Consider the following 71738-nt stretch of genomic DNA (forward strand, 5'->3'; position numbering starts at 1 on the left):
AGTCCCTCAAGTCACATATCTTACCTGTGTCATAAGACAACGCCTTACCCCAGCCATTCATGGATTTGGAAGAAGGCTTGCACCACCTTCTTCGGATGGTATACAAGGCATTTAAAAACTCAGCCCGTACATCAGCTGCATCTATAGTGGTCCAGAGGATAGCCTGGCTGCGGGCCAGTGCCATACATGAGAACTTTCACTAACAGTTGCCAGATCTGCCATGTAAGGGAGACAATTTGTTCCAGGACAAATTTTAGGAAACAATTTCTTAGCTTAAAGAACAGAATGTGGCAGTCTTGTCTCTGGCTTCCCTGGAAGAACAGTCAGCAACCAAGAAGTATTACGTGGGTTACAAGAAGCCCTATTACCAAAGGCGCTCCTTCAGACCATACACAACCTACAGGCCACTGGTGTATCAACCACCCAGACAGCAGCTACAACAAACGCAGTCCAGGGGTAGACCCAGTTATGCAACCCAGTGCACCAACTCGTTCTAACTACGGATGTGTCAACAAAAGGATGGGGGGACTCATTTGCAGCACATAAAGACTCAAGGTATATGGACACCATCATAGAGAGCCCAACAAATAAATCTCCTACAGTTGAGAGCAATAAAAAATACCCTCCACACATTCCACGACTAGCTTCAGGGAAAGAATGTGATTGTACACACAGACAACCAAGTGGCCCTGTTCTACATAAACAAAGGAGGATCAGGTTCCTGGCTCCTCTGCAGGGAAGCAATTAAAATCCTGGAATGGGCAGAGGCACGCTCCATATCGTTACAACACCTGGGAGATAAGTTGCCTGTAAATACCAAAGCAGACAGACTCAGCAGAATCTTCCATCCTCAAGAGTGGGCTCTCAATCAGGATAAAGCGGGTGATCTTTTTGTGAAATTGGGCCTCCTATGCATGGACCTCTTCGCAACAATACACAACAGGAAAGTTCAGACATTTTGCTCAGTCTATCCAAGCCGGGAATGATTCACCCAAGATGTGTTCCTCAATCCTTGGACGGGAGAACTCTTCTACACTTATTCCCTAATACCATTAATATCCCGGACAATCCAGAAATGCATTGCAGATCTCATCCTCATCGCTCCGGCCTGGCCAAGACAACCTTTGTACGCCTATCTAGTTCGACTATCCATCAATCCTCCTAGCTCGTTAGGAAACTGCAGATTTTCTAACTCATGAAGGAGGCACCCTGTTGCATCCCATGCATTCCTCCCTTCAGCTCACAGCATGGAGATTGAAAGAGTATTAGACCACATCCATCCAGGGCATCTTTATGTCGGCTAGAAATGTTTTTCCTTGTGGAAGCCAGCAATGCAAGTAGCAGCATTACATGACCTGATGTGATGAGAAGAACATAGACCCATTTTCCTGCTCATCGGAAATATTGTTGGAGTACTTACATACACTCTACCAAGCAGGATCGTCAACATCATCCCTCGGGGTTCACGTGAGCAGTACAGTGGCGTATCACCTCTCATTCAATGGTCTTTCCATTTCAAACTATCCTCTAGTCTAGTATCACATTTCATGAAGGGGATCTTGAAATTGAGACTACCCGTGGCAAAACCTCCAATGCCTTGGGACATAAATCTAGTATTGGATCAGCTCATGCTCCCACCCTTTCACCCCATGGACAGTAACCATATGACATATTCGACTTGGAAAGTAGCATTTCTAGTCGCAGTAACTTCAGTAAGACAGGTCAGTAAGCTGCAGGCCTTGATTTAGTACCCTCTATTCTTAACAATTTCGCAATGATAGTTACTTTGAGAATGCATCCGTCCTTCTTACCAAAGGTAATCTCTGCTTTACATCTGAATCAAACCACCACATTACCCACCTTTTTTCCAAGACCATATAAAAATGAGAGGGAATGACTCCTTCACACTTTGGACTGTAAGAGGGCTTTGGTGAAGAATGCATGCAGTGAACAGAACTTCTCAACTTTGTGTCTTTGAATCCTATTGTGCCAGGCCGACCGGTAGCAAAGAGGACTTTGTCAAATGCACTGGATATCCCAGTGCATTTAGTTTTGTTACTTGAAATGCTCAGCAGAGCTGTTGAATCCAGTCAAGGTGCCTAAGTGAGAGCTGTAGCAGCTTCAATTGCACATCATCCTGAAGAGTGCCATTGCTGGACATTTGTAAAGCAGCTATGTGGTCGTCTCAACATACTTTCATGGCACACTACTATCTTGACCAGCAAGTGGGTTCAGCAGTATTGCAGTATTTGACAGGACATAGAGGTTGTCTACCTATATTGTAGGTTGAGCACACAATAAACATTCCTGTTGCATCTGTCAGGGTCATTTGGTTTTGCCCCTTATGCCTCACCTTTTTCTCGGCTCCTCCCGCTTACCTTGGGAAGATGGCTACCGCTGCATCTGCAAGCTGCCCTCTCCTGCATCCCCGGAATAGCTATGTGTTGCCTCCCGCCATGTTCCTCCCAAGGGCCTACTAGGGTGCGCCCGCGCTACCCACCTCTTTATTCCAGCTATGGCGTGAACCTCGGGGGCGTCCCCCTCAAATGACGTCATGCCATCCAGGTCTAGCCTGTATTTGTTTGCTAGCTCATTGAGTTAGCAAGGATTGGATTCGTCCGGTCTAAGCTACTCTGCCGCTGGAAGCTCTCTCTGCCCTTCGGGGTAATCTTTAACCTGGGTACCGGCTCCTCAGGAGCCCTCTGCTTTATTTCAGGTGCCTTACTGGGATCAGGTACTTGCTCCATGAGGGCCTGCTCTCCCTGCCTCGGTGCCTGTACCATCTACTTTTGACTGGTGGAATCGCCAACCTACAGCTACCATCTAGTGAGTAATCTAACTGTCTCTCATCTACAGCATAGCCTTGCTGGGACACCTACACCAGAATCCCCCTATACCAACATGGTGAGATGGGTTCCCTCTGCGGAGGGTCCCGAGACTATCTCTGGATCACCTCACTATTGCCACCACTGGTAGTACATATCAAGCTGTATAATAAAAGATCTAATTCTGTGTTTGTGCATCCTGAGTCTAGCCCAGTACTGTGGCTCCCTGTGGGCATGGTCATCTGCCACATTACCCAAGAATCCATCCAAACACCGATAAACCATAACAGTTCCACCCCCTCCATGGTTGCATACATCAGTCTGCATGGCACAACCCTAAGCTGGGGACTCCAAGACAGCATGGTTAATTCAGCCTGCTTATTGACGGAGGAAAAAGCAAGCATAAATGTTTTTTTCCGTAGATGGCAGGATGAATTAGCCATGCTAACCAGCCCACCTCACCTTCGCTGCAGTAAATAAGCTGTCTTAGTCTGAGGAAGAGCAGTGATGGTGCAGGAAGAGCCACGTAGGCACACAGTCAAAACTGTATTCTTAGAGAGAAGTAGAAGACTTCTGGGATGTCCTCCGTTCGGCCAGGGCCGAACAGAGGACATCCCAGACAGCAGGGCTAATTCAGCCTGCTATCTACGAAAAACACCATTTATGGCAAGCAAACTTGCATCTCCTTTCAGCATTCGCTCCCTTTCTCTTCCCACAAATTATTCTAGCCTGCCTGGAGCTTTGGGTGGCTCCCTCCTCTCCGCTGCTGGCAGCTGAATCCAAAGTCATGAGGGCACACTGAGCTGCTGGGCCTGGGACTATGTACACTCCAGTCCTTCCCCTCCAAACAGGATACCAGAGAAGAGCCCTCCACTCCAGACAGTAGGTGCTGCTGGGGGGGGGGGGGTGGAGTTGGACCGAATGGGAGGGGCTGAAGCAGGGAGCTGACTGGCTCTTCTATGCTATCGCTGTTGGCTCCAACTTCATCCCCTCCTTGTAGACAGGGGGGGGGGGTGGAGAAGCAGCAGGGAGTAATAGAGCAGGGATAAGCAGAGAAAATCTGATTGCTTCCCCAGCCCCTCCCATCTGTCCCTCTAGCACCCAGGAGGGGGAGATGAGACTGGAGGGGAATGGCTCTTCTCTGCTCTGTTCTATTGTGGTGTTTCCTGCTCCTGTCCTTCTCCTCTGTCCTGCTGCTCACTTGTCATGTGACCAGGAAGGCAAGAGCCATGGGTTGGTATCACCCCTGTACTTAAGGATTTCAATGGGAAAAATGCTTAGTAACTACTAGGGCCCTTAGCATTGTAAGCTCTCGGAGGCAGGGAGTTAACGACAGTACCTGGTTCTAACTTGTTTTGAGCTTGGACTTGGAAAGGTGAGTTATTAAAATTAAATCCAAGTCTTCCATGCATCTGTTTTTGACATTGAGCTTTCAACTTTTTCCCCAGTTTCTCTCTTCTCTTATCTACTCACAGAGGGATGTCGCCTCCCCTCCCAGTTTTCAAATACATTTTTTTTATCTCTCACTACCTAACAACTTTTCATCTCCCACTGGGCCCATTCCCCTCAGTCTTACTGTTTCTCCAGCCTTTTCTTCCTCCTCTTTTACTTCCCAGTCCTCATTTCTGCTTTCTGTCCCCCCCCCCCCCATCTCCTCTGTCCCATACCTTCCACCCCAGCCCCTCCCTTCACTAAAACACCCCCTCTACCTTCCTCTGCCTCTCATCTCACCAGCCCCAGCTCCTTTTGTCACTCATTCCCTCTCTGGCCTCAAGCCCTTGCTTCTGTCTCTTAATCCTTTCCCCTCCTCCCCAGATCCCTCACTTTCACTCTTTCCCACCTCCGCAGTTTCACATCATCCTTCATGCTGTTCCTCCTTTCTGTGCCCTGTCTCATAGCCCCAGCTCCTCTAACACTTTCACATACATTGCCTACCTAATCACTTACTACTCCTGTACCCTAATCTGGGACTTCTCACTCTCTCTGTTCCCATTCTTCTATCCAATCAGAGTTCTCCCCCTCCCCCATTATCAACATCAGTGCATCAGCCTCATCTTCTTGCCCTCATGCCAATTTAATACCTCTCCCCCTGCAGTCCCTCTTAAAGCTTGCCCCTCTCCACATGACAATTAGACATCGGCCAGAGGAAAAGGAGGAGGGGGGGAGTCCCTTGAGACATTTCTCTTCCTTGCAACTAGAAATTATGGCCATGGGGCAGGCCTCCATCTTTCCAAGCTAGCTGGTGGAAACAGGGCCCGATGCACCATTTCCAGCCTGGGCCTGTGGGGGTAGTTATCTTAGTGGCAGCAAAGGACGTGCTGCCTGATTACTGGGGGCTTGGGGAGCTAGGGGAAGACGGCATAACTACACCATTTTGTGTATGGGCTGGCAGTGCCAGTATTTGCAGTGTATTTATTTATTTGGTTTTATATACTGATATTTGATTTGACATATCACATCGGTTTACAGAGAACTAAATGGTGCTGGAAACTTCAATGTTTCTTTTTGTTTTTTTACAGGTAAACAAGTGTGCATAAACATAAGCATAGAATATAGAATAAAGTAAGGCAAGCTGAAAAGTTAACAGGCAATGGCAAGGTGTAAGCAGGAACTAAACCGGGATTAATAAGGAATAGGGTCAACTGTCATAAGTATAATAGAGGATTTGATGGGGTGTAATCGTAGAATTTCTATGGGAAAACAAAATGATCTTTCTCTCAGTGCCTGGGATTGAAGGTCGGTGTTGGATGGAGTCATGTTATTGCTCAAAGGCTTTGTGAAAGAGACAGGTTTTAAGGTTTTTCTTGAAAGTTTGGGGGAGATCACGTGATACATTAACAGGAGAGGATGTGATCTCCTGTCGCTGAGCCTAAGCCCTCGCTATCTCACCCCATCCAGCTGCCTGTGCCTTTTTTTTTTATTTTTTTTTGCTGAGCAGAACACTAAAGACTCTGTCCTCACCTTGCTGGAATTTGGGTTCCCGATGGCGGCCAGGGCAGGAAAAAAGGAACGGGAGCGGGAAAAGGCCAGACTGCCCGAGTCGCTGCCGGAAGAGGCCGTGGGCATGGCAGAAGCAGGCGCCGTACTGCAGGGCTCCACAAGCGAATTGACCGCGGCGGTCCTCACCACGATCACCCCGGAGCTCCAGAAAATCTCAGCCCAATTGCAGGAGATTAATTCGGGCCTGGCAACATTTGAGTGCAGATTTTCAGAGCTCAAGACGCGAGTCTCGGATAACCAAGATGGTCTCCATGCGGCCCGGGCAGACATCATGGAACTTATTTATTTATTTATTTATTTAGTATACCGACATTCGATCGAGATATCACATCGGTTTCCAGGTAACAGGTTGAATAGGGCGGGGTCTGCCCTATTTTACATTTAACAAGATAACAATTAATTAAACTATTGAAATAAAAAACATTGTAACATATGAATACATAGGGGAGTGAGTATAAATTTGTAGCATATATCCTATATACAATATATACAGTATGACTAGGTTACGATTAGGTCTGGTGTCAGAGGCTATGGAGTGAGAGGGAGGGAGGGAATGGGGGGGTAGGGGTGGGTTGGGGAGGTGAAGGGGGGTGGGGTGGAGGGGTATTGGGGGGGGAAAGGGGGAGTGGTTGTGAGGGGGGGTGTTATGCGTTAGTGCATGTAAGGAGTCAAGTGGGAAGATTTTCAAGAACATGCATTTGAGAAGGTTGGGAATCCGGGGGGAATGCTTTCAAGAACAGCCATGTTTTGAGCTGTTTTTTAAAGACTTGTGGTGAGGGTTCGTTTCTGAGATGTGTGGGGAGGGAGTTCCATAGGGTAGGGCCAGCTATTGTAAAGGCTCGTTTGCGTGTTGCATTGAAGTGAGCATTTTTGAGATTTGGGATGGAGAGGAGACCTGTGTTGGAGGATCTGAGGGTTCTTTGTGTGGTGTATGGTTGAATAGTGTTGTTTAGCCAGACCATTTTGTTGTTGTTTATTTTTTTGTGTATAAGGGTGAGGGTTTTATACTGGATTCTTTGTGTGATGGGCAGCCAGTGGAGGTCTTTGAGAGTCGGTGTGATGTGGAGGATATTCTGTGGTTAGTGATAATTCTGGCGGCGGCGTTTTGTAGGACTTGGAGGGGTTTGATGTGGATTTCTGGTAGTCCAAGGAGGAGGGAGTTGCAGTAGTCGAGTTTTGAGAAAATAATTGATTGAAGTACTGTTCGGAAGTCGTGCGGTTGGAGGAGGGGTTTGAGTTTTTTAAGTGTTTGAAGCTTGAAAAATCCATCTTTGATTGTATTGGAGATGTGTCGTTTAAAGTTGAGTTGGCTGTCGATTGTTACTCCAAGGTTTTTTGTGGATGGTGTGAGTGGGGTTCTTGAAAAGTTTGGCATCCCAGGGTTGTTTGAGCTCCCTGGATTGTTTGAGGGGGTGCTCTCGAGAGGAGAAGAGGGACGGTCGTCATGGATGTGAATGATTTCTGTTTTGGCTTGGTTGAGGCAGAGTGATAGTTGGGATAGCAGTTGTGATAGTTTTGAACTGAATTTGTTCCATCTTTCCATGGACTTGGTTATGGGGAGTAGAATTTGTATGTCGTCTGCATAGACAAAGTATGTGCGGTTGGCATCTGAGAGGTATTTGCATAGTGGGAGGAGGTAGATGTTGAAGAGGGTTGAGGATAGTGAGGAGCCTTGAGGGATGCCATGGGTGAGGGGTACTTGTGAGGATTCAGATGAGTTTGTCTTGACAATGAAGGATCTGTTAGTGAGGTAGGATTTGAACCAATTGAGTGTAGTGTCTTAAAGCAGCGTTGGAAAAACAAGCGCTCAAGATCGACGACCTGGAAAATCGCTCGCAGAGATCAAACTTGAGGTTAGTGGGGCTTCCGGAAAGCAGAACACAATCTTCCTGCGTTCTCGAGGAGTGGCTCCCCACGGCGCTAAATCTCATAGATTTAAAAGGCCCATTTATCGTGGAGAGAGCCCATCGTTTGGCCCCAAAGCGCGCTGATACTGAAAACCTCGTGTAGTGATAATCCAACTTATGCACTATGCTCACAAAGCCATGGTCATGTGTGCCCTCAGACAGGGGGCCAAGCTGAAATATGAAAATCATTCGGTGTTAGTTTTTCAGGATTTTTCGGCAGTGGTGTCTACGCAGCGGCGTGCTCTGCCGCCATACTGTTCTCAGCTGTACAAGAGGGGCATTCGGGCAGTCCTTGTATACCTGGCAAAAATGAGGGTCCAGACCGAAGCCAGAGTCCGCTGGTTCACGGAAGCAGCGGCCATTCAACAATTCTTTGCAACACTCCCTGCCAAGGGGCTCGCCGATCCTTGACCAGTGTCGGTTGGAATTTACAGAAGTGTCTAACATCACGGTCCGCTCCCGTGAGGGATGGCCTTGGCCTAAGTAATCCTCAATGATGCACTGGGTTAAGTATGGCCAGTTTTTTTCTCAGTTCGGATGGTTATTTAGCTGGGAGATACTCCGTGACTGGATTCCTCTCTCATCATTTTCTGCAGGGCCAGTTTGGATTTGATGTTTGGGATTTTTCTTTTTTGGGTATACTGTGACATGAATGGTAAACCTGTTAGCACTGAGACTTCTCATTAATGAAATATTTTTTGATGCCTCTGCTCTCCCTGTGCGTAAGTCCTGTTTCCAGACTTGCAGAGCACATCCTCACAGTGAAACACTGGGTGGGGAGGGGGGAGAGATCCACATGCTCTACTTCTGCTATTCTAGACTGGCTTACTCAGGCAAAATATTGTAGTGGACCGGAGGAGGGGGCTCAGCTGGGAGGCCCACTCCTCGACAAAGAATTCTTCAACAGTGTTTGTCAGGTACCGTTAGACAGTGACCATGAGTAGTTGCAACACTAACATTTTCTCATGGAATGTGGGTGGCATCAATTCCCCTATTAAAAGATCTAAGATCTTGCAGGCTCTTGGTAGGAAGTCAGCGGATATTGCATTCTTACAGGACTCATTTGACTGACATTGAACATGGCGAACTGAGCCAGAGATGGGTGGGTTCTGTACATTTTTCTTCAGAGTAGTAGATCGGCAGGGGTAGCCATACTGATTAGACTGTCCTTTCCCCATCAAATTTTGAAAGAAATTAAAGACCCGAAAGGTAGATTTTTAATCCTGGAGACTGAATTTAATCATGCACCTCTAGTGCAATGTTTATGCCCTGAATATATATCAACCTTCATTTTTTCAAGAGTTATATGTCTTACTTCTTCCTTATATAGATAATATGCTAGTAGTGGGGGGAGGGGGGGGGTGATTTTAATGCCGTTAAAGACCCAGCATGGGATCGATCCTCTTCAGCCAAAGCACAGAGGGTGCCAAGTAAGGGGATTCCTTTCTTAGAGAAAACGTTGCATTTAGTTGATGTTTGGCGTACGTTATACCCTCTCGAGAAGGACTTTACTCATATATCTAGGGCACACACGACGCACACCAGGTTAGATTACTTCTTACTGAGCTCTAACAGTTTCTTCAGAATAGCTGACGCAGGGATTGGAGATATTGTGATTTTTGATCACGCTCCAATTAAGTTAGAACTAACCAATCCCCTGTTGAAAGAGGCTGAATTTCAATGGAAATACCCATATTACCTAGCTGATGATGTCATGTTTCAGAATTATCTGAGGGATAAGTGAGTGGAATTTGAGGCCTTGAATGCCCAGCATAAGGATGATCCCATTCTATTTTGGAATACAGCCAAGGTGGTGCTCAGAGGGGATATTATCTCCTTTGTGGCATACCGAAAGAAATCCGTAGATAAGAAGTTACTTACCCTGAGTGCTCAACTTCAGAGAGTCAAACAAGATTTAATACAATGTCACTCTACCATTCATCGGGAAAAGTTTTTGTCCCTGCAAACTGCCATTCATTAATAATCCAACACACCAAGAAGAGTCTTCTTTACTATCAACATACATTATTTCAATTCGGACAGAAGTCCGGTAAATTGATGGCCACTTTAAATCGGCAAGAGGATCTCGTTACATTCATGCCATTAAGACACCTCAGAACCACAAAGTCACAGATACGGAGGATATTAAGAGAGCCTTTCATACTTATTATTCTAATCTCTATCAAACCAAGGGCTGGGATGCAGATAAAAGGGAAGCCTTGGGGGACATGATCCAACTTCCCTCATTGACATTGGAATTTAGTTGTTATTTAAACGAACCCATAGCTGAGGAAGATGGAACGGGTCATACATAATATGCGCAAATTGAAGGCACCTGGCCCAGATGGCTACAGTGCTGAATTCTTTAAATGCCTTGTGGGCCCAGTAACTAAACTGCTTCCTAAGGTTTACAACTTGTTAATTAGCCGGGGTGTATTTCCTGAGGGAGAATCAGGCTTATGTGACGATTCTCCATAAACCCGGAAAGGATCCCTTACTATCAGCATCGATCCGTCCTATCTCGTTATTAAATGTGAACCATAAAATCTTGGCCAAAGTTCTGGCAGATTGATTAGGGAATGTTTTGCCTTCCCTGATTAAACCTGGGCAGGTGGATTTTATTAAACAGCGCCATGCCTTGAGGAACATCCGCCAAGTGGCAATCGCAATGGCCCTTTGTAACAGAATAGAAGACCCTTATTTAGTGGTTAGCCTAGATGCCGAGAAGGCTTTTGATAGGGTGGAGTTAGGATATATGTTTCACTTGTTGAAATTAATGGGATTTGGGGATCCATTTTATCAAGCCATATAACTTTTATATAGTAACCCGGATGCTCGAATTCGGGTTAACGGGGGGCTTACTGATTCCTTCTTGGTTGGACGGGGAACTAGGCAAGGGTGCCCGTTATCGCTGCTTCTCTTTCTTCTGACTTTAGAACCACTCTTCCAAGCCACACCGGCTATAAGGGGAATCCAATTTCAACAGGGAGAGCATAAAGAAATGTTTAAGTATGCGGCCTTTGCAGATGATGCCTTGTTATTTCTTACAGTCCCGCACAGATCGTTACCTGCACTCCTTGCTCTTTTTCAACTATAGGAAGCGTTTTCTGGTATGCGAATTAATGGGGATAAATCTGAAGCATTGGCCTTCCCGGCGACCCTTCGGGAGCGCTGGGGGGAGCCTTTTCCCCTGAAGTGGGCTCCAGACTCCATTAGATATCTGGGGATTAATTTGGCCACTAATTTAAGTGGCATATACAAGCTTAATTTTCATCCGTTATTACAGGCCACTTCGGATAAATTACGAACATGGCGAGATCTGCCTTTATCTGTCGGAGAGAGGGTTAACTTGTTTAAAATGGTGCTCTTGCCGAAATGGCTTTATGTGTTCCAGAATTTTCCTTTATTGTTAAAGCCCTGTGATATCTCATGGTTACATCACTTGATACGCAAATTCATCTGAAAAGATAAAGCCAAAATACCATTGAAATGATTGCAACTTCCCCGGTTCAAGGGCGGTATGGGGATACCAGACCTCAACCGTTATGGTATGGCAGCTAACCTTCGCTTGATGAGGGGCTGGCTTCTGGGGCAGTCTCCCTATGTTAATATACTGGCAGAGAATACTTTGATATCTACGTTAGCCCTGGATTATGTTCTTATGAGCCCGATGGCGGGAATCCCTTCAACCCTAGCCCAACACCCGCTCATACTACGTCAGGAAAACGTGAGTTTATTTCATGAAACTTTTGGGGATTCCTAGAGAATGCCTCTATCTCTCATCTATTCTGGGGAACCCGGATTTTTCCCCACGCTCCACATCTGCATGCTTTAGGACCTATTGGGACAAAGGAATTGTATATTTGGACCATATCCTAGACAATGCTGGTTTCGTCTAACTTTTGAATATATGCAGGAGCTGTATGGGTTGTCAACAACTCGTATATTTGGATTTATGCAAATACGTCATTATGTGCTGTCTCGGCCCCCCCCCCCCCCCCCCCTCAGCATCTGGCAGCGTTCAAAGCTTTAGATGAGTTTTTGCAATTCGACCATTCGAAAAGTCCTACTCTCTCGGTCTATCACCGGTGGCTAGCGCGAACTTCTCCCCTGGACACTTATAAGGTGTCAGTGGAGCGATGGAACCGGGATTGGGTTTTTTTGATGACCACCTCTGTTTTTTTGGTCCAGTATAAGGAGTGTGCTTCCTATTATCGGGAATATGTACTTTAGAGAAATGCAGTTAAAATTCTTGCGCAGGGCTTATGTCTTCCCTCAAATTGCATTTTATGCTGGATTAGCCACGAATGATAAATGTTTGCGCTGCCGGATGTCAGTGGGAAATATGTCTCGTGTATTTTGTGCTTGCTCATCTATTCTGCTCTTCTGGTGCCTATATTATTAATTATCTGGGGAAATTGGTTGGAGTCTGCCTTCTAGTGTCCCCTTATCTGTGGTTATTTCACTGTGTTACCTGATTTCTGGTGAAGGAAGCGGGCTTGTGAAATCTTCTAAAAAAAAAAAGGCTGGACTGGTGGGCAGAAAGGTTATTCTTATTCAATGGCGGGAAGCGGAGAGGCCCCCGTTTTGGGTTTGGTGAAATCACTTCCATCGACTGATGCAAATGGAATACTTGTCCTCCCGCAACTCACCTAAGCATCGACGCTCCTTTCTACAGACCTGGGAACCTTATCTATAGTCACTGCCCCATAGAAGCCTGATACTTAGTCCTTATTCATTATCAGTACTGGGGCTTACTGCTGGTTTATTAGCTAATGCCAGTTTGTAGGATAAACATGTTCTTGTTAAACAGGTTGTGCAGCTCAAGCTTTCTGGCTCCCTGTCAGGAATAAGGCGGTCTGATCAACCCCTACATGCCAAGGACAGGATGAGTCTGAGTGGGCAGTAGCAACTGTTGACACATAACATGGGGGGCATAGTGATCAATCATTTCTCTCTCGCACGCACACTTGTTTACAGCACGGTATAAAAGAGCTGGACTTTCCAGTGTCCGGCGGGAGTAGGAGATATTGCCTCTATAGACGTATAGAGCGCTGGACACTGAAAACCCCCTTCTCGCCTTTGCTGACCTGACGACTCCTCGATACAAGGCTGATGACACGAAGGGTGCTGGATGGCATATGCAATCATGTGGTATGTAAATAACTTTCTGTAAATAACATCTATTACCATGATGTCACATTAATAAATGATGTCATAGATATTGTGTCAGAATACCTTACTCTCTCATTCCCAACACAGTTGATGGAGGATGGATATGGACTACTAGAGCTTGGATCTCATGGGGGAGGGGGGATGGGATGGATCTTCGAGGGGAGGGAAGAGGTAGGGGGGAAGGGGGAGATGAAATATTGCTTTGTAAATCACCTGGGCAAGTCTCAAGATCCTGCAGTGCTAAGACACACAGCACCTAGGATACTACTCTCTAAGTATGATTGATTATGGGTATACCTCTGAAAATGGTTGCAGGGGGAAGAGGGAGGGGGTGATTCATGTATTGGGGAAACAAAGTGATCACACATGTTGGCATATGGCTTGAGATGACACCTTTGCCGCAGTTTGATGGTTCTTTATCGTTGCTCGTTATGTCTGTATGTTCTCACCATGTATCACTTAATAAAAAACATTTGAACAAAAAAAATAAAATAAAAATTAAGCATCGGCTGTTAAACCCGCTGCCAGCTACCGCTTCTGTCAATAAGGAGGTGCTAGGGATGCGCTAATGTCCCTAGCGCTTGCTTATTACCGCAGGCCCTCATTTAAATACAGAAACACGCACCCAGGAGAGTGGCCTGGGCGCGCGTCGAGAGAGCGGGCGCTTGCCTCGGAGCACTGGCTCTCCCTCGAATTTTACTGAATCAGCTCGATAGATAGTAATGCTCACAGCTCTAAAAATGCCATCCACTGCAATATAAACAGGCTTAACGGGTGGGGTAATAGGTTTAGCACTTCTGTTCAGACTCAAGAGGCAGCGCAGCAGCAGAGTTCTGCTCCAGCCCCTCCCCTCCAGGCAACCTACAGGCAAGAAGAAAGGAGGGGTTGAGTATAGCAGACAAAGCAAAGAACTGCCACTCTACCCCCTAATCCGGCTTTGTCTTGTGCTGTAGGAAGGCAGAGAGGGCGTGTGTGATCCAGAAGTAATACCAATCAAGTCTTCAACCATGGCCTTGATGATTAGGCTACTGCTCCCAAGTTTCAAACTTGTGTTAATCCAACACTGTTTTCGTGTCTGTGCTCAAGCCTTAATTTCAGGCACAGTAACCCAGAATAGGTGTTCTGCCACTTCCCCCAGGAACTGATGGAGTGGAGCAGAGCTGGCAGTGAAAATCAGGGATGGTTCCCTTGCAGAAATGGAGTGTGAAGACTGTGTGTGCACATCTGTGTGTGTTGGGGGAGAGAGAAGGCTCACACCCAGCCCTGGCCCTTGCCTGTGCTGCAGTTCCACCTTTTTTTTTAAGCCCTGAATATAAAACATACAAATATTTTTCAAAAGTGATAACTGCAGGCTCCCCCCCCCAAAAAAAAATGTCTTGGGCGACTAGAAACCAAAAAGAGGGTAAACTTAGGAGGTTTAAACATGACTTATGGCCACTGTGCTTAGTAGTGGCTGTGTCTTAGGCTGATTTCGGGTGCTGAATCAAAGCGAAGTTTTGACGAAAAGTTCCCAGTTCTGCACATCTGGAACGCAACAAATCTTCAGTCATCCAGCCTGCTGTCTACACCCCTTAATTTTGCAGCCCAAGGCGCAGGCCTGCTCATGGGCACTCCGGCTGACCTGACTTGCTGGCTACAGAGAAAAGGAGTCCGAACTTCCCTCGTCGATGCTGCCTCTCCCCACCCGCTCCTCCCAGACGTTTTAATTTGCCCTCTTTCTTTCTAAGGGCGGGGAAAGAAGCTGCAGTGCCCCGCCCCTTGGGCACTCATTGGCCACAATCCTCCCGGGGGCGGGAGAAGGGCTCCCAGCCCTATTCGAGAAAGCCTTTTCTGCGTCTACACAAACAGGCGTTGGTGTAATAAAAGGGCGGGTAAAGCAGGAAGCGCCGCCCCCAGCCTGGGAGGGGTACGTGGCGAGAGTTATATTAACCCTGTAAGGGAGCTCACATGTCAGCTCTGCAGTGTTGGGAGTACGGTGCCGTCATGGCTGCCAAGAGTCTACGAGAAGGTAGGGGGTAGGCACCCGCCGGCGTGCGAGGTCTGGCGTATTGTTTCCAAGTAGCTCTCTTCAGGAGAGTGGCTTTCTTATATTTGGTAGCTGCCCCCTGTGCAAAGTAAATGCCCTTACCTGTGGTTTAGGTACAAATTAAGGAACTTTTTTTTTCCTACACAAAAAAAAAAAAATAAACTCCCCGTGGCTTTGTTTTCGTTAACATCCTCTAGTTTTTGGTAAAATTTTAAGGATCTAGGAAAAGGCCAATACAGCGAAGTTTATCGCTTATAAGTGTTAAAGGTAATATTGATGTAACAAATTTCTAGTGTAAGTAGCTTGTCTAATCTGAAATAGAAACGTAGAAAAATTGAAGAGTAACTTCGTGTAAGCATAGCGTTGTCTATGAATTCTGTTGCCATTGATTACAAAATAAAAATAGATTGGCTATTTTTTTTATAGCGCCCGCTGGCTACTGTCCACAACTCTAACACATGAAGTGTATGTACTATGTGTATCTATGCCCGCTGCTTGCACGGTGTGGTTTCTCCGGGTGACTGTCCTAGTTTTTCTTCTGGTAAGGCGCCTGATGGTCTCGAGAGAGAGGAAGGAGCCCGCTGAACACGCTTCGAAACTTCTTGAAATCGCGCTGCGTTCCTCTGTATGCCCTTGAGGACTTTTAGGTCGGCTTTTGAGGGGGAGGGGTATGTGGGTGGGTATATGATTAAGAGATTGTCACTGAATAGAACTAAAAAACGCCTTAAAGTGCTCGTTGTGCAAGAATTAAGTTAAGGAAACAAGTCCTTTGTGTTCTTATGGACCTCTCTCAAATCTACATCTTCCAGAAGTCTGGGGAGCGCTCAAATCAGTTTAAAGTCCTTATTCTGAACACTGTGAGGTTTAGGAGGTGACTCTAAGAGGTTAGAATTGGTGCCATTTAGGGAGGTGAATAAGGACTTAATCTAAGTGGTAGCAGCTGAATATCTTGCCGCCTTCAGTGGCTGTCACCTGGATGAGTACCTGCTCAATAGCTCTAAACAGCTGGCAAAGACTTATCCGGCTAGCTGGAGACTTATTTGGGGAACCGCAGCAGTATAACTATACTACTGAATATCCCTTGTAATTAGCCACACAAGTCTTACCTGGCTAACTTTCTTAAATGTTTCTTTGAATATCTGTTCCTAAGAGTTAGGTATTCAAACACAAATCTTCAAGTGAATTAGCTGGATAAGACTTGAGCTAGCTCACACGGGATATTGAGTAGTATGACTACACTGAATATCCCTTAGTAAGTCACTGCTATTGAGCAGGTAGAATGTATTTTAGACTTATTTGGTTAACTTAACCAGATATTGGTAGCTAGCTAACTCCTCCCCAAAATACTCATTACCTGCCCAACCACTTATCTGGCAAAGTGGCAGCTGCTAAACATGGCCAGATACTCTGCTGCTACCCCTTAGCAGGTTAAGTCCTCAATTATCCAGCTAAGTGATACTGAATATTAACCTCCATGCTCAGATGGTAAGGGTGATGGGTCACCTGCTACTTTGCTTTCCTGGCATCCAGTTAAGGTCATTAAGTGGCACATCATGATGTGCTGCACGAATGTCGGTAAATAAGTTAATAAATAAATAAATAAATCTTTATCTTAAAATACTATGGAAATTCCTGAAGGAAAAGTCCATAAGTAACCAGGGAGGCTTGGGAAAAGCCACTGTTTAACCCTGGGAGGGAGCTACAAGAAACATATCAACTGTTGGGGATCTGCTGGGTACTTGTGACCTGGACTGGCCACTGCTGGAGCCAGCATGCTGGGCTCCATGGATCTTGGTCTGGCCCAGCAGAGCAAACCTCAAGAGTGCTGTCTGCTTTAAACTGCTTGAGAGCTGCTGCTATTTGAATAGCTCCTGCAGAGTTGCATTTAAATGTGTAACTTTGGGGAATTATGCAAGCTGTATATTGGCATAGTCAAAGTACACTTTAAGGTAGGTGTTTGAGGTCCTGGGGGCTTTGGTACCATTTTTAAAGCATAAGACACCTAAGATAAATATTTGTAGATTTGGAAACACCAGCCTTGTTCAGGATTGCTTTGTATGACGTGTTCCCCAGTTGTATAGAAGCTTTGTTGTCTGATAGCCCTCTTAGTGTTCATGTGGTCCCTCTGACAAGGGCTTTTCCCCCTCTCTGTGTGTGAGAGAGAGGGGGAAGTCATAACCCACAGTCTGGACTGATCCTGGTAAGTACAGGGAATGGTCTGATTTAAAGCCTCAGATTATCAAATAACTCCCATTTATTGACTTACAAATGGAACTTGTACAGTATATGGCTCTCATGGCCCTAGTGTTGAAATCTGTCCTGGGTTGCCCTGGCAGAATAATCCAGTTCTCTTTCCTACTAAACAGTAACACTTCCATAGTACTACATGACATGCACAGCACTGTACAGACAGTCCCTGCTCAGAGCTTACATCTAATAAACACAGAGAAGACTTTTGTATTTCATAAAGCAAGGCAATGGTTAAAGCGTTAAGACTAAGACAATTGGGCACAAGATTTAAAACGTTTTAAAAAGGTGGCTCACTAGATGAGATTTGATTGTGACACCAGTTCAGGGAGACTATGCCAAGCACATGGTATTGGGACTTGGCAGTAGAGGTGGTGAGGTGCTGCAAAGTGGAAGGCATTTGTAGGTGAGAGGAGCTCGAACTGCCTGGGAGCAAATAGGGAGCCAATTCGGTGACTTCAGAAGGGTTATGTGAGCATAGTGACAGGGGCGAAAGATGAGCTGTGCAGCTGAATTTAGGACAGATTGTAGTCTCAAAGCTTAAATTTCCTAGCAAAGGTAGGACCACAAGACCCTAGGTGCAAGGGGGAAAAATCAGACCTGGAGCAGGTGACATCTATAGGAAGTAATACCTGAGGCCAGACTTGGCAGCCTCATTCTAGATTTGTGTGGGGGAAATCCGTAAGTCAATAAATGGGAGTTATTTGATGGTCTGATTTAAAGCCTCAGATCATTGTCTTCTCCCCAGGTAGCACACCCTGATAACGCAAAATCCTTGCTAGCTAAAAGTGGAAAACACAAGTGTTGCCACAGTGAACAGACTTATGTAGCTTAAGGTGGAGTGTGGCATCTTTGGCTAATGCAACACAGCTCCCTGTTTTCTCTTTAGCAACAAGTACTCTTATTGCAAGCCCAGCATGCTGCAGAGGTTTTTTTTGCAACTTTTAGCTAAGCTACTGTATCTTTCGCACCTTAAGATGCACCTAGGATTTGGAGGAGTAAAATTAAGAAAAAAAAGTTCTGTCCCCATGATGGGCTCTGTACTGAGCTCTCCCCTGGTGGCCGTCAGTGGGATATCTTTCTGGTTTGCTTTTTTTATAGTAAGGCAGAGAACACTCACACTCACTGGTGTTCTGTCCCTTACATGCATAGGCTCTTTCACACTCACTGGCTCTCCCTCACATATGCACATACTCAGACTCTCTCACCAGTTATTTTAAACTTTCATGACTGCTCCAAAGTTCAATAATAGTCGGGGCGCTATTACATTGATTAGGAAAGCAATTGCTCCTAATATTTCAACAGGTAGCCACTTAGAATTACTGCCTGTGCTGATTATCTGCTGGTCTGTCATGTGTCCTCCATCCCAGGCAGTATACCACCCCCATGACCCTCCAATACATCCAAACCACAAGGAGTGAAGTTCTTACATTGGACTGCAAGTGAGGTCCTCGGGCAGAGCCCGAGCTCCCCGCCGGTTCTGGGGTGCATCTCGCTGCAAGATCGGCGTGGCGCAGGTCAGTCCATCACCTGTTTGAACCTGGTGGGCTACGGAGGCCCCTCCAGTTCAAACAGCTCCCTGCTGTTCCCGGGGTGCATCCCACTGCAAAGGCCGGCGTGCTGCGGGTCAAATGCCAGCCCTCTGAATTGGAGGGGCCTCCGTAGCCCACGCAGTTCAAGCCGCTGATGTCTGACCTGCACTGCACCGACCCTTGCAGCAAGATGCACCCTGGGAACAGCAGACGGGCAGGGAGCTCAAGTTCTGCCAGCGGAATACGACACACCTGTGCCACCGTGGGGGGGGGGGGGTGCATCTTATGGAGCAAAAAATACAGTATGTTCACTTATTTTTACATGACATGCAGAGTACAGACCTAAGATGCTCATTGCTTTCCTCCTTCTCAGGAAGTGCTGCTCCAGGCCCAGTTCCTGAAGGATTGATTCGTATCTACAGTATGAGATTCTGCCCCTATGCACAGAGATCACGCCTTGTCTTGGCGGCCAAAGGCATTCAGTAAGTGAAATTTAAAAGCCGTTCAGCAATATTGCAAGTCCTCCTGAATGGTAACACTGAAGCTTTGTGTATCCTGGTGTCTAGCTTACAGAAGGTTTCTATTGTACCTGGGCAATGGGAGACCTGTGGGACTTGAGCACAGTTTCAGAACTAACACTTTGCATGAGCTTTTGCAAGATGTTAGTTCCCCCGTTCCATCCAGCCTGGTGGAGATATCATGGGTAGGGTTTTGATATGACTTGAACAGTGAAATGTGAGAATCACTCTTTGCAAATGAGAGCCCGTTCGAGGGATGACCTCACCTCTAGCCTTATTTAAGGCTAAGTTTTGTTCTAACGTGGTGAATGCCTCACTCTGGGACCAAAAGGATATTGGAACTCTGCTTTGTGGCTTGGTGCATGTCGTCTTTCCTCCCTTTTTTTTTTTTTTTTCAATCTAGTTTCATAAAAAGATGGTTTTTGGGTTTTTTGTTCCCTGCTTTGGGTGTCCTGAAAATAGCATACAAGTCTAAACTTTTAAGCCAGGTCTTCTGTTTTTGCTTTTCAGGCATGAAACAATAAATGTCAATCTGATCAACAAACCAGGATGGTTCCTGGAGAAAGCTCCACTTGGGTTAGTCCCAGTGCTGGAAACAGAAAAGGGTCAGGTGATCTATGAGTCACTAATCACATGCGACTATCTGGATGAGAGCTACCCTGGGAAGAAGCTGACCCCGGAAGACCCCTATGAGAAAGCCAAGCAGAAGATGCTCTTGGAGCACTTTTCCAAGGTACCTGTTCCCAAACCAGTCTCTGCTTTAGATTCTCTTATCTTAAATGCCCAAAAAACCCACAGACTGGCAAGAGCATCCCATTGGAATCTTTTGGAAGTCACACTAGTGTGCTAGCAATGTGAATAATTGCATAGCTGGTGGCATTTTAGTGTTTTTGCATTATGTTGTAGGGGCTGATATAAACGTACTTTACTTCGGTGTTCTCAAGTTACTTTACTTTGCAGGCATAATGAATATAGAAAGTGTGCATGAATGTTAGTATGCTTCACATGTTAACAAGTTGCATATGGGATTGTGCCCCAAAATGCATTTAACTCCTCCCCTTAGCACTGAATCTTTGCATAACTCCTGGAGCTAAAAACCTTAATTACAGCAGGTTTACTTGAGGCTGCCAGGTGGAGCCATCTGATCCTCAAGAGGATTCAGATGGCTCCACCACTGCCAGGACTAGAAGTGTCCTGGACACAGGCAGTCTCTATGCTGGAAGTGAGGCAGTATAGTATTTTACACTGTCACTCCTATGGCCAGATGTGGGACAGCAGCTGGATGTCCTTCCCCTTGGGAGAGAGGGCAGTGCTAGTTTGTGGCAGGTATGGCATTGGGTTTCCAGTAATATAGGAACACTTAAGCATGATTGTGTTCCTACACAATGTCTCCAGCATGCTTGCACTTAAACAGCAAATACTGTGAGTGCAGGGTTCTGCCTACTACAACTTGATTTTGTTCACATTGACCAGTTTGGGAGCAGGGCAGGGTTTTGTATGGAGAATGAAATACAAAATAGTTGGAAACCTATAAAGTTTACTGTACTAGTTAGTAAATTCACCCTGAAGGGGGAGGGATAAATGCTCTGTAGCTTTCCTATTGCTGCAGAACGTTGAATGAGATGCAAATGCCACAACTCTTCTCGGAGGTACAGCACTGCTGTGTAACTGCACACCTTTTGCAGCAGGTAAAGGCTAGGACACACTGCTCCTTGCTTTCCAGCCAGTTTTCTATTTAGCGTGACACGATTACTGTTTCATGGCTGCTTTACACAACTAATGCTGCTGCTAGGTCTGTAGCTGTGGGAGCTTAGAACTTCTGAGGTGCTGCACCTGGCTATGGCTTTTGTAACTAGGTTAAAGTGTATAAAGGCCACACTTCTAATCTCATGGTGAATAAAAATGCTGTCCTACAGTTGTAAAATTGTACCACATGCCAGGGGGAAACATGCAGCTGATGCGTTATCTGGCATCCTGCAGTAAAACTTAAAGGAATCTGCCCTTGCCTAATCTGCTAAAAGATCTTAAGGCCTGATGCATTACACATTTCCCGTAGCCAGGGTAAATGTTGGTATGTCTGGCCCTTGCAGTACTTGTGGAAGTCATTGGAACATTAAGCCTGACTATACTTGAAAGTTGTCACAGGCTTTGAAATCAATAGAACTATTGTACAGCAAAACTTAGAAGTACCGATATGGCTTTATAAACAATTGTCTATTGGGGTGCTAGCTTTTTAAGGTAAACTTTATTTTTTCTTTTGTTTTCCCCCTGCTGCTGCTGCTTCTCTAGTCCTTCGAATTGTATTTCAGGAGAGCTTTCCACATCCCTTCTAGATGGGGCTGGTGTTTAGGAATTGGCCTAGGAGTGCCACCGTGCTGGGGATCTCAGCAATGGAATATCCTTCCCTCCCACTGCCTGGAAGAGGTGGCTCACAAGTGATGGAAGGAAATGCCTTTTGGAGCAGAAGGAAGCTGCTACTAGTGAAGGGTGGCATATCAAACAACCCCTCTTCCTTCTGCTAATATGTGTCAAGGCGTCTGGAAATGGGGAGCAGAGGAAACTTAAGTGTTATGGGTGGTGGCTTTAAATCTTCTTGTAATTTGCTTTAAAGATGGTAATGTTCCCACTTTCATTGCATACATTCTGCCTTGTTGCAGTTTCCAGTTCAGTTTGTCTGCACTTCATTTTGATTTATATTCTGCCTTTAAGCCACTTCAAAGCTTGCATTTAGGAACTGTAGCCATTTTTATTAATATGGCCTCCTTATTCTGTATTTAAGGGTCTGTTCAGCATGTGACAAAGATATTTTACTAACATGCAGTTTGTGTGGGGATCTGTAGTATCTAGGCATGTCTTTCCTAATGAGTGCATTGGTGTTCAGGGTCTAACTTTAATGTTGCCTTTTCATAGGTAGGGTTGTTACTTAGTGCTGTCTTGGTATAGGAGGCTTACTATATTGCAAATTAATCTGCTCATGGCTTTGAGGACCAAGCTCAAACATTACAATGGAGCTAATATATAGGCTACCAACTTCTTTTGGCAGGCAAGGTTTTCTGGTTGAGAACAGAAGTACATAGATTATATTTCTTTCATGTAAAATCTGTTTTTATAAACATTTGTGAGGGCACAAGGCTTACTGAAGGTCCACCTAGGGTACCTAATACCTTGCATCAACCCTGTTTCCAAACAGATTTTGCTTTGAACAAATACCTTGCATGACTATTTAACAATGTTGCAACATGAGTTGAGCTGTAGCACAGCATGCATCTGGAGTAGATGGAGTAAGTAGATTTGACCATACTATGATCTAGGGATGTGAATAGTTTTATGACTATTGAAAATATCTATTTTCAATCTAGTCAGATATCGGGGAGTCCCCAATAGCAATAGGAAACCCCACAATTTTATGGGCTCTTATTGTTGGGGGGTGGGAAAGGGCACTTTAACACAAACACAGCCTGACCCCCTCCAACCCCTCAAACTTTAAGTACCTGGTGGTCCAGTGGGGGTCCCAGGAGTGTTCTCCTTCTCTTGAGCTGTCAGCTGCCAGTAAACAAATGGCACGATGGCCCTTGGCCCTTAGCATGTGACAGGGTATCCATGACATTGGATGGTCTGCTCCACTTTTAAAGATGGCACCGGCTGTCCAGTGCTCCTACCATGTGACTGGGCTGGCCAATGGTACAGATACCCTGTCACATGCAAAGGGCCATCAGCACCATTTTGTTTACTGGCAGCCAATGGCCCAAGAGTAGAATGCTCCCAGGACCCCCACTGGACCACCAGGTACATAAAAATTTTGGGGAGGGGGGTTGGAGGGGTCCAGAGGATGGGGGATAAAACTAATTTTAAAGGGTTGGGCTGTGTTTGGGTTATCGGCTCAGCACAGACCATAAAAAAAAATTGGACGACAGGAAAAACAATTTCCCAATGGTCCCCAAATCCGGTTCCGCTTCACATCTCTATGATCCACTAAAGCTAAAGTGCTTTCTTTTTAAACATGAAAAACCTAAATGCAAAGCAGTCCCAGGCCTTTGTTCTACAACTTGTTTTCCAGTGACCTAATGCTACTTTTCCACACTGGTCATGAATTTCATTCTTGGTTTTCCCAGGTGGTCACCTTACTATACGAAGTCTTCCTTGCAAGGAAAACTGGGGAGGGCCTTGCAGCATTCAGGGAGCAGCTCCTCAAGTTTGAGCAGGTTTGTATTTCAGGAGCATTGTACATCGCATGATGGCATGGGGAGTGTTTAGGAACAAGGGTAGACTCTTTCCAAATGTTAGTATATTTTTTCAATACTGCAATTGTCAAAGATGCAGTTCCAGGGATTTTATGGAAACCTGTACCATGACTGCTTCATGTTGAAGACACTTGGCAATAGTGATCACATTATGAAATCTGACTTAACTGGAAGGGAGCACACGAAAGAGATCTACTGTGACAGCATTTAAACTTTCAAAAAGGTGACAGAGGAAAATGGTTAGGAAAAAACTGAAAGTAACAGCAAAGGTTAAAACATTTACCTCAGGCATGGAAATTGTTTAAAAATACCATCTTGTAAGCCCAGACCAGATGTATAAAGGTGGAAGGCTAAACAATTACCAGCATGGTTGTGAGGTGAACACCCTTTTCAAGAAATGGAAAAGGGATCTGAATGAGAAACAGGAAATGGCATAAGCTCTGGCAAGTCTAATACAAATCTTACCTTATCAATTCTTTGTAAAACTTGCTGTGGAAGTAAAATCTCATCTTTCAGGTACATTTGAGGTAAAAAGCCTGTGAGGGAGTTGGTTGGACAATTAGATCAAGAGGCAAAAAGGGTCACTTAGGATGACAAAGCCATAACAGACTAACTCTGCTTCGATATTCACTGAGGAAGATGTGTAATACCCATGCCAAATCATTCAGAGTAACTGAAACAAATCTGTGAACCTGGAAGATGTAAAAGGGCAAATTGTCACAACTAAAGTAGCAAATCACCTGGATCAGATGGTATGCACCCATTTCAAATTTCCATTAGGCTTACTGATTGCATACCTATGGTACCTGAAGACAAAGTTGCTAGTGTAATACCTTTTTTAAAAAGGGATCAAGGGATGACTGAGGAAACTAGACCAGGGAGTCTGCCATACAAACTGCTTGAAACTTATCAGGCAAAGTTGCTGAACACAGAGGCATAATTTAATGGGATATAGCCAAGGGAAGTCTTGCCTCACAAACTTGCTACATCCTTTTGAGGGCATAAAAACACTTTGGATAAAGGTGAGCAAGCTAATAGTGTCTGGATTTCCAGAAAGCATTTGACAAGGCCTTCATGAGAATCTTAAGAAATCAAAATCATGGGATGGGGTCAGTGTCCTATTGTGGATTGCTAACTGATTAAGAGAATGGGGAAAGTTTAAATAGAGGAGAATAGAGTATCCTGGGGATCTGTTCTGGGACAACTATATATTTATAAATGACCTGGAAATGGGTACAAGTGAGGTGATCAGATTGCATTGTCATTAGCAAAAGTTGTAAAATCACAAGAGGATTGTCAATACATTTTGTCAACATTAAATTTCGTTTGCAGTGTCTTGCAAAGTGGTGCCTTTAAGGAAGAGTAACCCACATGGCTGCACAATGCAAGGTTCCACGTTGGGCATCAACATTTAAAGAAACTATCTAGGCATTGATAACACATTGCAATCTTCTGCTTGATGTGCAGCAGCCAAGAAAGCAAATAGAATGCTAGGGATTAGGAAAGGATTGGAGAATCAAACAATCATGCCTCTTACTCCATGGTGCAGTCATGTTTGTAGTTCTGGTCATCACATCTGATATAGCAGAATTGGAAAAGGTACAGAGAAGGGTGACATGATAAAGGGGATGGAACAATTCCCCTATGAGATGCTAAAGAGGCTAGAGCTCCCTAGCTTGGAGAAGACAGCTGAGGGAAGACAAGAGCTAAGGAATGAGGTGTGTTTTTAAATCGGTTTACTTAGAACAAGACCAGGGAACACAAGTTACTAGGTAATTGAAAACACTTTATTCTGAGCATGATTATTCTCAAATTCATTGCCAGAGGATTATGTGAAAGCTTTTAGTGTAGTTTGGAAGAGTCCTTTAAGGTAGACTTCTAGAAATCCACTTAACCTGGGATAAGCAGCTTGGGATCCTGCTGTGTACTTGTGATCTGGATTGGCCACTGTTGGAAACGGGGATACTAGGCTTGATGGATCTTTGTCCTGACCCAGCATTGTAGGGAGAGATCCCATGTTTTACCACTGAAAGCACCTAAAGTAAATTCAGTAGCCAGGAAGTATGCAGACAAAATATACTGAAGTCACAGCTCAAGAGAACTTTGGGCAAAGATCTTCCTGCTTGCCAGAACCTGGGTAAATAAAACACAGGCAGAGGGACAATGTAGTCATTTAAGCTCATAAGCTGAGGTCAGGGACAAGCCAAGGCAAGTCCAGAGATTAGAGGGACCCCACCCTTGGAAGAAGGGGGTAGTCCTGAGATGGAGAGCTGATGCTGGCATACAGCTTGATTGAACTCTGTCTCTGGCCTCAGTCTGAGATGTGGGGGAAGACCCTCCACCTACCATGTGATATGCATATTTATCAGCTGGGAAGTATAAGACAAGGGTGCAAATAGGGAGGAACTCTGAAAGAGCAGATCCAAAGCAGCCCAGGATCCCTGGCTGTCAAGGAGGGAGAAGATTAAGGTGTAGTCAGGAGACCAGAGAACACATAACACACATGCTTGCTCGCTCATTCACACTCTCTCTCTCTCTCTCCCCCACCCCGGGAACTCGCAGCAGCCGCCTCCTCCCAACGCTAACCTCCTTCATTTTCAGCCCTCGCGGAGTCCCATCGGCCAAGGCTGAACCTCTTCATTTTCCTCCGCTGCGCTGCAGTCTTTTTTTTTTTTTTTTTCCTTCGGGCCGATGCCAAGCGCACTAGCATGGCCTCTTCTTGCCACGCACGCACCCGATACTCTCCACTTCCTCTTCCGGGCTGCGGGAAGAAGAGACCACACTAACGTGGTCTCTGCTTCCCGTGCAGGCACCCGATGCTCATCACTTCCTCTTCCGGGGGGGGGGAAGAAGAGAGCATGCCGCTGACTCCAGCTGTCCTGCCGCGTTCTGACCGGGGAGCAGCTGGGTCAGCGGGAAAGTGTGGCGACACACTGGTTTAGATTTGTCTGCGAGCCAGATGCAGCCCTCAAAAGAGCCATATTTGGCTCGCGAGCCATGGGTTCCCGACCCCTGGCTTAATGTATTCTATTACAGCTGTTTCAGCTAATTGGGATATGAGATCTTAAGTCAAAGGCAGAAAACTGGGGAGAGCCTTAACATAACTGAATTTCTACAATCTCTTGGCCAGGAATCATTCACCCTCAGCTTCTCTCCACCAATGGCATATCTGAGGTATTTAGCCCATTAAAGCCATAACGGATGTTTTCCAGAGTACCTCTATTTGAGCTCCCCAGTCAGTCACCTGCTTGCCACTACCTCCAAAGGTGCTCTGATTCCCAGCAAATCAAGCTGCTGCCCCCTCTGATAGGTTTGCCACTTCAAAGTGCAGTTGGGGCCATAAGATCGAACAACTACAGCCTCAATACATTCCCTCTTGCTGCTGCTACCCTGCCATCAGTCATCTTCTGGCACCAGAGCAGCAACTGCACTGAGTGGTACTTTTCCTGACCTCTGAAGCAGTTTTATCAAGGCCAGGAAGCTCTGCAGAACAAGTCAGTGTCAGTTTCCTGGGGTAGCTTTCACATGACGCCAGCTTGACAAATGCTGATCAATAGGGCTGCCCTGAGTGGAGAGAACTTGTCTACCCCTATGCTGCTTCACAGGAAGCCTTGCTGAGAGCTGCCATCTTGGAACTCTTTTCTGTTGGCAGTGACCGTGCATTTCCCACTATCGGCACCTGTGCTTTGTGCTGGTAGGAACTTTGCAGCAGTGCGCCCTCTAGCTCCTGTGCTGTGGCACTAGCAAACTCAGCACAGGTTTTTTCAGGCAGGATAACAGGTCACTGGTGGAGGCCTGCAGAGTCTGGTCCACCTATCCCAACCCCCTCTCCTTTTGCATGGAGCATGCACAGGGGAGGGTGCTTCAGCCAAACCTACAAAACTGAGGACTTCATGGACTGCAGGAGGGTATCAAGCCCTTGGTCCTTCCCTGTGGATGGGGAGTTGGGTAAGGGGGCTCAATCCTGGGGCTCCAGAGATGCCCACAGTCCAGCAGCATGCAGAGGGGGTGTCTGGGCTAGATCCTGACAGACCAGAGGGGCTTCTCACCCAAATTCATCCCTCTGCTCATGAGGCTTTCCTGGCTAGGTAAGCTGGGAAGAGCCATAAGGACAGTCCTTCAGATTCTGCTAAAAGACAGAGGGGTGACCAGTCAAGAATTGCAGGGGCAGCCTCAGGGACCCCCACTCGGCACACCCGGGTTCTAATGACCCTCAAGATGAGGGTGGCTTGTCTCCAGCAGGGGACCTGGATGCTGGCCCAGATGGGGGGGGGGGGGCATCCCCAGGATCCAAATGACCCCAAGGATGATCAGAGAGGCCTGAAGCAGAGGGTGACAACCCACATGGTCTGCCTGTTCAAGGGGGAGGAGTTTGAGACTCCTTCTCCCCAGGTGCAGGAGGAATTGGATAACAAGGAGTTAATCCAGTTTTGGTCAGGCTACAGCCCCCCATGCCTTCCCCATTCCCAAGAAGATCCAGAAGCTGATCAGCCAGGAATGGGACTTCCAGGACTCCCACTTGAAAGTGGGGAAAGTGATGGCAAAGCTCATCTGTTGCTGCAGGATCATTTGAATTCCCTCCATCCCAAAGGATGCTGCCATAACAGCAGTCACAAAGAAGACCACAACTCTGGTTGTGGGGTGGCTGCTCTGAAGGACATGCAGGATTAGAAGCTGGAAGTGCTGCTTAAACTGGTTTTTGAGGTGTCTGCTCTAAAGCACCAAGGTGGGTGGTCTGTGCCTGTGTGGATCAAGAAGCCTCAAACTCTTTCCATGGGGATGCTGTCACCACTCCAGGCAGCTTGCCTCAAGGTGGGGGTTTTGTATGTCCAATGCCTTATGACCTTGTGCAGAGCATAGCATGGTTTCAGTGGTGGCATCGAGACAGCTGTTGTGGCTTCAAAATTTTAAGTGGCTCTCATCCAAATAGCTGTGTAACCTTCCCTTTTAAGGATATGCTCTTGTTCAGTGAGGATCTCAACCAGCTCAACCTGTTGCCCCTGATCTCTCTCTGGGAGAGATCAGGGGCAACAGGCTGCTGGAGGATAAGGTAGCACGGAAGCCTTTTTCCTCTCAATCCAATTTTCAAGGCAAAACATTTTCACTCTGGCAGGTCTGCCAGATCTTCACTGTCACGACAGCCCCTCAGGGAGACAGTTCTTTTGAGGTTCCAGAAAGTCTTCTAGAGGTGGGTCCATCAGGGAACAGGCAAACAAGTCTTCCCAATGAAGTCGGGCAGGTCCAGTCTGATTTGGCAATCGGACACTGTCCCAGTTTTACAAGGAATGGGCCAAGATCAGGGAAGACTATGCCTTAGTTTTCTCACCCTCTCAGGTCAGCCTTTCTGGAGTTGTGCTGTCTTTCCCAAAGCAAATGTAGTCATCAGACCCTCAAAGGTTACTAAATCTGGAAGCTGTAGTCCCAGTTTCAGGTCAAGGAAGGTACTCCATTTATTTTGATTCCAAAGGAGAGCACCTTTCAACCCATCCTGGACCTCCAGAAGGTCAACTGGAGTTTGAAGGTACCACATCATTGGATGGAGATGTGTACTGTGATAGCAGCAGTCTGAAAAGGAGTTTTAGGCCTCTGGATCTCAATCTGCATATCCCCATTCGACAGGACCACCAGAGGTTTCAAGGTGCTGGGCCAGCATTTTCAGTTTTGGGCCCTTCCCTTCAGCCTTGCCATGGCTCCTCACAACTTCACAAAAGTGGTAGTTATCATGGCATCCTTGAGGAAGAACTGGATTCTGGTGCATCCCTATCAGGGTTGCTCAGTCAGTGGCTCTGGGTGTGTTCTCTACTGGAGTTTCTGGGCTGGATCATCAATCTGCCAAAGTCACTTGGTTCCTTCTCAGGTCCTGGAGTACTTGGGCACTTTGACACTCATCAGGGAAGAGTGTTCCTCACTGCAGACAGGGTGGTCCAGAACAAAGCTCAGATCACCTATTTCACCTTCTGGTTCCCAAAGTCTGGGACAATCTAGAGTAGGGATGGCAAACTCCAGTCCTAGAGGGCTGCAAACAGGCCAGGTTTTCAGGATATCCACAATGAATATGCATGAGAGATCTGCATGCACTGCCTTCACTGGATGCAAATGTTTCTCGTGTGCTCATTGTGGATATCCTGAACCTGGCTGGTTTGCAGCCCTCTAGGATTAGTTCACCATCCCTGATCTAGAGGTTCTGGGATCAATGGCCTTGTTGGAGCTGGTGCCTAGAGTTTGCTCATGAGCCCCCATCAGAACAGTATTTTCTGCCACTGCCTCTCTCAAAGGAGGCCAGGTCCAGTCTATGTTGTATGACAAGGAGCAATTTGGCAAAAGGAATGCCCCTCAAAGTCCCAGATTGGGTGGTGGTGACCACAGTTGCCAGTCTCCAGGGCTGGGGAGCAGTGTGCCTAGACAGGTTAGTGCAGGGCAGCTGGTCAGTGTCACAGTTGTGATCCATCAGTCAACTGGAGACAGGTGGTGGGCAGGGCCCTTCAAGTGCTTCTGCCCTTGGTCTGAAATCAAATTATAGTTTGGACAACTCAACGGTGGCATCAACTGCCAGGGGAAAACAGTCACACCATGGCCCAGGAGGCTCAGCTCTTGTTCAGATGGGCAGAACTCCATCTCAAAGGTCTTGCTGTCTCACATGACACAGGAGTGGACAATGGCCAAGCAGATTATCTCAGCCAGCAGTAGTGGGAACTTTCTGCAGAAGCCTGGAATCACATTTGTGCCTGTTAGGACTTCATGGCAAGATCCAACACCAAGACATTTCTTCATGCACCAAGGGAGCCTGGGGCAGTGGGTTTCAATGCTCTAGCATGTCCATGGCCTACCAAACTCCTGGTTTTCCCTCTGTGGCCTCTCAGTGCAGGTGCTCGGGCAAAGGCTCATCCAGGTTCAGTGATTCTCATGGCACCAGAGTGGTCATGATGTCCATGGTTTGCATATCTGGTACATCTAGCTCACTTGCAGGGACTTCCATGGCAAGGTCCATTTATCTTCAGGCTTTTGTGCCTGAAGGGGTATTCGGAACTAGTTATTGCTAGCCTCCTTCAGGCTAGGGTGCCAGCTACCTCCCTGGCCTATTCCAGAGTGGAAGGCTTTTGACTCCTGGTGTAAGTAACAGGATTTGGACCCACTGCTGGCTTCCATCCCACACATTTTGTCCTTTTTTGCCACAGGGCTTGTCCAAAGGGTTGGCCTTGACCTCACTTAGGGTCCAGGTCTCAGCTCTGGGTTACCTCAAAGGGAAGGTTCAGGACATGTCTTTGGCTTCCTGCCCTGATGTCGTCATTTTCTGATAAGCATCTGCCTCCCCTTTACAGAAAGTCTGGTGTAGAATCTTAACTTAGTTTTGAGCTCTCTGCAAGAATCCCTTTGAATTTTTTGGCTCAAGCATCCTTAGACTCTCACCTTGAAGATTATCTTTTTGGTAGCCATTTGCTTGGCTAGACAGATCTGAGTTGCCTACTCTTTCCTGCCATGATCCTTTCCTGCAGATATCGTCAGACATGGTTTCCTTATGTCTGGTGCCTTTCACATGAACCAGACAGTTACTGGGAATTTCAGACTGGTCCTGTGATTCCTCTATGGGATGGGCTCCATCTTTTGGATGTGCAATGTTCCCTGTTGCATTATTGAAGGTCACAAACTCTTTCAGTTGATCTGATCATCTGTGCTATTCAGGGGACCAAAAAAGGGGGAGAGCATCTAAAGTTTCCTTAGCTTGGTGGTTGAAAAACTATTTGCTTGGCCTATGTTTCTAAGGGCCAAGCAGTGCTGGTGGGGCTTAAAGCTCATATCACTCATGCTCAGATATGTAGGGCCATGGTTTGGTCCTCACTTCACACTTTCACTAAGCAATACTGTGGATGTGCATGCTCCAGATGTGGCTCCCTTAGTGTGCTGACTGCAGGTATTTTGGGTTCCTGCCTGGTATGGGGGGGCTCTGGTACATCCTACTGATCTGGGTATGTTCAGGAAAAACTGCTTCTTACCTGCTAACGTTCGTTCCTATAATACCACAGATGAGTAAGATGTGCCAAGACTGCTGGTTCTGCTGCTGGGCCTTTGGGCTCATACAAAGATGGTTTTCAAATATGAGTTCTGGAGTTAATGTTGACTTTGGTTGGCATCCATCCCAGAGGCTTAGTTCACCCTGTTAAAGTATCTTGGGTGCAGGTGGCACTCAGATGTGTAGTAGTGCCCAAAGTTTTGTCCTCTGCCTCAATCTGCTGGTAGGGATGAATAAACCCACTTGTCTGGACTGATCTGTACTACTACAGGAATGAAAATTAGCAGGTAAGAACCAATTTTCCTCTATTCAACAATGTTAAAATACAAAGCAGAAGATGCTAGCTTTCAAATCAGTTTCACATCACAATTACAGCATTGCCCATTTTGTTACTCTTATCTGCACAATTACAGGGCAAGGTGAACAGAACCTGCCTCATGGCTCATCTGGTTATCACCCCTTTTTCTGAAAGGGGTGAAGCACATAGTCAAGCACATAGTCTGTTCTCTTGTGGGATCTCAATCTAGTACTAGAAGTTTTGTCAGGGCTCTCATTTCAGATGCTGCAGTCTTTCCTTGCATTTATTAACCTTAAACTGTGTTCCTGGTGGCTATATGCACATCTCAGAACTACAGACATTTTGTGTCCAGGAGCTTTACAGCTTTGTACAGTTACCCTTGCCCAAGGTAGCCTCATTTGATTCAAATCAGTCCATTTTGTTGCCATACTTAGATAAGCACAAGGATGCAGAAGAATCCTGTTTCTATTTGAATGTCAGACTTTAGTGTAGTGTGGTATCTGGGAGCTTCAACTAGTCCAAAAGACAGACTACCTGTTTGTCCTTCACAGTGGAAGAAAGCAAGATGAACCAGCTTTGTGGGCTACCAGGTGTGACCACTTAATCCAGTGAGCTATATGTGGAGGCAGGAAAGCCTTTAACTTAAGTAAAAGCTCATTCCACTAGAGCTCAGGTAGACTGCGGTCTCCTGTATCTGCCAAGTGGTGCCATATTCTCAAAGTTTTATTGCCTGGGCATACAGGCTAGAGAAGCTTCAGCTTTTGCAAGGACAGTGTTAACCAGACCACAGGCAACCTCCCTCCTGATCAGGAGTAGCTTTTGTACATCCCATTGATTCGTAGTCCTTCTGGTAACATGCTAGGAAATGGAGAAATTACTTACCTGATTCAGTTTTCCTTACTGTAGACAGGTGGACTTGGCACTGTTCTTGGTCAGCTGTGGGCAGGATTTGCCCATGGAGTGGATCTGTTCCAAGAGATGGGTAAGCAGCCATCCAGCCCCTAGGTCAGGGCATCTATTCTTGCAGGGGTTCAGAGTACAGTTATGGTTGTCTTTAATCATATTTTTAAATCAAGTTTTTTCAGTAGTCTGTCCAGTGGCTTTTGAAGAGAATACCAAAAGGGTGTATCTAGGGTGACATCAGCTTTGAAATCTCTTCATCTGCTGGCAGGGGTCATAACCTATTGGTCTACACTAAGGAAAACAATTATCAGGTAAATAACTTCTCCGTACTGCTTAGACAGATTCCCTTTGATTTTGGAATTGCAGGAGTCCACAGCCTCACTTGGTCAGTCTTCAGGATTTCTACAATTGTGCATGAAATCATTGCATGCACTACCTCTATTATATGCAATTAGATCATATGCATTGTAGAAATCCTGAAAACAGTATAGACTTCTGGTGTATTGAATTAGTTTCCCAATGAAGCAAAGGAAACTTCTAAATATCTGGTTTTGTACCAGACTATATAAATCACACTTCTTATAGCACCACTTTCTGTAACTTTCTGGGGGAAACTTTATTGCTAAGAACAAATTGGGGAGGGGGGAAGAGTAAACTTGTCCCAGATTTTTGTAGGAAAATTTAGTCTGATGCAAATATAGCCATTGTGTTTCCTTTTCAGCTGGTACCTGGTGACACTCAGTTCCTTGGGGGAGACTCCGTATCTATGGTGGACTACATGATTTGGCCTTGGTTTGAACGTCTGGCACCATTAAGCATGGAAGAGTAAGATGCATTACTTATAGAGAATTAAAAGATGCTCTTACAGCTATGAAGTGATTTTTGATGAATTGAACTTAAATGGAAATGGCAGTTTTAACAGGATTGAAGCTTTAAAACTCCTCATGACTGGGTTCTTTAGGCATTGGCTTTTTATGCTGGGTTGGATACGATGGCTCTAGCTCATGCATTTTGCTGTTGGGATGTCTGATGTTAGATGTGGGTATAGCCTGTGCACTCAAGTGTCTGAGCTGTGACCTTGTCAAGGTGATGTAAAGTTCATACATTAAAAACCAGGCAGGAATCCTGTGGCTGAAGCAGTTTGCTAAGTTGGACTGTCTGCAGACTTAGACCTCCTCCACACTTTCCGCCCATACAAGTCTCTCCTCCAAACTTTCCAACTTTTAACAGAGCCCCATATTTCTAGGTCTTTCTATAAACCTAGAAAAATGCTAAGTCCTTAACTGGCTAGTGAATTTGTTTCCAAATCTGCATTTTGGAACACATTAGCTGAAGAGGGACTCGCGCTATCTCTGATCTGAGGGAGGCAGGGAAACTAACTTTCATGTGTTAAAGGAGCAGTTTGGTCTGTAAGACCACACATTCAGTAAAATCCCAGATCTTTGGGGAATAGCTTACTGGTAAACTAGTACATTAATCAGACCTCTGCAGAACATCTCTCCCAGGCAATAACATGCAGGGAACTGGGGTTGTGAGGCTAGTGGGACAGAACTACTGTACTTCAACTCCTTCTCACCTGTCACTGCATTCCTGCACCACAGCCCCCCTACCCAAAGGCACTGCCTGAGCAAGATGCTAGTAACTTCTGTCCTGTTTGAGGCCACACATCTAATATCAAAGGCTACCAGGATGGAATATGGCCTATAAGACCAATATTACAGAATACATTTGGAGTTCTCTAGAAGGGGATATGACAGACATGGTGGTCTGCTATAGAAGCTAAAGGACAAGAAGGCAGGTGGTGAAGCTGGATTAAAAGGTTGAGGTGTCGGAAGCTTCTTGTTTACTGGATAGCTGCTTGGCATTCCTTATTGGCAGAGGTGGTAGCAACAGCATTCAAGCATGTTTGGAAAAGTAGTCCATAGTAACATAGGTAGGGATAACTAGGCAGATATGGGCCCAGAAGATACTTGGCTGACAACTTGGAGTGGGGGAGTCAGAGCTGGATTTAATTGCTTTTCCAAAGGTGTCAATTCAGGTAAAATCCAGCATTTCCTGCCCCAGAAGACTTACCAACTTATGGGCCGATACAGTAAAGTCCATGGGAGAGTGGGCGAATGCCTGCTCTCCCGGCACGCGCACAGGCCACTCCTGTGTGCACGATTCACTAGGCCCAGCAGTAAAAACAGGCAAAAGGAGGCGCTAGGGACACTAGCATGTCCCAAGCAGCAGCTGTCAGCAGGTTTGACAGCTGACACTCAATTTTGCCAGCATCGGTTCTCGAGCCTGCTGATAGCCACAGGTTCAGAAACTGGACATCAGAAAAATTGAGCATCTGGTTTTCGAGCTGCAGGCCGACTTCAATTTTTTATTTTTTTTTTTACTTTTGGTAACTTTCAGGACCTCTAACTTAATATCGCCATGATATTAAGTCAGAGGGTGCACAAAAGCAGTTTTACTGCTTTTCTGTGCACTTTCCTGGTGCCCGAAGAAATTAGTGCCTACCTTTTGGGTAGGCGCTAATTTCTAAAAGCAAAATGTGCAGCTTGGCTGCACATTTTTGTTTTCTGAATCATGTGGGAATACCTAACAGGGCCATCAATATGCCCCAAGTCAGAGCATCTCTGAAGCTTGCCTGCTGCTTTAACCACAAGGCTTCTAATCCAAATCTGCCATGTGCCACCCCCTCCCCACCCGATGTCAGAAGGCTTGTTTGGGCCTTCCTACTTGTTACTCTAGAGCAGGGGTTCTCAGCCCAGTCCTTGAGACACTCCTAGCCAGTCAGATTTTCAGGATACCCATAGTGCATGAGTCTTCCATAAAATGGAAGCAGTGAATGCAAATTTGTCTGGTACAAACTCATTGGATATCCTGAGAACCTGACTGGTTTGAGAACCCATGCTCATCTGGGCTGTATCTGCTAAAGATCAGATTGGCTAGTCTACTTTGAATAATAAGCTGAAAGCCAAGTCAGACATGAGGTTACCCTAGGCATCTGTCACTGTTAAGGTATGGGGAGTACTTGCAGCTCTGGATGGGGGTGGACAGTCCAGCTGCATCTGGGCTTAGCCATGGCCCCTTACAAAAGACTATTGTAACAAATGGGCTTAATATAAGGGGGAGAATATCCCAGTTACAGTAAATCAAAGCTCATGACTCCAGATCCCAGCCTGGGCTCTAGAGCTGGAAGCCTAAAGCAGAACCACCAGGTCAGTCAGTGAAAGGGGCCATTAGCACAATTATCTGTGCTAATGGCCCCTTGTGCTGTTCTGATTTCTACATCTAGATAAAATACCAGAGTATCCTGTTAATACAGAAGGCCTCTATGTGTAAAAGTGCCCATCAAGTATCTTATTAGCATAAGAAACATGTTCTCTATAATAGAAACATGGCAGACTATATACTGTTCTGATCTTCAATCCCAGCATGCCCACAGATCCTCTGTGCATATTCCATGCTTGCTTGAATTCATACTGTCCTTGTCCCAACCTCAAGTAGTTATTCCATGTTTCAGCACTCCTGTAAAGTTCCTGAGTTCCCTCTCCGGGCAGGACCACCTCCTTGAGGCTCTCATCCTGTGCATGGACACCTTCTATGCTAGCCTGCCTTTACTCAGGGTGGGCATGGTAAGCTTTCTGTCCTCCTGTACTTTACAAAGGCCACTGACAGGCCATCTGGTTCATAACCTTCTGAAGGTGCAGCCTCACTAGGAATCTATAGAGGGGCAATAGTACCTTATACCTTTTTCTGCTGACCTAGCCTCATTATCCACTGAACATCTTTCTGGCTTTTGCCATCAGATTTTTGTGTTGTGCATAGAAATACTTCACCTCCATACTGTACTGCTGCCTTGCATTTTTAGAATCCAACTCTAGCTGCCAGGCTAGACCATTCCTCAGTCACTAAATGCCCACCAGCCCTGGGTTTCTATCTTGTTGCAGACTCTGGTATCTTCCACAAACTCCCCCCCCCCCCCCCTATATTCTGACTAGAAAAATGTTCAATAGCGATGCCCCTCTTTAGCATTACCATTTTTCTTTCATGCAAATCAGTGTAACGGTCACTACAGCACCCATACAAGGGTGCACTCGGTGGCCAGGGATTTGCAGTCACTAAAATAGGCCATGCCATCTTCTATTCAAAACAGCAAGTCTTTGAAGGAAAAGCTGCTCAAAACTAATCTGCTTCCTGGGTTCATCTGACCCCCCCCACTCCCAGCCTGCAAAAATGGGGGCCAGGGCCCGCCCTGCATCTCACTTGCCTCTTTCATTGGGGTTCTGGTTAGTGAAAATCCCTTATAAATGACATTGGTCGGGGGGGGGCCCCCCCCCAGCCAATCCCATTTAGTTGTGTGGCCATGTGAAAGCAGTGCTGGCTGGCCCGGAGATGGTGCAGTTTTGTTGTCACTCTGGCATTGGTCTGGAGCTGGCCAGTGCCTTGTGATGCATTCCTCTTGCCCCTAAGAACCTCTCCATGGGGGTTCCTGCTACAGAAAGGGCGGGTGGAGGCCAGACAGGTCATCCCCCCCCCCACCCCCACAGCTCTTCTGCATGGGGGAAGGGGCCTGAGGAGGCCCTGTTTTGGTTTGGCAAATACTTTGATACCCAAAATCTTGACTACACGCCTCTAGGAGTTACCTATCTGGAGCTATGTTAAAGGCCTCTGAAATCAGTCCAGTTCTTCAGTCAGCCACTAAAACAGGTTTGTCATTTATTTAAACTTTTTTATGTACTGAAGTTCATATGGACATCACATTTAGTAAGGACTATGCCCTCTTTTTAGCTGGGAGTATCCTAAACTTTGAAGGGAAGACATTCTGGAACTTTCCGGATTTCAGACTCAAGAATCTCTGTTGCTGACTTGGGTCTCCCAGGAGGCATTAGAAGGCTCCAGCCCTCTTTATTGCATCAGTAAGCCTGGAACACACTAAGGAGGGGAGGGGGGAGAGCTGTCTGCAGCTACAGTTCAGGACTCTCACTCCCTCCCTCCCCTCAGCTGAAACCCAAGTCAGAGCAATGACACATTGGGGGGGGGGGGGGGGTGCTGGTCCTCCCTGGAACAGAGGTGTAAGAGCTCCCCCCACTGCATCTGCAATTGGGGCAGCCCAAGACACAAGTTCCCAGGTGTGCAGGCAGATGTGAAGCTGTTAAAACTGTATCTTAACAGCTCATGTAAGACCTTTTTGATACACTCGACCTAACACTATTTTGTCTCCTTTCTGAAGTCATTTAACAGCTGCTTAGCCAGGCAGATCTGGGTACTGCCACCTTTCCCTTTTAGCAGTAAGCAATAGGGAAGAGACTGGACAGGTCCTTCCAAGCTTATCCTGGAGTATCCCCCCAGCCAGTCATGTTTTCAGTTTGTTCACGATTTGCATTGGAGACACAACCTGTCCATAATTGTCAATTATCCTGAAAATCAGGCAGGTTTGGACAAAAATCTCAAATACCTGTGACCTAAATTGCCTGATGCTGGGCTTAATGGGCAATTAGCCTGACCCGGCATGGCACCCCTTATGTTCTCATTTCATTAGTCATATTAAATGTTTTGTTTTCTTTAACAGGTATTTAAATGATGCCCCAAAGCTCAAAAAGTGGGTTGAAGCCATGATGGAAGATCCAGTTGTTAAAGAGTTACTGACCAGCCCTGAAGATCATAAAGGCTTTATGGAATTGTATTTGGCAAGAGATCCTGAGGATGCGGACTTCGGGCTATGAAACTTGCAGTCCTTGTTATCTGTTCAGGTCTTTCTTACCTGCCCCTTGCATTCTTTCAAGCTGTGGTAGGATTCTGTGTATTCCAACTTTGGATCCATTGACCTTTTTTTTTTACTAAAATAAACCACCACCTAGAAAGTGAGCACTGGCTTGCAAGATTGGAGTTTGGATCCTGTTTAACTTTCAATGTCATAAGCCCTCTTCTGCTAAAAGACAGCATATTGGCGTGACTTGTGACTTCATTCATCTTTTGCACACTTGTCAGCTTGTTTGGAGAGGTAAATGGTGTATTGGAAATAAAAGATCTGAAGGAAATGGTCTGGGTTCTGTTTTTTGTTTAGAAAGTATTTGCAGTGCTACCTGCACCAGGTGTTAAAGTTCTACTGTAAGTCTTCTTGGCTCCAGTGATCTTTTCAGGCACACAGTAACATGTTGTGCTTCACTCAGATTGCAGTAGGAACACTTTTATATACAGATCCTAGTGAATGGACTGACACTTGTAAGGTCCAAATGAGGGTTAAAATGAAATCTGAGAAAATAACTGATCTGTACATCATAGGACCTTCACTGATGGGTGACTTGTCACCTTCAGGCATGCATAGTGACCTAGTGAATATTACCCCAATTTTTAATCATTGGCCCAGTTCATGACTTATCTTTTTCCTCTTTCCAATATATAAAAAAAATTGGCTTCTATATTTAGCCTCAATGAGCTTTTAAGTGGTTAACTTGGCTTCAGTAGTCACTATTCTCCAACATCGCCCACATTTCAGACTAAAATCCTGCTTCGGGGCATATCTGCACAGTGACTCCAGTCAAAGCCAAAATCGCTTCCTCAGTGTGTACCTTTATTTCTAATTCTCATTAATTGGACCAGTAACTAAAAATTGGGGTAACTCATTAAGCTGTTCATGGATTGAAGGTGAAAAAGTACCTGATCAATTTTGAAAGTCCTCTGTTGTACAACTCAGGTTTGTTCTTACTACTTTAAACCATTGTCTACCTAATTTTTGCCTTAAATTAATATAGATACCTTTAAATTTTGTAAGCCACTCTATAGAGCCTTAAGTGGCATGGATACTCATAAATCTAAGAGTAGGGCTGCAGGTGCTTGATGCAATGACTTCACCTGGACCAGTAAGGGGCTGCCGGTGCCGATTTCAGCCTTACAGCAAAATTTTGTATTACCGGTAAACTCTTCTATACTGTTGAGTTAGATAACATCACAACAGCTTACAAAAAGGCACGATAATGAAAATGAGTTGTATAGATTACAAATTAACCATGTGCCAAAATAGAATGGCAACAATTTAGTATAAAAAAAAAACTTAAGTTAAGCTTGTTAGGAACATAAGGTGGTTTTAATTTAGCATTAAAACTCATTTGTAGTTTGGTGGGTCCTTATCCTTCAACTGTTTTTCTCCTTATCGCTGTAAAAAGCTTGTTTAAATAGCCAGGTTTTCAGATTGGTTTTGAATATTTTCAAATTTCTCTGCAGCCTTATTTCAAGTGGCATGGAGTTCCATAGCACGGGACCAGCCAGTGACAGTGCTCTTTCCCTTACTTGTGTGAAGTGCTGATTTGACAGAGGGGACAGTTAGTAAAGCCTTATTAGCAGATCTCGGGTTTCTTTGCAGGACATGTACACACTGTTAAGCCAGTCTGCTTTTTCATTGTGGATTAGTTTATAAATTATACATAATGCCTTATATTGTATTCTTTGTTCAATTGGAAGCCAGTGTAAATCAGTGAGTGTTCCTGTAATGTGGTCATTTATTTATTTTTTGCCAGTCAAAATTCTAGCAGCTGAATTTTGTGGTATGTTAGTGGCCAAATCATAGATTGTCGTAGTCCTAAAAGCAGGCAGTTACAATAATCTGTGCTTGCGAATATCATTGCCTGTAGAACTGTGTGAAAATTTAGTGTTGGTAGAGGTTTTAGTTCTCAGGATCATTTAGTTTCATGTATCCTTTTATGAAACATAACTGGCCTCTCTGGCAGCTAAACAAATAACTGGTCAAATTTGTGGATGATACAAAATTATTCAGAGTAGTTAAATCACAAGCAGACTGATACATTACAGGAGGACCTTGCAAGACTGGAAGATTGGGCATCCAAATGGCAGATGAAATTGCAAGGTGATGTATATAGGGAAAAATAACCATTGCTGTAGTTACACGATGTTAGGGTCCATATTAGGAGCTACCACCCAGGAAAAAGATCTAGGCATCATAGTGGATAATACTTTAAAATCATCGGTTTGGTGTGCTGCAGCAGTCAAAGCAAACAATGTTGGGAATGGAAAATGTCATAATGCCTCTGTATCGCTCCATGGTGAGGCCACACCTTGAATACTGTGTGCAACTCTGGTTGCCACATCTCAAAGATATAGTTGTGATGGAGAAGGTACAGAGAAGGGCAACCAAAATGATAAAGGAGATGGAACAGAGGTTGCCATGTAGTAACAATCAATGTGACACAATCACTAGGAGGACATAAAGTAAAAGGGAGACCATGATAGAATGAGAATATAGAAAACTTAAGTGATTGCAAGGGTTAAAACTGGATGAGGTGTGGACGTTAAACATTTTATCTGAGCTTCCAAACTTTGTATCCCATGCATTAAAGATTGAAGGCAGACCAACTGACTGCTACCATGGTTCACTGGAGAGGTAAAGGAAGCCATTAAAGTTTACAGGGCATCATTCTAAAAAATGGAGAACAGACCCAAGGTTAAGAGCACTGGCAAGTTGGATCTAAACTAGTTCCAGGTGAAGGGACTTTGAGGAAACTTGCCTGTGAGGCAAAACCTTTTCAGTACATTCAAAGCAAAATGTCTGAGGAAGTCACTTGGGCCATTAGAATGCACAGGAGCAAAAGGAGGATGCGGGGAGGGTAAGGAAATAGCAGAGAAAGTGACTTTTTGCCTGTCTACAGAGGAGGCTGTTGGACTTTTACCATACCTGAAACATTAATAGATCTGAGCACCGAACATCTGACAATGGAGACTTGACAATAGATCAGATGGCATCCACCAAGAGTTCTGACAACTAAAGCATGAAGTGGTTAACCTGTTGGTAATCTGAAGCCCTTCATTTAAAGCAGTCCCAATTCCTGAATGCTGGAGGGCAGCCATTTAGGACACCAACTTTTTAGCATATTAATTTTGTAGATGTAATGTACATAAGTGACCTGGCTGATAGTGTATTGGGATTTTCAGAAGGCATTTGACAGTCTCCTATGAGACTTCTTAGGCAATCAGCAATACACAATGGCTTACTGCCTCCTATCCTATGATTTTGTAACTCATTAAGATTGGAAGCAGAGGGTTGGGCTAAATACCTTTCCCAATGGAGAGAGGTGGTGGTTGGAGCTCCATGGGGGATAGGTAGTCTAACATTCATTAATGATCCGGAAAAGGGAACAACTAGTAGGAGCATCAGATTTGCAGATGAGTTATTCAAACTTCTTAAAGCAGCAGCAGATGGTGAGGAACTGCAGGAGGAGGTTGAGACTAGAAGATTAGGTGCCACCGGCATGGCAGACAACTTAATGCAGAAAAGTACAAAACTGAGTTTGCCAGAGAATATGATGAAGGTGACTAGCATAGCAGGGTTTTAAAAGTTTGGACAAGTTCTGGAGGAAAAGTCCAGCACACTAGCCAGGAATGCTCTCGTCGGCCCCAAGAGAGTAATAGATCTAATACCTATCTTATGAGAGCTTCCAGGGCCTCTTGTCACAGGATGCTGGGCTTGATGGCCCTTGCTCTAACCCAGCCTAACTTTTTATGTTAATCTTCTGAAGGCCCAGTGTTGAGGGATTGGCTTAGGTAAAATCTGGGAATTATCTAGGCCATCAACAAAGTTGATTCTGCTTTTCTCACTTACCTTTAAAACCTGTGGTGATTGTATGGCTAAAATTTGTAGGAAGCAAAAAAATAAATTTGACTTAGTTTATAAACTAAAGGGCAGTCAACGATCATAACAGTTAATAAAAAAAAAAGTGGGTTTTTTTTTTTGGGAGGGGGGGGAGAGAGACTTAGGTCAGCTTTTCTAATTAAACAGCAGCAAATATTCTGAGGATGTAGTGGCTGCTGTGCCATCCTGAGCAGGCATGTACTCCCGGGGGCTTTGCATGCCCCAGTGTTGGAGAGCCTTGGTCCAATAGACTTTGGGGGCTGATGAAATACAGTGCACTCAGCCGAGCACACTGTGTATAATCCCCAGTCTGTGGGTTGAATAGGCGCTAATCGATCCCCTAATGCAATAAGGGGATTAGTGCCTATTCAACACACGTTGAATACAGAGTGAATGTAATAGCACTCATCACATGCCTTATTTACATGCATTTGCTATTAGTCATTCACTCCACATGCAAAAAAACAATGTCAGGCGTGCATTTAAAAGTACACATGGAGAAAAAACTGCTTTTCTGTACTTCTTAAAGAGAGGTTAAAAAAAAGCCAAAAAACTTGGGCAGACGGCCAAGCTAACCCCAGCTTCGTGTTAGCAAGGATGTGCTAAGACCGTGCAAGCAACCCTAGTGCCTCCTTACTAACATGACCCCCTAATCTTAATATTGGATGGCCCGTTAAGGCGGGCACTGACTGGTCAGCGCCTGCTTTCTGTGCGTTTTTATTGCACCGGCCCCTTCATTTTTTGACAATAGTTGAGTTCTACCAAACTGCCTAGAGGCTGACTCCTCAGTTTACAGATAATTAAATGGAGCTGCTGCAGAATCTTATCTTGAGCATTCAGCAAAGAGAAAACATTTCTCTGCATCTGCCTGTAAAACAGTGCCTGACTGTAATGTGGAATCTAAATGAAATAAAACAAGAGTGATGACAAACGATGGGTACTTGACTATAAGCATGTCGTTGCGAAGATATTTAAAACACCAAACTGATAAAATAGACTCCTAGCGTATAGCCAGATGGGACTTGACCAATGGGTTATGCTCCCTTGCCAGCAGATAGCGATGGAGTAAGGCTGTAAAGCTGATACAGCAGTACATTTACCCCTGCCATGTCCTCAGCCCTCCAGTAGTCTCCATCAAATGGTGGATGCACCTCTCCCTATGGGGATTGTTGTACCTTTTTGGAAGAAGAAATTCTAAATTGGAGGAAAATTGAGCCCCACTGTCCTGCAGTGATACCTAAAGATCCCTCCCTCCCAGTTGAGATTTCCTGAAGCAATTTCTGAGATTCCTCAGAGGTGTGCTTTGGTCCGGTAGCGGGTTCCCGTCCTGGACTTTGCTGCTTAGGCAGCAGGCACGAAGCTGAGTACAGTGGTGATGGCCAAACGCCCTTTCCCCTTGCAGCTGGAGATGGTCTCTGTACTCAGCTGGTCAGTGATGAGCCCAGCTAAGTTAAAAAAAAAAAAAACAAAACAAAAAAAAAAAACCGGAAGAAGATTTACCTTTCGACTCAGATGATTAGAGAGATTTTCAGTAGGCTGGGCCTGGCCTGCCACGGCAGCGCCATCTTGCACATATTTCTGTGTGTGCCATGTTGCCCTCCATAGGACTTCAGTGTGCTCAGTACATCTGTTCTGCGCATGCGCTGTCAAGTACATTTTCAAAGGGCCATGTCCATTTTACAACAGGCCTGGCCAAGCACGTAAACCTCAGAATGCGCAGAAGTGCTAGCATGCACAGATTGCTTCTGCTCCAGAAGAGCAGTAAGAACAAAATAAAAAAAAATTAGGGCTAGGTTAGGAGTCGGGGAAGAGCTAGGAAGGGTAAGGTTAGGGATAGGAAAGTTCCTTCCCAGTCCGCTCCTTAATTGGAGTGGACTGGGAAGATGGCCATCGGCGCTCCTACCATGTGACAGGGGCTGACCAATGGCACCGGTAGCCCCTGTGACATAGTATGGGCAAAGGCTATCGGCACCATTTTGAATCGAGGCAAGCCACACAGCCCGACGGCATGGAGGGACAAATCGCTCGTGGGACCCCGCTGGACCACCAGGGATGTTAGTAAGTCTTTGGAGAGGGATCGGGATGGTGGGGGGGGTGTTGTATTTAATGTGTTATTGTAAATTTTAATGCTTGGGGTGGGGTTTTTTTTGGGCTTCATTTTCCCGTGTCGTTTTTTGGGCCTGTTTCGTTTTTCCCCGTTTAGTTTTTTGTTCGTTTTTCCAAAAAATTAACTGAGGAAAAACGAACTTTACCCCGAAGTGTCTGACTCAAAAAAACGACCCGGTAGAAAAAAACGAAGCTCATCTCTACTTGTAACTCCAGATTGGCCCAGGTGTCCGTGGTACACAGACATGCGGAGACTCCTGGTGGAGAACCCCCTGCGCCTCCCACTATACGGGGACCTGTTACATCAGGGACCAGTCCTTCACGAGGATCCGACTCGATTCTGTCTTATGGTCTGGCCCTTGAGAGGGCTTGCCTGATGGAAGTAGGGATATTCTGCTGCGGTAACTGTCACCTTACTCCATGCTCGGAAGTTCTCCACGTCCCTAACATATGTGCGGGTCTGGAGAGTATTTGAGGCCTGGTGCAAAGAATGCAGTGTTCCCCCCTCGGACAGGATGACTTGAACAAAGTTTTGGCCTTTAACTCCTTGAAGGTGCAGGTTAGTGAGCTCTCTCCTGAAACAGGAGAGAGCTCATCCTGACGTGAACCGTTTTCTGAAGGGAGTGAAGCACCTTTGACTTCCCTTTTAGTTGCCGGTTCCCTTGTGGAATCTTAATTTATTACTGGATTTTTTGGCAGGTCCTTCCTTTTGACCACTGTGAGGTCTTTCCTTGCATTTATTGACTTTGAAAACTGTGTTCCTGTTAGCTATACTCTCGGCACGTTGCATCTCTGAACTGCAGGCATTGTCATGCCAGGAGCCATTCCTCTGGAGGACTCCAGGGGTGTTACAGTTCCATCCTTCTTGCCCAAGATAGTGGCGGAGTTTCATTTGAATCAGTCCATATCATTGCTATCCCTAGATAAACTCAAGGACGTGGAGAAATATAATCTCCTCCATCATTTGGATGTTGAGAGACTCCTAGTGTGGTATCTGGAAGTCTCAGAACCGGTCTGAAAGAATGACCGCCTGTTTGTCCTTCATGGCGGAAGGAAGCAGGGTGAGCCAGTTTCAAGGGCTACCATAGCTCGCTGGATTAAGGAGGTGGTCTCGGGCCCCTATGTGGAGGCTGGAAAGCCATTGCCTTCTTAGGTTAGAGCTCATTCCACTAGGGCTCAGGCAGTCTCATGGGTGGAAGTTAGACTGCTATCACCCCCTCGATATCTGCCGAGTGGTGTTGTGATCCTTCTTGCACACCTTCTGCAGGTTTTATCGCCTGGACATACAGGCCCAAGAGGACGCAGCCTTTGCATGGGCGATGTTAACTGGACCATGGACAGCCTCCCGCCCAGATTGGGAGTAGCTTTTGTTCATCCCATTGGTCCTGAGTCCATCTGGCTACACACTAGGAAATGGAGAAGTTACTTACCTGATAATTTTGTTTTCCTTAGTGTTGACAGATGGACTCTGAGTCCTGCCTTCGGCTGCCCAAGGACTGTGCCACGGGTTCTTCCATGGAGCTTATCTCGAATCCAAGGGATTTCCGGTAAGGGTCCATCCAGTCCCTAGATTAGGGTACCTATATTTTTACTGGCGTTCAGTGTTTATGGTTGGTTGAATATAGTTACGGTTATCCATTTTTAATCAAGTCCTTTCACTATAGTATGTCCACCGTGGCTTTTGAAGAGAATACTGGAGGGCTGAGGTCACGGCAGGAGTATATGTACTGTGACGTCAGCTTTACAGCCTTACTCCATCTGCTGACAGGGGAGCATAACCCATTGGCCCGGAGTCCATCTGTCTATACTAAGGAAAACAAAATTATTAGGTAAGTAAGTCTCCATTTGTCAGTGTCCTAGTTTAGACTGAACCACTGCTGTATTATGATCCCTCTAGAAATCCCTAGAAGCTAAAAGGTATGTTAGCACAGGCTCTGTTCCAGAATACACAGCTGCCTGGAGTTGGCTGAATTCAGAAGTTGCGGTTTCAACGGGAAGGATCTCCTGAGGACAGTTCTAGTTCTTCTGCCTTATCTTTTGAATATTTCAGCTAGATACGTTGTGGATGCAGCTGATGTGGTCATGTGCTTGTCACCTGAAGCCCTGGCAGCTAATGATGCATGTCAGAAGTTTGGAGTGAGCAGTGATCAGCTGATTATTCTTAACTCCTGCATATGAGGCTGATGGATTCAGTCCTAAGTGATACACCTAGGAGAGTAAACTTTCAGCTCCATGCATAGGGGTTATAATGTGCAATCTTCCAAATGGAAACCACACACTTTCTCTTTTGAAAATGTGCATGTAGCGTGTGCTAAAAGCAGCCCTGTATCTGGTCCCTGCTCTCCATACAAGCAGCTGCAAAGGGGGAGGGATAGCAGGTGAATGTCATGTATGTGTACTATGCTCCTCTATCCTGAATCCCCTTGTTTTTAGTGAATTATGAATGCTATGTGTACTTGTACCCACCCGCGGGAGGTGCGATTTTCAGCCAGGGCAGTGGCTTTTGAAAATTACCCTCCCATCCTTCAGCTTTCAACCAAGAGATTTTCAAAATTAGGGGCAAAGATTTATTTGCTACTACTATCAAAATCTCATGGTTTCCTTGGCAAACCATTTTCAACAATAAGCAACCTCAACCAGCTGGGTGGAGGCGAACTCCAAAAAGTCATTTCAGGCAGGAGTGCAGTGTAGCCTGCCCAGTCAGGTTGCTTTATCGTGTTAAACCCACTCCACCGCGCGTCTGCAGGCGGTCCCACGTTCCAGAGGGCACACAAAGGTCAGTCTTTGAAATGTGCTCAACTGTCCCCCGCAGAAATCCCTTTGAATGTTGAAATAGTTGTTGATGCAGGGAGAACCCCCCCTTTCCCTTTTTCTGCAGGTAAAAGCCTCTACAGGCTCATTCAGGACAGGGGAGAAGTATGGAGTTCGTGTTGAAATCTCTGTGTGCTTTCTGGCATGGACTTTACAGCCCTTCCCAGGCCCTGTAGAGTGCAGGGCTACTTTTTTTTTTTTTTGTGCCTGCAGTGTTTGCTCTGACCTCCCTTCTTATGAGGCATTTCCTTCTGATGCCAGGGAGTGGATGGAGAGGGAAGGAAAGAGAAGGCGATGGGGGTCTGGGGGTGGAGGGAGAGGGAAGGGAAGAAAAGAAGGTGATGATGGCAGGGGTGAGGGAAGGTTAAGATGATGCCAGGGAGTGAGGGGAAGGGAGAGGAAAGGGAGGGTGATGATGCCAGGAGTTGGGGAAGGGAGGGGAGGGGAGGGTGGTAATGCCAGGGGGTTGAGGGAGAGAGCTTGGAGGAGAGGGAAGCTGCTTATGATGATGCCAGGGGGTAGAGGGAGTGAAGTGAAAGGAAAGAAAAGAGAAAATGACGGTGGCAATGGTGAGCCACGATGCCGTGAACTCTGCCGGCTGTGCCACGATGCAGTAACGGTTGGGGAACCAATGCCCTAACTTTTTGCTCTTACCCACAAACCAAAACTCCTCTGTGGGATGATGACAAGAAAAGTTTAACTCTTTAGCTGTGCAATTAGTTCCAATACTTGTGGCAATTTATCTAATATATCACACAACAACATAGAAACATAGAAATGACGGCAGAAGAAGACCAAACGGCCCATCCAGTCTGCCCAGCAAGCTTCACATTTTTTTCTCATACTTATCTGTTTCTCTTAGCTCTTTGGTTCTACTTCCCTTCCACCCCCACCATTAATGTAGAGAGCAGTGATGGAGCTGCAACCAAGTGAAATATCAAGCTTGATTAGTTATGGGTAGTAGGGGAAGTAACCGCCGCAATAAGCAAGCTACACCCATGCTTATTTGTTTTACCCAGACTGTGTTATTCAGCCCTTATTGGTTGTTTTTCTTCTCCCCTGCCGTTGAAGCAGGGAGCTATGCTGGATATGCTTGTAGTATCAGTTTTTCTTCTCCCCTGCCGTTGAAGCAGAGAGCTATGCTGGATATGCGTGAAGTATCAGTTTTTCTTCTCCCCTGCCGTTGAAGCAGGATGTGCATTGAAAGTGAAGTATCAGGCTTATTTGGTTTGGGGTAGTAACCGCCGTAACAAGCCAGCTACTCCCCGCTTTGTGAGTGCGAATCCTTTTTTCTTCTCCCCTGCTGTTGAAGCAGAGAGCTATGCTGGATATGCGTGAAGTATCAGTTTTTCTTCTCCCCTGCCGTTGAAGCAGAGAGCTATGCTGGATATGCGTGAAGTATCAGTTTTTTTTCTCCCCTGCCGTTGAAGCAGGGAGCTATGCTGGATATGCGTGAAGTATCAGTTTTTCTTCTCCCCTGCCGTTGAAGCAGAGAGCTATGCTGGGTATGCGTGAAGTATCAGTTTTTCTTCTCCCCTGCCGTTGAAGCAGAGAGCTATGCTGGATATGCATTGAAAGTGAAGTATCAGGCTTATTTGGTTTGGGGTAGTAACCGCCGTAACAAGCCAGCTACTCCCCACTTTGTGAGTGCGAATCCTTTTTTTCCACATTTCCTCTTGCTGTTGTAGCTTAGAGCGATGTTGGAGTCACAGTAACCATGTGTATGTTTATTGAATAAGGGTATTGTCTCCAGGCAGTAGTCGTCATTCTGGCTAGCCACCCACTCTTTATTGACGGCCTCTTGATTTTATGGATCCACAGTGTTTATCCCACGCCCCTTTGAAGTCCTTCACAGTTCTGGTCTTCACCACTTCCTTCGGAAGGGCATTCCAGGCATCCACCACCCTCTCCGTGAAGAAATACTTTCTGACATTGGTTCTGAATCTTCCTCCCTGGAGCTTCAAATCGTGACCCCTGGTTCTGCTGATTTTTTTCCTATGGAAAAGGTTTGTCGTTGTCTTTGGATCATTAAAATAATACATAGTGACATATAAATATGTTTCTCAATCTTTATTAATGAAAAAAGTATTTAAAAAATCCCAACCAATTATCTTTTAAATATACCCCGGATCACCACATTTAAAAATTCACCAACATCATACTCTTTCACATCCCACTCATTCAACACATTCACACATCAATTTGTGCAAAAAAATTTTTTTGAAATTCACATTAGATATACAACAGATGTCTCATATTTCTTTGATAAGCAGAAAGAGTCCAATTCCACCAAGATTCTTCTTTGTTCCCAGAACATCAAATACTTCAAAATATCTTTATCCTCTCGACATGTTTCGCCTCTCTTCAGGCTTCTTCAGGAGAGCTTTTATAAAGTCTCCTACTGCTTATATCCTTGTCCTCAATTGTTATCCAAAGGAACAGTTTCTCTGAACGTCCCAGCTAATCCCCCTCGGACGTGCAGCAGATATCCCCGACTCTTATTTCACATCATTTTTAAATTCATCTCACTTCGCCTTTTCTTTGTTACAGCAAAAAAACGCCATGACCAAACCTTCAGAAAACGTCAAAACCGAGTGAGTCCGCTGACTCACTCGTCACTATTTGACGTTCTGGGAACAAAGAAGAATCTTGGTGGAATTGGACTCTTTCTGCTTATCAAAGAAATATGAGACATCTGTTGTATATCTAATGTGAATTTCAAAAAAAAATTTTTTGCACAAATTGATGTGTGAATGTGTTGAATGAGTGGAATGTGAAAGAGTATGATGTTGGTGAATTTTTAAATGTGGTGATCCGGGGTATATTTAAAAGATAATTGGTTGGGATTTTTTAAATACTTTTTTCATTAATAAAGAGTGCAATTAGTTCCAGCATAATTTGAAATTGTTCGGATATATCTGAGCTTGGCAACCAATGATTTAAGCGGCACCAAAGAGAGACGGTGCGGGTTCTGCTGCCATCTTGATTCCCCCTACCCTGCACTTAAACCGCTGTCCAGTCCCTGAAAAGGGACCTTTAAATATATTTTATGACTCATGACTGTGATAGAATAAGCTTTCTGTCCAGACGTTTGCAGATCCTCTTCATGCCTAGTAATAAACACATTGCTTTAGTTGGTAAAACTGTTTTCTGAAAGACAGCAAGGCTGTTACAACTCATTCAGAAAAAGCTCTTAACATTCCCTTTTCAGTTTCCAAGCCCTCAAGGTCAGCCTGTGTTGCATCTGGATGCCAAACTGGGCCTTGAGAGGGAAGACGGAGGATGAGAGGAAGGCAACTCGGGTCTTGCAATGGAAATTTCAAAAGAACTGGATACCAGGAGCTGCACAGCCAGTAGGGAGATAGAAGGATCCCTACTGTTGGCCAAGCTATGCTCTTTTAGAGTACATTTTGTGATCATACATCAAAGAGGAAACTAAACTATTCCAAAGGTGTTGATGCTGCATTTGGGCGAGAGCATCTGTTGGAGCTTGGATTGCCGTGTGAAGCCTGTAATAATGGGAGTTAGCCATGAGATTGATTTGAAGATAACCCCATTGTTGACATACGTTAAAGATTGACTTCAACTCCCATTCTCCTGGGTGAAAATTCGATCTGCTGTGGCTGTTCTGCTCGAATGCTATTTGTCTTATGTGTGGAGCTGAACAGAAGAAAAAAAAAACAACTCCGTGTTGCTTTCATCACCGATACATTCTTTATGACCTCCTGTTTGTTCAGATACACCACCCATATGACTGTCTGTCTGTGCTCTGACATGAACCAGAGTCATGAAATGTAGTGAATTTTTTTTTTTTACAGTGTTCATGTCTAAAATATTCATAGTGAGTTGTTCCTGATCGAAGCCTTAGAGCAAATTTTCCTTGTAGAGCAGCTCACACCTCCTCTGGCTTGCAGCGGTAGCTATATAAATCCACGCAGGACCGATTATGGCATTTGCACAGTTCAAGTACTGCAACTCTTAATTTGGAAATAAGGTTTTACATTTTATCTTCTGTTCCTGGAGTGCAAAAATCAGCCTCCTGTGTTAAAATGTTCAGATGGATTTCAGAAACCTTTTCCCCCTAATATTATACAACCCTGTGATTCCAGGGCTGAAATCACCATTTCTAATCTTGAATTGTTTGTTGACATAATTGTGCTCTGCTCAGAATCCCTTAACAAGGAAATTTATTTTGTTTTTGCTCATTTACTGTAGTTATTAGAGGCATGATGAATTTTGGTAAATAAGGTGGGAGCCAAGAACAGCATGGCCAGATCCGATATGGCAGATCTGAGGGACCGGTGATGACAGCTGGCTACTGGGATCATGACTATAAAACACTTTGCTTGTCACTTTGGCATGCTTAATTTCCATATGAAACAAGCATAAGCAAGGTGAGGTTCATGCCGACATGTCAGTCTTACTGTCAAAAGCTAACATTCCCGCTTACCCAAAAGTAATTTTCACCGCGGTGATCATCAGTAAATAAAGTCGATATCCGTGATTAATGCAGAAGTAGTTTCAACCTTCTCTGGAAAAAAATTGTACTCTGAAACATACGGCTGCCTTCATTTCGAACAGTCAAGTGTTCAGACTTGTTAAAGAACTAAAGAGTCAGAAGTGTCGATTCAATTGTGGCCGGAGATGGGAGGACAAGAACTGGTTTCCCAGCAAGTTTGTACCCGAGCAAACTTAAGAAAGGTCAGCAGGTCAAAAGGTCCCATGCAGTCCTTCCAGCTGAGATTCATCGCCCTTGGGTAGACGTGCATACAAAAATTCCCATAAATACCCTAACACCAACTCCGCTTGCTTTCCTCTGACTTCTAAACCTTTCTCCTGCCTCCCTCTGCTCAGTGACATTGGGGGCTTCAACCATGCTCTGTCCACCCTTGGAAGTTCCACCACCGATGCCGAAATTTTCAAGTAAGAATCGAGTTAGCAAATGTATCATTTATTTTGTAGATGAGCTAACTTTCTGCCTGGCCTGCTTTTGTGATTTATTAATCAAAATGTACTGTATTTACACTTCTAAACCGCCTATCATTAGAAACTCAAAGCCGTGTACCATCCAACGAAATCCACGTGCAATCACGATGACAGATATTTGAACACGGTGACGCACATTGGGGGCAGTCTAAGAATAACCTAAAATTTATGGTGGATGACAAAGAATCCAGGATAATTGCTGCAAAAGAGACGTGTGGTAACAAGACTTGGATGGTGAGAGCGGATCCGGTCATTTTTGACGGGGTTATGGGCCGGTATGGACGAGGCTCACAAAACGCCTAAAGTAGAAAGATGATACCTAATTATAAGGTTTAAATTGTAACTTAACCTGTCCATATCATGGAGACTCAGTATATACTCATTGTGGGTAGCCTGAATCCCTGACTGGCTATGGGGTCCCCAGGACAGATTTGGGAAGCCCTGACTTAAAGCATCCCAGAGAATCGCTCTAGGACTATATTTATCTAAGCCTTTTAAGCTCCAACAATGGGTCCCAGCTCACAGACATTTGTGGGCCTTAAAACCAGTTCCTCTGCAGGAAAAACTTCAGCAGCAGGGAAGGCAATAATGCTAAGGCCCATGAGGCGCCCAGTCCTTCAAACGCTGTGCCCTTGTGGGACCACATTCTCACCTTCTCTTCTCTTCCTTTTCCTCTCCCCACCCTCTGGCTTCATCACCTTCCCTCTCGCACCCTCCACTCCATTTCACCATCTTCATTCTCATCCACCCCATCTAGAATCATCACTTCCCCTTCCTTCCCCTCTCTCTCTCTCCCCACCCCTTGGCACATTCACCTGTACCTTCTCTCTCCTGAAACCGGCAGAGTCTTTGCATTGTGGCTTCTTCCTCTCGAATCGGAATTGCGGGGGGGGGGGGCAGCGGATCTCACAAGACTACAGGGCCCCGTGCAGTTTCAGTGGCAGAGGAGGGCCAGCAGAGGGCAAAGCAGCGCTGCTCTCTGAACCCCCCCACTGGCGGGAGGACATCCTGCAGGCCTCAGAGGAAAGGAATTGAAGAGAGCAGCTGTATGCCTCAGCTCCTTCCCATCGGGCTTCGCTTGGCGGCGGTCATGGCACACAGGCTGCGAAATGCTGACGTAGGGTGCGCTCCCTACCAAGAACTCTTCTGCTTTCTCTTCTTCTTGTTCCTACATTTGGACCACTCGATGCTTTTGTGGTTGCAGGAGAGTCGGGATCTGAACCGGAGCGGCTGATATGGGGGGTGCACCCCTGAATGTGGAGATGTGCTTCCTCCCACCTACATCTTCACAACATCCTCCCGATGGCAGTATTGATGGGAAAAGAAACGGCTACAGGAAGTAAAATCAGCGTGGGGGGGGGCAAATTAGCCCTTATGAGGTATCTTCCAGAATGTTCCAGCACTCACTTGGGAGCATTAACAGGTGCAGACTCACAGAGCCAGAGAGGGGAGGAGCCAGTAAACAGGAAATTGCCTTCATGCTGCGTTCCTGCCTCAAAAGGTGGGAGAGAGATTTAGTTTCTTTTTATGGAAAATGGTCCACAGCACTGCCGCCCTGCTTCATAAATAAATACATTTAAAAGTACTTTTTATTTTTTCCCCTGCCTGTAGGGGAGGGTTTATCATTTCAGTTTCATTATAAGCTCTGCTACCTAAGGAGGCGATGGGCTCAGCAGCCTCACTGTACACCATTGCCTTCTATAGCGATAAGATTTTACGGTTATAAAACGTAGGACTTGCTTATGATTTGCCTGTCACTATAGACTTTCTTTCCCCTTATATTTTACCAGCATGGGCACTGGGAGGGGGAGTTTAGTGTATTCTTGAAATACTCCCCTGGCTATAACCCCAGGCTTGAGGTCATTGCTGGCCCCAGGAGGGGCTGACCAAGAGGACAGACGTTGGCTGCAGTGTTTTTGATTCTGTCCAGCCTGGAAGGAAAGGAGATCCTCGGTATCCAGAAGGACTTGGGTCATTGATCTTTTTGCTGTAATAATTACCAGTTAAAGGCAAAGGTGCAGAGACCGCGGAGCTTCTTGACATCCCAGTGGGATTTGCTGCATTTTGTTTGCATTCTGAAGGCTGTTTTTGAAGTAGGGAATTTTTTTTTAATTTTTTCCCAGTTTATGCTGCAGGTACAATCCAGGGAGAGGGGCTGTGGGATATGGAAAGTGGTGAAGCAAGGGAGAGTAAAACCAACAGAGACTGTGCTTTTCCTGACATTCGTGTTTTATGTTGTTTCTTTTCAATTCTTTGTGTGGATTCTTAATTTCAAACTGAAGTAAAATTCCCTTTGAATACCACTTCCCCCCCCCCCCCCCCTCCCCTTTTCCCAGGTGGTGCCTTGTCAGTGAGTGAAGGGATTACTAGTAATTTTTTAAATTTTTTTTCTGATCTTTTGGTGGCTCCTGCTGCTGCTCCCTTGCAGGCCGATTCATTAAAGTCCGCAGGAGAGCAGACTAACGCCTGCTCTCCCGGCGCGCGCAAAATTAGGTGGTGCGGTAGAAACGGGCAAAAGGAGGCGTTAGGGACACTAGCGTCCCTAGTGCCTCCTTTTAGCCCAGAGCGGCGGCTGTCAGCGGGTTTGACAGCCGACGCTCAATTTTGCCAGCGTCAGTTCTCGAGCCCGCTGACAGCCACGGGCTTGGAAACCAGACGCCGGCAAAATTGAGCGTCCGGTTTTCAGCCCGACAGCCGCTGGCCCATTTTAATTTTTAATTTTTTTTTTTAAACTTTTTTTTACACTTCGGGACCTCCGACTTAATATCGCCATGATATCAAGTCGGAGGGTGCACAGAAAAGCAGTTTTTTACTGCTTTTCTATGCACTTTCCCGGTGCCGGCAGAAACTAGCACCTACCTTTGGGTCGGCGCTAATTTCTTAGAGTAAAATGTGCGGCTTGGCTGCACATTTTGCTTTCTGTATCCCGCGGGAATACCTAATAGCGCCCTCAACATGCATTTGCATGTTGAGGGCGCTATTAGGTGCTGCGGGTTGGATGCGCGTTTTCCTCCCCTTACTGAATAAGGGGTAAGGGAAAACGCGCATCCAAGGGCAGGTGAACAGTGCGCTCCGTCGGAGCGCACTGTACTGTTACTGTATGGGCCTGTTGCTTAGCCAGTGTTAACACCAGGATCCAAGGACTGGATTTACCCGACCTCGCCCGGTGCTCAGGAAGTTAAGCTTCTCCCTGCCCTGGATGCAGCCGACCAGCCATAGGGGGGGGGGGGGGGTGTCCGGCTACCCTTATTTTCTGTTACGTGAAACAAAAGCATTCAAGACTATGGCAAGGAAATCTCTTTCTGAAGCTGCCAGTGGAGAAAGAAAGTAGATCCAGGATGAATATCAACTCTTTTCTTCCTCAGTGTCATGTTCAGGACTGGGCTATCATTTAAAAACAAGAAAACATCAACAATGCTAGTTGTATTGTTTTGTGTCATTTCCTGTGCAAAAAAAATTCTTGCTTCTGTCATTTTAATGTACACTAAAGCGTTTCAAAACACACAATATGCAAAATTAGGGAAAGTACGCACACAGGGGTGGATTTTAAAAAGATGCGAGCGCGGGTCCATGTGCGGGCGCTACCCGGCGCGCACACAGGGATGCGCGATTTTATAACATGCGCGCGCATGTTATAAAATCGGCGGCAGTGCATGCAAGGGGGGGAGGCAATTTTGTCTACATTCGCGCAGCGACGCATCGGGGCCTTCCCCAGTTCCCTCCCAGTCTACTCCAATTTAGGAGCAGACTGGGAGGGAACTTTCCTACCCCCCTACCCTAACCTCCCTTCCTCTCTCCTCCCCACCCTCTAAAAACAATTTAAAAATTTTTTTACCTTCTATTTTGCAAGTTACTTCGGGGCCCGTCCTGAAGTAACTTGAGCGCGCCGGGGACAGCAAACAATGGCGCTGTCCTGGCCCGGCCCGCCCCTTCCAAGATGCCCGGCACTTGAGCGCGTCCCGGCCTTTATGTGCTTGGCCAGGCCTATTGGACGATTCGCCCGGCGCACGTAAGGCCCGGCCACACGCGTAAAGGCCGGGATTCACGCGCGCAGGGCTTTAAAAATCTGCCCTACATGGCACAAAATGTACACGTGAAAATGTAAGGCTTGCTACAACAAAACAATGTACGGTATATGAATGTGAACAGATTAAAAACATTATTGAATAAAAGTTACCTGTGCTGCGGAAAGCAATGCTTGCCGAGTAGGACTAGGCAGAGACAGCCAAGTAATTAGAAATCCCGTGAGCTGCTCTCCACACCATGAAGGATATCCTGTTTCCTGTAGTGCTTCAGTCTGATTAAGTTTACTGAAAGTAAAAGATAGGACTTTCGCAGGGAAACTTTCGGTGATCTACACTGTGCCAAAAAATCCTCATGCCTGCTGCCTATTGTAAGCAGGGGGAAAAAAAAGGAAAGTTTTGGTAACTGCTACCCCTGAGGACCCCCAGGTACTATTTTCTCAGTAATTAACAGCAGAGGATGGGTACCCCAGGTCAGAAAAAAAAAAAAGGGTCTGGCTTCACGTGCTTTGGCCAGGAAGAAGGTAGCATCTGAGAAGCAAGGCAGCAGCTGAAGCAGGCTGGAGAAAAAAAAAAAAAGACATAGTTGAAAAAGAAAGTAATAGAGAGAGAGAGAAAGCAAAGAGGGGGAAAAACAGTTAGAACCAAACAGAAGCAAAAGCCTTGCTCCTGCCATTCACAGGACCTGCTCCGGTGACAAAAAGAAGAAGATACTACAAAGCATTAAGTATATTTGGTCTATAGCTTATGCTGAATACACAAGATGAAAATCAAAATGGTAATTGCCCAGCTGAAGACCCGCGTTTATTCAAATTCATCTTATTAAGACAGGACTATAATCTTTATTGCTGAAGAATTTGAAAGTGAACACTTATTTGATACTATCTGTTCTGTTGATAGATCTAAATTTATCTGTAGGAATCCTTTACAGAACGAACTCACTATTGTTGTTAATTCCAGTATAATTTAAGAATTTATCTCTGAGAATGTGTGAGATTACCACAGCCAGTCGGTGGTGAAGGCTGCAGCAACCTCAGAGACTGTTAAACTTAACACAGGACAACAGTAGAAGTTGATGATGCTTAGCAAAGGAAGTCCAAGTTAACTGGTGAACCGGCAATGCAGGCAGATTCATTGCAAAATGCGGGAGAGCCGGCGCTCCGTGTTGAGCGCCCGCTCTCCCAACGCGCGCCCAGGCACCTCTCCTGGGCGCGCAATTCTCTATTTAAATTTATTTATTTATTTTATTTTTAGATTTTTATATACCGGTGTTCCTGTATTAAAATACAGATCACATCGGTTTACATTGAAACATAAAAATTATGCCAAGAGGCGGTACATATAACAAGGTTATAGAACTTGGAAAACATGGAAAACAGATTCGAATAATAACACTGATAAACTTGCAAAGTCTCTGAGAAATCAAATCATAAAATAAGGCGTAATTGTCTAAGATAAATGTGATCTGCAAAAGGGATTGCGATGGTGAGAAAATCTTGATAGCTGGAGGTAAAAATAATCAAAGTTCTGGAAAAGCTTGGCTAAAGAGCCAGGTTTTAATTTTCTTTTTGAAGGAAGCAAAGCAGATCTCAAGGCGGATGTCTGGTGGGAGCATGTTCCATTGGACAGGTCCTGCTAAAGAAATGGTACGTTTCTGATGTAAGGATATTGTTGAAGGAACATAGAGTGTGCCTTTATAAGCTCCTCTGATAGGTCTAGTTGAAGAGTGAAAACGTAGTTGGGTGCTTAAGTGGAGTGGGGATATATTGTAAATAGATTTATGAATTGCTGTGTATACTTTATAGAGAATCCTTTGCTTAATAGGCAGCCAGTGGAGGAGTTTTAGTATGGGGGTTATGTGGTCTCTTTTATTCGTATTGGTAAGGATTCTAGCTGCAGAGTTTTGAATCATCTGGAGGGGTTTGATGGATGAGGTTGGTAGGCCAAAAAGGAGTGAGTTGCAATAGTCAATTTTTGTTAGTATAATGGCTTGTAGAACCATCCGAAAATCATTGAAGTGGAGAAGTGGTTTCAATTTTCTCAGGACAAGAAGTTTATAGAAACAGTCTTTAGTGGTGGTGCTTATAAATTTTTTGAAGTTAAGCTGATTATCTATCATGACGCCTAAATCACGTACATATGGTGAATGACTAATTATAGGAGTGGTAGAATTGAGTGGGACAGCTGGGTATATTAGATTGTTATTAACGTCATGATTAATAATTAAGATCTCTGTTTTGTTGTTGTTGAGAATGAGGCTGAGACTGGATAGAAGATGATTGATTAGTTGCAAGCAATTATTCCAGTGAATCAAGGTTTTGTGAAGGGATTCTGAGATTGGGATGATTATTTGGATGTCATCCGCGTAAATGTAGTGTGTTAGGTTTAGATTTTTAAGAAGTCGACAGAGAGGGAGAAGGTAAATGTTGAAAAGGGTTGGAGAGAGGGAGGAACCTTGAGGGACTCCTTGATTTGCTGGGACCGGGTGTGATTCTTTGTTGTTTATCTTTACCTTGAATTGTCTATTAACCAGGAAGGACTTGAACCAGCTGAGTACTGTTCCCTTAATGCCTATGTCTATCAGACCTTGTAATAAGGATGAATGGTTGACAGTGTCAAAGGCCGCAGAGAGATCTAAAAGAATAAGGAGGTGAGGTTGTTTTTTATCCATATTAGTTAGAATATTGTCGGTGAGAGAGATAAGTAGGGATTCAGTGCTAAATAAATAAATAAATAAATAAATAAATGAAGCCGCACGCTAATAAGGAGGCGCTAGGGACAATAGCGCGTCCCTACAACCTACTTAATAGCGTTAGGGATGGCTGTCAGTGGGTTCAACAACCGATGCTCAATTTTACCGGCATCGGTTTTCGAACCCGCTGACAGCCACGGGTTCAGAAAACACTCGCCGGTAAAATTGAGCGTCCGTTTTCTATCCTGCTGACTGGCAGTCAGATTTTTTTTTTTATTTTTAATTTTTGGTTCCTCCGACTTAATATTGATAGGATATTAAGTCTGAGAGTTGCTTAGAACTTAACGCCTGCCTTCCGGGCAACTAACTAATAGGCTCATCAATATGCATTTGCATGTTGCTGGCGCTATTAGTTTCGGGGGGGGGGGGGGGGGGGGGTGTTGGCCGCGCGTTTTCCACGTGCTATTACCCCTTACAGTATAAGGGGTAATAGATGCCGGTGGGAAACGCCTGGCCAGTCGGCCTGTTATTGCGCAAGGGAAGGAAACTGTTGCAGACACAGTGTGAATGCTACAGTCAGTGCAACTGCTGTAAAAGACACGAACCATCTTTTTATTCTCTCCACACACAGAGAATAGGGGAAACATGCTTATCCTTTTATTTTTCCCTGTAGCTAGAAATACAGTACCAGTAAGTCTTCAGGACCACACCTTTTAAATACACCGTCAGAAGATTGTCATGGAGAATGGAGCGAGTCCCTTCCCATTTTAGTTAACTAAAGCATAGGTGACACATTAAAGAGAGAAGATCTACAAATCGCCGATTCAGCATCCACATTGCCTGCAGGAGCTGGAGAGAACCAAAATACAGGATCAAGATACAGGAACCTGCAATAAAGAAACCAAGCTCCAGACTTTGAGCTAAGTATACTTGCACCACGGCCTACAGTCTAGCTAGACCAACTCTCAGGAAAGACACACGCTCAGACACAGAATGCACACCTACAGAGACAAAGAAAGAGAGAGTTTCAAGACAACTCTGAGTAGAAAAGGTTTAATTAAGGAAAACCCAAGCAACAAGACACAGCTACAGTCTTAAAGTAAAAGATACCTACCTTTTTGCTACTGTCTGGCAGCAGGAACAGGGACACCTGCAAAAGGACAGGGAACACAAAGTATTAAATTCTTGAACCTACTGTCCATCTTTTGGGTTAATACTTAACACCTTAAAGGACTTATAGAATATTTCTCCGACAGTTTTATTCTTGAACATTCATTCTTGACTGGAGGACAGTGCACACACTGCCATCTCAGTAATTGTTACATCTTGTTAGGAATTGTGGACCCTTGGCCCGAGGCGAGATTGAAGCTACCTGAAGGGTTGGGCCCCACAGGTCCCCGCCATCGGGAGGCGAGGCTGGCCGGGAACAGAGGCAAGCTGGGACTTCGCCAGTGCCGGCCCTCGTTCCCTGCAGGTTGAGTCCTTGGGTGCAGGGGCCGGCTGGACTTAGGAGCACCTCTGTGTGGCTGGTGCCGGAGAGAGCAGGCGACTGGGTGCAGAGAGTGTCAGAGAGGTTAGGCACAGTCCAAGACAGGAGCACTCTCGGAGGGAGAAGGAGAGAGAGTCTCCAGGGGTGCAAGGCCACCGCAGCTCTGAAGAGTGAGGAGCAGGACCACGTGGGAGTGGCCTCGAGATGAGGAGGTGCAGGTGCAGAGAGTTGAGCTGAGGTGTGCTGAATAGGGGCTAGCGCGGGGAGCCCGTTGTAGCCGGTGCCAGGAGAGTAGCAGCGCAGGGGGTTCTGCTCGAGACACGGCAATGCGGTGACAGGACCTTCTGTAGTAGAAGCGCTGGGGAGTGCCCCGAGGAGCGGGGACACCGAGACACAGTCTGATAGAGTCACAGCGCTGAGCCAGGTCTTGATGAGTGAAAGTACTGGAGCAAGATCCTCAATGTAGAAATGCCAGCGGTAGGGGCTCAAATGTAGAGGCGCTGAGCCAGGCCCTGAGGAGCGGGAAGCACTGAGAGTCGAGGTGAAGAAGCGCTGAGCCAGGCCCTGAGGAGCAGGAGGTGCTGAGAGTCCAGGTGAAGGAGCTCTGAGCCTGGCCCCGAGGAGCGGGAAGCGCTGAGAGAGAGTCCAGGTGAAGTAGCACTGTGCCAGGCCCCGAGGAGCGGGAAGCGCTCCCTAGCACTAGCGCGTCCCTAGCGCCTCCTTTTTGACAGAAGCGGCGGCTGTCAGCGGGTTTGACAACCGATGCTCAATTTTACCGGCGTCGGTTCTCAAACCCGCTGACAGCTACGGATTCAAAAAATGGATGCCGGCAAAATTGAACGTCCGTCTTCCGACCCGCAGGCCACGGGCAGATTTTTAATTTTTTTTTTTTACTTTTTACTTTTTTTTTACTTTTGGGGCCTCCGACTTAATATCGCTATGATCTTAATTCGGAGGGTGCACAGAAAAGCAGCTTTTCTGTGCACTTTCCCAGTGCTAGCCGAAATTAACGCCAGCCTTTGGGCAGGCGTTAATTTCTGAAAGTAAAATGTGCGGCTTGGCTGCACATTTTACTTTCTGTATCGCGCGGGAATAATTAATAGGACCATCAACATGCATTTGCATGTTGCGGGTGTATTCGTTTGGGAGGGGGGGGGGGGGGTTGGCCATGTGTTTTCGATGAGCTATTACCCCTTACTGTACTGTTTCGGCCTGATTGCCAATATACACCTGAATAAAGAATAGATTATGGTGTTTTGAAAAAATGTAATTGTAAAATAGTGTAGAGTCCCTTGGCCAGAAGGGTGTTAAAACAAACTGTGCTTGAAAGGAAAACCAGCATTGTTAATCCAGCAGTCAATAAGCGATGGCTGCATACTGCCCGCTGTGGTTATTCGCCTGGGGGTTTATAAGGAGGCGACCGCTTTATCTTCTGCCAATGGAAACCCCGGGAAGTGTTACTCCATGCTGGTAAAACGGCAGCCTGCAGGGAGGCACTTTGTAGACAGGCAGTGCCCTGGCCAAACAGGAACAGCTCTCTGACTGCTCTTGGTGCACGATGGCTGCAGAAGGAGATTATGTGAAAACAGGGCTCTGTGGGGTTTTTTTCCCTATGTGTTTTCGCATCTTTCAGTGACGTTTACAGCCAGAGGAATCAAGCATGTTTCCTGTAGACACATAGAAATCAGAGGATCACACGGGCTAGTTGTAGGGGACGCCTACTTATTGAAACTAACTCAGTAGGCTTAGGACTCGCTTTTCAAGACTCTGCTCCTCTTCATCAGGTCATCTCAGAAGAAGACAAGAAGGAAGTTGCCGAAACAAGCAAATGACATGTTGCCTTACAATCACAGACACAAAATGAGAGAAATATTGCCACAGATGCATTTAGACTAATAAAAAAAAAAGCTATGGCCTGCAGCTGGTTGGGTGCCCTTTCATTTCTGCTCATCCTTACAAGGGGCCTAACTCCACAGTTACCCGACTTTGTTTAAGATCTTCCGGAACGTCTAGCCTGACTTGTGGTGCTTTGCTTGCACCACCAGGGGGCGCCATGCTATAAGGCTTGACTGCTCTTCGGCTAATGTTAGTGCATTGCACAGCGGTTTGCACAGGCAGCCTGCAATATGTTTATTTTCCAGCCGCTATGACACAATTAATTGTAGATATTTTTAACTGCAAGCTAAAAGGAAACGGATCTAAATGTAATGGATGCCCTTCTTTGTACTCCTGTATTAAAGACGCAGATGAATGGTTATTTTTTTTGGCCTGAAAAGTAAGGAAATCCAGTTCTTTGCTGGTGGGATGGGCCAATTTGGGGTTTGCCGTCGTTAGCCCTGTTGCATATGCGATTTTTCCACGCTTTGAAGATCTGGAAAATGACAAGTCTGTCCTTTCTGTCCTGCTTGTTGTTATACACTTTAAAACAGTAGCTGCATCCTACACATTACCGCTAGTCACCCTCATCGAGAAATACCTTCCTATTATTGTAAATACTCATAATGAATAAATATGGTCAGGTATCTTTTAATTTAGTAATAACAGTCTGAAGGTGGAAACGGGAAACAAACCCAACAATGGCCCCAACATTAGAAAGCAAAGAACAATTCAGACCAAAAATGTAGGCATGCAAAACAAACCCCCCCCAAAAAGCCATGATTAACAGACTGACGTACAAAGCAGACAGACAGAATGCGGATTTGTTTTCTACAATTTGCATTTCTTTCCTACCCCAGGGAGAGGGGGGGGGGGGGGCATTCATTCTTGACCTGACGTGAGCTTAACTCCGGTGCTGCAAGCTGTAAGCTCACTCCGGCTGCCGGGTGGAGAGAGGGAGGGGGCTGGAAACAGCTCGGAGGTAGAAAATGCGCGCAGCTTGTGCTTCCCCAGCGGGCCAGGCTCAGCAGGCGCCCCCCCCCCCCCCCCCATCTGGGGCCTTCCTTTGGTTATAGATGGATCGGGGTGGGGGAGGGGATATCGCAGGAAAGAAAACATCTTCGGCATAAGAAGAGCAGCAAGAAAAGAAATCCCCTCATTTGAACCCCGCAGCTTCCTAGGATGAAAATGACAAAGATTTAAACAGAGAAAAGAAGAACAAAACTGCACGGGGCTTATTATTGGGATGCCCTTAAAACATAACCAGCAAGCTCTGTGGTAGTTCTGTTACTTTGCTGCTTTTTTTCAGAGGGAGCCCGGCTTCTTATTTATTTGCACTCTTGTACGATCCCGCCGAAGTCTGTGCAATGGTGCACGGTGGGAGAGGATGCACGAAAAGCAGAGCCTCCTCTGCAGACAACAGGAGCCTTTCTGATGCAGTGAGCACTGAGCACTGCTTTCAGCAACAAGAAAAAAATGTTTTGGATAATAACCTGAACTAAAGTTCATTCCGGCTTTGCTTTTTTCTCCTGTCTGTTCTCAGGGTAGGCTTCTATAATTGCAGGTGAATCGGGGACTTGAAGCGTGTGTAACCTTAAAGTTTCATAATGGACAATAAATACTAGACTCCGATCCTCAAGCCCTGGAGTTTTCCTGGTTTCAGTAAGTCAGCATCCTTCAGCTTTTCAGCATTTCTCCTCCATGCAAGATCCCAACTTTCAGGGTTAAATTGGGCAATCATGTACTAACTTAGCTGAAGATACTACTTTTTTGCTCAAAGAACCAAACTTTAGTATTTCAAATCCTGTCCCAGACAGACCTGGCTTAAGCATCCACAGACTTTGCCTCCTTAATCTGTATCTGTCTAGTCTTTGTATCTCTTGCTGGCTCTCCACTTTTCCCATCCCTGTCTCTCCATCTTCCTTAACATAGTAGCATAGTAATAACTGCAGATAAAGACCACACGGTACATCCAGTCTGCCCAGCAATTTGCTTATGGTAGTAACTGCCGCTCCGTGCAGGTTACCCCCACGCTTTCTGTTAAGGGTAGTAACTGCCGCTCCGTGCAGGTTACCCCCATGTTTCTGTTAAGGGTAGTAACTGCCGCTCCATGCAGGTTACCCCCACGCTTTCTGTTAAGGGTAATAACTGCCACTCCATGCAGGTTACCCCCATGATTTCTGTTAAGGATAATAACTGCTGCTCCATGCAGGTTACCCCCATGCTTTCTGTTAAGGGTAGTAACCGCCTCCCCATGCAAGTTACCCCCATGCTTTCTATTAAGGGTAGTAACTGCCGCTACATGCAGGTTACCCCCATGCTTTCTGTTAAGGGTAGTAACCGCCTCCCCATGCAAGTTACCCCCATGCTTTCTGTTAAGGGTAGTAACTGCCGCTCCATGCAGGTTACCCCCATGCTTTCTGTTAAGGGTAGTAACCGCCTCCCCATGCAAGTTACCCCCATGCTTTCTGTTAAGGGTAGTAACTGCCGCTCCATGCAGGTTACCCCCATGCTTTCTGTTAAGGGTAATAACTGCCTCCCAATGCAGGTTACTCCATGCTTTCTGTTAAGGGTAGTAACCACCTCCCCATGCAAGTTACCCCCATGCTTTCTGTTAAGGGTAATGTAATAACTGCCTCTCCATGCAGGTTACCCCATGCTTTCTGTTAAGGGTAATAACTGCCTCCCCAGGCAGGTTACCCCATGCTTTCTGTTAAGGGTAATGTAATAACTGCCTCTCCATGCAGGTTACCCCATGCTTTCTGTTAAGGGTAATAACTGCCTCCCCAGGCAGGTTACCCCCATGCTTTCTGTTAAGGGTAGTAACCACCTCCCCATGCAAGTTACCCCTATGCTTTCTGTTAAGGGTAGAAACCGCCTCCACATGCAGGTTACCCCCATGTTTTCTGTTAAGGGTTGTAACTGCTGCTCTATGCAGGTTACCCCCATGCTTTCTGTTAAGGGTAGTAAGCACCGCTCCATGCAGGTTACCCCATGCTTTCTGTTAAGGGTAATAACTGCCTCCCCAGGCAGGTTACCCCCATGCTTTCTGTTAAGGGTAGTAACCACCTCCCCATGCAAGTTACCCCTATGCTTTCTGTTAAGGGTAGAAACCGCCTCCACATGCAGGTTACCCCCATGTTTTCTGTTAAGGGTTGTAACTGCTGCTCCATGCAGGTTACCCCCATGCTTTCTGTTAAGGGTAGTAACCACCGCTCCATGCAGGTTACCCCCATGCTTTCTGTTAAGGGTAGTAACCACCGCTCCATGCAGGTTACCCCCATGCTTTCTGTTAAGGGTCGTAACCGCCTCCACATGCAGGTTACCCCCATGCTTTCTGTTAAGGGTAGTAACTGCTGCTCTATGCAGGTTACCCCATGCTTTCTGTTAAGGATAGTAACTGCCGCTCCATGCAGGTAACCCCATGCTTTCTGTTAAGGGTAGTAACCGCCGCTCCATGCAGGTAACCCCATGCTTTCTGTTAAGGGTAGTAACTGCCGTTCCATGCAGGTTACCCCCATGCTTTCTGTTAAGGGTAGTAACTGCCTCTCTGTGCAGGTTACCCCCATGCTTTCTGTTAAGGGTAGTAACTGCCGCTCCGTGCAGGTTACCCCATCCATTCTGTTAAGGGTAGTAACCGCCGCTCCATGCAGGTTACCACATCCATTCTGTTAAGGGTAGTAACTGCCTCTCCGTGCAGGTTACCCCCATGCTTTCTGTTAAGGGTAGTAACTGCCTCTCCATGCAGGTTACCCCCATGCTTTCTGTTAAGGGTAGTAACTGCCTCTCCATGCAGGTTACCCCTATGTTTCTGTTAAGGGTAGTAACCGCCGCTCTATGCAGGTAACCCCATGCTTTCTGTTAAGGGTAGTAACCGCCGCTCCATGCAGGTTACCCCTATGTTTCTGTTAAGGGTAGTAACCGCCGCTCTATGCAGGTAACCCCATGCTTTCTGTTAAGGGTAGTAACTGCCGCTCCATGTAGGTTACCCCATGCTTTCTGTTAAGGGTAGCAACCGCCTCCCCATGCAGGTTACCCCTATGTTTCTGTTAAGGGTAGTAACCGCCGCTCTATGCAGGTAGCCCCATGCTTTCTGTTAAGGGTAGCAACCGCTCCCCATGCAGGTTACCCCCATGCTTTCTGTTAAGGGTAGCAACCGCCTCCCCATGCAGGTTACCCCCATGCTTTCTGTTAAGGGTAGTAACTGACCTTCTATGCAGGTTACCCACATGCTTTCTGTTAAGGGTAGTAACTGACCTTCTATGCAGGTTACCCACATGCTTTCTGTTAAGGGTAGTAACTGCCACTCTGTTCAGGTTACCCCATGCTTTCTGTTAAGGGTAGTAACCACCTTCCCATGCAGGTTACCCCCATGCTTTCTGTTAAGGGTAGAAACTGCAGCTCCATGCAGGTTATCCCAACCATTCTATTAAGGATAGTAATTGCCTCTCCGTGAAGTTTACCCCATGCTTTCTGTTACGGGTAGTAACTGCCTCCCCATACAGGTTACCTCCATGGTTTCTGTTAAGGGTAGTAACTGCCGCTCTGTGCAGGTAACCCCATCCATTCTGTTAAGGATAGTAACTGCCGCTCCATGCAGGTTACCCCATCCATTCTGTTAAGGATAGTAACTGCCGCTCCATGCAGGTTACCCCATCCATTCTGTTAAGGATAGTAACTGCCGCTCCATGCAGGTTACCCCATCCATTCTGTTAAGGATAGTAACTGCCGCTCCATGCAGGTTACCCCATCCATTCTGTTAAGAATAGTAATTGCCTCTCCGTGCAGGTTACCCCGTGATTTCTGTTAAGGATAGTAACCGCCTCCTCATGCAGGTTACCCCCATGCTTTCTGTTAGGGGTAATAACTGCCACTCCATGCAGTTTACCCCATGCAGAAATGTTACACCATCTCTTTCTTTAAGCCTTTAGGCATCCGCAGTGTTTGTCCCATGCCCTTTTGAATTCATTAACTGTTCTCTTCTTTCTGTCTCCCTGCATGTGTCTCTTCCAATTTTCCCTTTTCTCCAGATTCCCAAACTGAATTGTGCTTTTTAAATGATTGTTGTTCAGCAGTTTCCTCCTGCTCTTTTGGTTTTCCAGCTCAGTCGGACCCCAGAGCTGTGAACTGGTGCCGGGAACCTTCATGTACAATGATCTGGGGAGTCTCTTCACTATTACTTTAGTGAAGTCATTGCAGGGACCGTCCTGGGCCGGGGGGGGCCATGCTCCAGGGTTCCTCCTGCAGGCCCTGCAGTCATGGGCTGGAAATCTGGCCGCCAGGTGTCTCCACGCCTCCTCCCCCTGAGGGGCTCTGGCCAGTGTTCTCAAACAGGATGAGCATTTTGAGTTTTCTCCTCCTTTTACTTAATCCATATAAAGCACGTGGAGGCCTACAGTAGCATCCCATGCACGTCGCCAAGTCCGCACTCCCCAGCCATCTCCTGCTTCTGTCCTGGGTTTCGGATCTCCCACACCTCCTGAGCTCATGCAAATAAAAGGACAGGTCAGCGTGTCACCGTGCTGGCCTGCAGCTCAGGACTTCAAACGTTTGCATTGGAGCCATCCAGAGGAGGTGGTGTCAGATATTTCTTTCTCATGCACGCTTTAAGCCTCTCGCTCTCTCCTGTGGGACAGAGGACAGCACAAACTCCGTACAACAACGCCCTCTGTCGATTTTTTTTTTTTAATTTTATTTACAAAACTGTTTAGGCAGGAAGGTCTGCAGTTTGACTGAACGACAGGTACTGAGCCCGGTTAATGCATGGACTGTTCTAGCAGAAGCTCCTGACCGCATAGTAAGGCTCAGATATGCGGCACTGGCCAATCTGTGTTGAAAGCCCATCTGGAATTGCCAGTCCGGGCTGTATTATGGGATGCCTGTATGCAAACACCTCTTCCCAGGACATTTATTGTCTTCATGTCATCACATCTGTCTTCCTTATGAGATATTGATTGAGCACTTGCCCTTGACTGGAGTGTGAGAGTCAGGTGGCCCCTTAGATCCTGGCCCCCCTTCCCTTTCCCACTGATTTGCTGCCAGGTCACTGACTTTAACCTTTTGGAAGCGGAGCCATTTGCTCCCCTTTCCTGGTTATAGCTGGAGTGGAATTTGCAAGCCGCCTGGTACCTCTTTATTTTTAAGAAAATTCATCACTGCTTGCCTTGCACTGTTTACTGCTTCCGGTTGACCCAATCTACCGCCCTGCAATCCATTCTGAAGCCGCTGTCCCGCTGTGAAATGTAGAACAGAAATATCAAATTAAATTGTTAGCAAAACGTTTAGAAAGAGAGGCAACAGGAGCCCAAGCCTTTCTAGGGCCGCCTCCAGGTTAGGAACGAGGGCCATTTGTCCCGACAGGCTGTGTTTTATTTCTGCCTGGCCACCCTGATCCTGCTTCCCTGCTCCGTTTCCGTTTGCATGAAATCTGCTCGGCGGCAGTGGGTTTCACCGGGACAGGTTTTTTGTTTTTTAGAAACGTTGATCTTCCGGCTGGTGGCCCCACTTCGAAAAGGCCCCGGAGGCACCCGCTCGCAGTATCGGCGCCGGAACAGCCAGATAAGGGTGGACCGAGACGCGCGGCTTGCGAGAAAGGGCCGACGCCACGGCCGAGGGCAGCCCCTGCTCTGCAGTCCCGGGGGTAGCCCCTGCCTTCAGGAAGGCCAGGGTGGCCGCGCCAGTCAGCAGCCCGGCGAGGTGCGGTGCGCCCTGTGGGAGCGGCCGGGAATGGAGCAGTCCGGCTCCGAGCCATGGGAGTCCTTCTGCATTGTGTATAATGCAGTGACAAAATCTCTCCCCAACCTTTCCTGGTAAGGTGAAGCAATGCTCTTGGATTCCTTCTTTCTTCAGAAAATATCAGTACGCTGGTTGGCCAGAAGCCAGCACAACTGTGATGGACACAAGATGCAAGGATTTTAACTGCTTCCCCATTGCTTAGCTTTGTGCTCGGTTCAGAATATGCAGGTGTCTTTCTGCTACCCAGTTCTCACCCTTTGCGTGGGATTACTCGTAGGTGCATTCCTCCATTTTTCTCTCCATCCCCACTTGCTCATCACTTCTCTTGCATGGTTTCTCTTTGATCCTGTTGCTTTTTAGCAGTCATTCCCATTTGAAATCTCCTGTTTGGTCACTCTCTCTTTTATGACTATAAGTGAATCTGCTATGCTGTTTCCTACTTAATGCCTGCATATAAATTAGGAATACAGCAGGAACAAGTGAAGAGTGGATTTATAGAATTTTTTTTAAAGTATATATATACGGTATTTAAAAGTATATATATATATTTTTTTTGTTTAGATTTTTTGAATATAATAAAGTGCATACTTTATTCCAAAGAAGTATAAAGCAGTAAATTATCTAAGAACGAAACCCTGGCAGCCCAGGGTAAGACTAAGGCAGTCCTCCAGTTTCTTATGATGGCAAGAGAGGTAACTTCTGTACAAGATGTCCCACGTTTGCCTGGGCTTCCAGGCTGGCTCTTATTTATTTATTTTGGACTTTTATATACCGACATTCATGTAGAAAATTTACATATCATATCGGTTTACAGTGAAAACACAAAAGTTGCAAATAGCATTACATAGAACAGGGTGACATGGAACTGGGAATAAGGGATCAAAAAACAAAGGTAAATAATGACAACTGAAAAAGTGTGAGCCACGTGAGGATTAGAATGACTCTTAAACAATATCAAATCAAGAGAAAAACATATGATAATAAAGACACAATGATAAAAAGCCTATAAGATAAACAAATAGTAAGATCAAATTATATACTAAAGCAATGAGAATAAATATACGATGATAATAAGGCATTAAGGAAGTCAGAAAATATGTTCAGTCTAGGCCAAGCCAGGTGGCAGAGTCCATTCCCGGCGAGAATGGAGCACGAATGACCTAGAAGAGAGGGAGCACGTACTTCCTTGTGAGTGTGAACAGTATCGATTAGTGTTCCGGGATGGATCTTCCTGATTTCCGGGGGGGATCATCTGGATGAGGAAAAACTTGTTTGAAAAGCCAAGTTTTAAGTTTTTTTTTTAAAGTTAGTGGGCATGATTCTAGCCGGAGATCTGGGGGAAGAGTGTTCCGTTGAGAGGGAGCAGCAGTGGATAGGGCACGTTTCCTTAGGGTGGTCTTAATTGGGGGGGGGGCGTAGAGAGAGCCTTTGTAGGCAGATCTTACAGGTCTGGAGGATTTGTGGAAACGAAGAGGTAAGATAAGATCAAGAGGTATTAGATTGTGCGTGGCTTTGTGAATTATCATAAGGACTTTGCAAAGAATTCTAAATTTAATTGGTAGCCAATGTAAGTCGCGAAGTATGGGTGTGATGTGCTCTCTTCTGTTGGTGTTGGTCAGGATCCTCGCGGCGGAGTTCTGTACCATCTGCAGAGGTCTGATTGTATTTACTGGGATACTAGGAGGAGAGAGTTACAGTAGTCAAGTTTTGAAAAAATGATGGATTGCAGCACCGTGCGGTAGTCATGGAAGTGGAGGAGGGGTCTTAGCTTTTTCAGAACCTGTAATTTGAAGAAATAGTCCTTTGCTGTAGTGTTGTCGAATTTTTTTAGGTTAAACTGATTATCCAGAATTACGCCCAGGTCTCTGACACGCGGGGAGAAATTCAATTGGGAAATGATTGGTATGTTGGTTAGACCATTATTGTCATCTTGGGAGATGATAAGAATCTCCGTCTTATTGGTGTAAAGGACTAGGTTAAAGCTAGTGAGTAGGTTGTTGATTGCTTGGAGGCAATTGTTCCAGATATTGAGGGTTTTGGTTAGGGAGTCCTTGATGGGGATGAGTACCTGAACGTCGTTAGTGTAGATGTAGTGGGTTAGCTTAAGATTGGTAAGAAGCTGGCAGAGGGGAAGAAGGTAAATGTTGAAGAGGGTTGGAGAGAGAGATGAACCTTGTGGGACCCCCAGGGTGTAGCAGATGGAGTGAGATTCTTTGTTGTTAATTTTGACCTTCGAGCATCTGTTATTCAGGAATGACTTGAACCACCTGTGTGCCGTACCAGAGATACCAATGTCTGAGAGGCGATCTAATAGAATTGAGTGGTTCACTGTATCGAAAGCCGCAGAAAGATCTAGAAGAGCGAGAAGGTACAGTTGTCTTTTTTCTAGGCTGAGGATGATGGAGTCTGAGAGTGAGATTAAAAGGGATTCCATATTTAGCAATTTTCGAAAACCAAATTGTGCTGGAGCAAGAATCTTGTGATCGTCCAGGTATTCTGAGAGTTGCTTGTTGACAATTTTTTCTAATAGTTTTGCGATGAGCGGTAAGTTGGCTATCGGGCGGAAGTTGGCTGGGTCTGCTGGTGACAGGTTTGTTTTTTTTAAAAGCGGCTTGAGAATCGCGATCTTTAGAGTGTCTGGTACTAGGCCTTGTGTGAGCGAGCAGTTAATGATTTCCGAAATCGGCTTGGCAATGATTTTTGGGATA

General features: G+C 45.8%; 1 protein-coding gene across 1 annotated transcript; it reads left to right on the forward strand.

The window, feature by feature from the left end:
- Window positions 1-14760: 14760 nt before the first annotated feature.
- Window positions 14761-38707, forward strand: LOC115095956 (glutathione S-transferase omega-1-like). The gene is made up of 6 exons (XM_029610338.1): window positions 14761-14915; window positions 19086-19194; window positions 19741-19963; window positions 23343-23432; window positions 33402-33505; window positions 38244-38707. Exons 1-6 carry the CDS (start codon window positions 14855-14857, stop codon window positions 38395-38397), a joined length of 741 nt encoding a protein of 246 aa, XP_029466198.1. The 5' UTR covers window positions 14761-14854; the 3' UTR covers window positions 38398-38707.
- The last annotated feature ends 33031 nt before the right edge of the window (window positions 38708-71738 follow it).

The sequence above is a fragment of the Rhinatrema bivittatum genome, chromosome 7, assembly GCF_901001135.1.
Source record: "Rhinatrema bivittatum chromosome 7, aRhiBiv1.1, whole genome shotgun sequence".
NCBI lineage: Eukaryota > Metazoa > Chordata > Amphibia > Gymnophiona > Rhinatrematidae > Rhinatrema > Rhinatrema bivittatum.

Excerpts from the sequence above, each read along its gene's own strand:
- LOC115095956 (XM_029610338.1), top strand. The coding sequence starts at position 14,855 with ATGTCAGCTCTGCAGTGTTGGGAGTACGGTGCCGTCATGGCTGCCAAG. Across the intron at positions 14,916-19,085 it reads TGCCAAGAGTCTACGAGAAG|GAAGTGCTGCTCCAGGCCCA; the intron begins GTAGGGGGTAGG and ends CCTCCTTCTCAG. Across the intron at positions 23,433-33,401 it reads AGCTCCTCAAGTTTGAGCAG|CTGGTACCTGGTGACACTCA; the intron begins GTTTGTATTTCA and ends TTTCCTTTTCAG.